General features: G+C 45.5%; 1 protein-coding gene across 1 annotated transcript; it reads left to right on the top strand.

The window, feature by feature from the left end:
- The first annotated feature begins 415 nt into the window (after nt 1–415).
- Nucleotides 416–34,954, top strand: LOC146189853 (uncharacterized). Its single transcript, XM_084605356.1, has 8 exons — nt 416–598; nt 6,668–6,820; nt 9,951–10,076; nt 10,751–10,922; nt 11,933–11,971; nt 21,437–21,469; nt 22,661–24,149; nt 33,727–34,954. Exons 1-8 carry the CDS (start codon nt 416–418, stop codon nt 34,952–34,954), a joined length of 3,423 nt encoding a protein of 1,140 aa, XP_084461482.1.
- Nucleotides 34,955–60,948: the final 25,994 nt, after the last annotated feature.

The following is a 60,948-nucleotide window of genomic DNA, read 5'->3' as shown; positions in this document are numbered from 1 at the left end:
CAGACATGATGCACAAGGGGTATCCAGATACCCAGAGCATCTTATTATGCCCCAGTCTTTTCAGCGGGTATAAAGTTTGGGAGGAATGACTGCGAATGGGCATCTTAATGTAAGAGCGTTTCAGCGCAATTATGACAATGCAGGAATTTTAACTGCTTTAATGAGGCATAACCACCGGCGAAGAGTGACGGTCGTGCTGAGTTGTGCCTGCCTGAAGATGCATGCCCATTATAGGGCCTGTGACATGGTTTCGGGGAAGCAGCATCTGCTGCTCTTGAATTAACTGCAACGTTTTGCGAGAATCGCCATCGCTTCAGCGAAGACGACGAAGTGGCGTCGGCTGTACGCGGGGTTCACACCGCCTCTCTGGGGTGGAGTCGAGGGTCCTTAGGGTGTGGCTAGGACCTCGATTGTCATGGAGAAAGGGGCCGGCGGCGAGGATGGCGGCAAGAAGTTCGATGATCAGCCTCCAATGCCGCCAGGTGTCGACCCCGAATACGCCGAATTCACCCTGTCGCTGCAAAGCGCGTCACCGCGCAGCAGCTCGACTGCGGTCCTGGATGGCGGCGAAGGAGGAGGGCGAATTTTCGGGTTTCAAGTGAGAAACGCTGACACTACTCTTCGATCTGTCTCTAGTGATAGTCTAGCGCTAAGAAGTGACAAGTCCATAACGCCCGTTTTCGAATTTTTCTACATACTTAACGGCTTCTATCGGTCAAAACGTCACACTCGATGCTGCCTAAGAGGCTATAGTGACAGCACATTTTTCTACAGATACAGCATAAAAAAAGCAGTTCACAAGCATAGACCATGGTCCACGGCCTCGTGTATTGCTCCACTAACTGATATTAGCAGTATGTGAAATCGAACTTTTAGTTATGACTGTATCAAGCATGCCAAATACATCAAAATACTTGAAAATAATTTCTAAAAGATACCCTTTTTGTTCAGGTATCAAGAACGGTTTTAAATATGTACCGAAAGAGGTTTCATCGAGGGTAGTAAAACATATGATGATAGACATTGTGTGTATCTCACTACCACCAGGAATGAAAATTAAAGGACGGTTACGAAATTCTCTAATGAGAAATTTGAGCGCAGTTGGTGACAAGTTTTTGCGATATATTGAAGCACGTAATCTTAGATATGCCCTTTTGTATGTATGTGTATTTACAAAGCACCCTTTATTTTTCTCACCAGCCAAAAAAAAATCTCACAAGAGAAAGAAGAGGCACGAGCAGTGGCTTAGAGCTCGTGGCTGCTTCTCCTGAGAAATTATCTTTGGCTCGTTACTAGAGAGATTTAGCTTACCGTGATCCGGGATCCACCACCATGACCCTCTACCGCGCGTGTGTTGCTGATTGGTCCCGACGCGGCAGGTCTATGTGACGACATAAAGTATGTGGCGCCATCTATCGGCATCAAGGGGATCTGGGCATGCGCAGTGGAACGCGCGGTGGCGGATCACGGTAGCGGATCGCGGATCACGGTGTGCTAAATCTGTCTACTACCTTTCTCTCAGTCACACCGCCAACGGTATCATCGGCGAAGCGGCTCAACCTCTGAACGGGCGCATAGGAGATGCGCTCTAAAAATGATTTAGCATATGTAGCATCAGATATATTGGCGATGAAAAATGGCCTCTGCGTTTGGGCCAAGCGAGATCAGGTCGCTTTTAATGTCCTCTTCGCGGCAGGAACGGTCACTACTCAGAAGAATGCAAGCAAATCGACATTCACTCTCTCAAATGTCTTTCAGGATCCTTTTAAAAGCGGAATTCTTCGTTATGAAGCAATTCAGCGTGACTTTCAGGATGATACCATCAATAAAGATGGATAGATCACCGCACCATACTATTAACAGAAAAAAAACGTAGCTAAATATTAACCCTCTCATGCATACGGGCCTCATATGATCACACATATTTATCCTGCTATAAAATGTTTCCACTTGCTACGAGCGTGTCTCTAGCCTGATGTAGACCTCAGCTGGCATGAGTGTCCTGTATTTTTTAGAGTATTATTATTTTGCTTTGTGCTCTAACTGATTACCTCGAACACCTTATGGCATGATATCCTCATATGGGACACATTGAAAATTTAAGAAGGTGGTTGACTAGTTCGAATATTTTTTTGTGACATCTGTGGCCTAGATGGATAATTTTGGACGAGAAAATCTTTTTAATCCACTGTGTGTAATTAATGCTGAGAGGGTTATTAGTGAAAAACAACTTTTATTCAGTTTAAGTAAGAATATAATTGAAATTTTTTACATGCATTTTTATCATACTAGTTACCATATGTCTCTCCTAATCTTGCGTGCTAGTTACCATACGAAGTAACTAGCACGCAAGATTAGGAGAGACATTCAAAACCTGCAATATATCTGCTTTTTCTTCTCTTGTTGCCAATTCTGAAGCAGGCTACCGTAAGAGTCTTGTTCATTCAAACGACAGCGCACTGTTTATTGAAGATCTCTTATTTACATTGACGTTGCTACATGATCGTTGGACCACTGAAGCCGACTAAAGTTAAAGGGAGGAGAAATTCAGTTATAGATTACACACTGAACACCGGCTAACTTGATGTGGAGACCTATATTTGCTATTGTTTTGCGCCTTATTCCACAGAAAGAACAGGCCACGTATACCTAGCACTTTAATACTTTCCCTCATCGGCACATATAAGTGCTGCCCTTTTCCTATCATTGGAAGACGTATCTGCCAGACATATTTTTCTTAATACCCAGTCGAAAGAAATCTACAGATCCGGGTCAAAAATACAAGTTATTCTGTAGTTCTGTCGTAAACGTCCGATTTTTCTGTAGTCCTGTAGCACTTTTCTGTAATTCTGTAGTTTTTCTGTACCATATTTCTGTTGTCTGTAGTTCTGTAGCACTTCTCTGAAATTCTGTAGTTTTTCTGTAGTACATTTCTGTTGTCTGTAGTTATGTAGCACTTTTTTGTGGTGACTACATTAATTTACGATGTTACTCTACAGAATTTTCTGTTGTCACTACAGGTTTCGCGTAAAAAACTCCACAGAAGTTCTGTCGTAACAACAGAAACTCTTCTGTAGTTTTTTCCGACTGGGTAGTAATAATAACTGGCTCACAGGAAGGAAAAAGCGCAGTACCTGTCACACTTGTTCTGTGAACACCTGAACCGCGCCGTAAGGGAAGGGAGAAAGGTGGGAGTGAAAGTGTAAAGAGAGAAACGGGAGCCGTAGTGGAGGGCTACGGAGTAATTTCGACCACCTGGGGGATCTTTAACGTGCACTGACATCGCACAGCACACGGACGCCACTTCGTTTCGCCTCCATCGAAACGCAGACGCCTTGGTCGGGTTTGAACCCGGGAACTCCGGCACACTAGTCGGGCGTCTTACCACTACACCACTCCGGCGGGGTGACGAATTCTCCTTCTGATTCGAAAAACAAAAATGGCAGCCGACATACTATGTCCTAGCAAGCCGCGTTCCACTTCGGTTTCGGTTCGCGCCAAGGTTTAAAAATAAGGCTTCAGGCAAATATCGGCGACATAGGCGCTGGAAAACCACAGTTCCTCAGCGACAACATGGCGGGAGAGAGTGGAGCACGCGGGATGATCGGTTGCTACGATAGCATATTAATAATAACGTGCTCTGACATCGCACAGCACAATTGTTTCTGTGGACACCTGAACCGCACCGTAAGGGAAGGGAGGAAGGCGGGAGTGAAAGTGGAAAGAGAGAAATGGGAGCCGTAGTGGAGGGCTCTGGAGTTTTCGACCACCTGAGGATCTTTAATGTGCTGTTAAAGATCCCCAGGGGGTTGAAATTACCCCGTTATAACTCGCTTGAAGGAATGTAAGCGATATGGAATGCTTTCGAGCCCTCATCAACGATAAAAATAATAAGGGAACCTCTCCATAGCACGTTAAAGAACCCCAGGTGGTCGAAATTTTCGGAATCCTCCACTACGGCGTCTCTCATAGCTTGAGTCGTTTTGGGACGTTAAACCCCACAAACCAAACCAAACCAAACCATAGCAAATTCCAACGGAATAAAACGAGAAGAGGAAGCTTGCAAAACAAGTGCAACTCTCGACGCTAGGCGCCGCTTCTGTGCTTACTCCATAGAACGAGTTCACGTAGAGGCGAAGTGGGCCGAATAAGGGTGACTGTGCTTACCCGATGCTGACTCGACCCGGTGCTGTCGAGTCCGTGTATACACCGCTATAGATCTATAAAATGTGTTTTATTCTCGAAAAAAGTATCCAATTAAGATGAAATAGCTTATAAAGAATCGAAGAAGTAATTGCCACTTAACCCACGCTAGCACCACCTTACGACTCAGTAAGCTATACAGCTCTCTGAACACGTAAAGTTTTACCGTCCTTGTTAGCTTTGCGGGTATGGTGCTATGGCCCTGTACCCATATTCGAACTCCATACCAGTCGAATTTTCCTGCTGCGAAAATTTTGAAAGCGGCTAAAACTCAATTAGTCAGTTGACATACAAAACAAAAATGTACGGAACACTTAAGGTCTGCCTTTAAGGTTGTGCCGCAATAGCGTGATGGCTACTGTCAGCGCTTGAGGATACACTTTCCCGTACTTGCCCGTTTAAGACAAAAGCCTTTCTGGACTTATGGACTGCGCAAACGTCCGCGGAAAATGTTCGCGCCAACTGACAGTTAAGAAACGTCTCCACCGGGAATCGAACCACTATCCCTGCGATCTCCGGCCGAGCGCGCAGGCCACTACTACACATCGGGCTTGCGAGAAACCGATTGTAATTCCCCCTGTCTAGCGTGAGGATGATAGTAGCGATGACAACGACGATGCAGTCAGTGACAATGGTGATAATCACAGTAGGGGTGACAATGCCGGTGATTTTAGTTGATAATGATGATAGTAGTGAAAGGGATAGTGATAATAGTAGGGATATAAATGATGATGCAGTTCGTTAAAACACAGTTTATGGGGTTTAACGTCCCAAAGCGACTCAGGCTGAGAGACGCCGTAGTGGCGGGCTCCAAAAATTTCGACCACCTTGGGTACTTTAACGTAGTTGTGCACTGACAACGAACAGCGCAAGGACGTCTTGCTTTTCGCCTCCATCGAAAAGTGCCACCGCGGCCGGGATTCAATCCCGCATCTTTCGGCAGAGCTGTCCAGCGCCCTAACCACTGCACCACTGCTGAGGGTAGTCCGTGAAAGCAGTCCTATAAAGTGGCTCTCGCTAGTTCCGCTCTTAAGTAGACTTAAGCTCAGTCCTGCAATTTGTATAGCGAGAGCTATATTGGCCACAGCCTTGCCATTTCGCTGTTTCTGTTTGTGCCTGTCTGGTGTCTGTCAGTGCCTGTCCGAAGAGCGAAGAAAAAAGAAGTCGTTGGAGGCGGTAGCTGGCAGCTGACATGGCCGATCATTAGCTGGACGTAGGGCTTCCTGACATTACGTTTGGCAGGAGCTGCCAACTCGGGCTCTCCTTTCATATGGGAGGGAGATATCACAATTCAGCCTGCCAAAACCCTTGCATTCACGTTATCCCTAGACCACGCAGGCACTTTCATACGGCTCACTTAAATCGGGGATTTAGAGGTTGGTTAGCAGCTTACGCTATCGCGTCATCGCGAAGGTGGCAGTGAAAACAGAAGGAGGTGCCGTAGTGGAGGGTTTCGGACCACCGCGCAATAGAGGCTTTCGCCTCATCGCACTTCAGCGGTCAAAAGTGCCCCCTATGGCATAAAGAAAGCAGAAACCATAGAGTAAACTACTGTGTGCAAAAGTCATGCCTTTACTTTCAAGCCAAACCTAAGCATAGCCATGAAGCTAGCTCTCGCGTAACTCCACGTTTAACCACAAGCTACACCACAGATATTATTTTTTCTCGCTTCTTTGCTAATTCCTTAATTTGTTCCTCTGCTATCCCAACTATACCCGTTAGCATGCCGAAATGGATATAAAGCACCACTTAACCAAGCCATATGTACGCGCCTACGTGGAAAAGGAGTAATATATCAATATCGGAACCCAGGGCACTTGGAGGGTTCGATTCTCACTTTCCCGCCTTAATTGCGAATGTCGAGTTGGCAGCTTTTGCCAAACGGGCCCTGTCCCGTGGTGGTGTGACATCGGATAACCCTACGACCAATCAGTGCCTCGTCATGTCATGCGTTAGATAATACCCGTCAGAGCCATGATGTCATCAGCGTGATTTTTTGCTCCCTACGCTGGTGCTGAATTTTCTCAAGAGGAGGGTCCTTACCGCTGTCGCGTTAACTATTACTTGGTCAAAGTGTTCAACATGCCGACACTTCATTGAGGGCTTCTATAGGAAGAGTTGGATGGTTTGCTGAAGTGTGATGCCTGCTGAATCTGGTCAGCATGCAGTACGTATGTTCGACTTATGACTGGCCAAACAAGGCAAAGTAACCGATAGTTGTATGGCTATGCCGAAGGCTGCCCTTCAGGCATATACTACAGGAGATAGTGAATGGTACCTATAGGAGAATTAAGTATGGTGTATATAAGAGAAATGCGCAACAACTTAGACAGGACACAGGAAGAAACACATACTAAAGTTCACGAGCGCATGGTGATCAGCGCGTCGAAGTATGGTGACCAACGCGTCGTGGTTAAAGGTACGGCCCGGCTTTTATGCTCACGCGTGAACGTGTAACTTTCAGGCACGGCTGAGCGAGGCGCTGAACGAGCGGTTGTTGGACCCTTTGTGTGACACATATCGCCAGGGCACCGAGATGGTACAGACTCACGTCATGGATCCCGTCAGCCAGGCGTACGCCCAGATGACCGCTGAGAACGCTGCCGGCCTTGTCCAGGTTAGCCCTTGAGCATATTTGTCTTACAATATCATCAACAACTCGATTATATCAGCTCATTCGGTATTCCCTTGAGGTCTAAACATGGAAGTTTGCAGAACAGGTTGATATTGCACCTGCATTATAGGAAAGTATAAAGTATACTTTATACTTTCCCTGCAGTACATGAAAGTATATACTTTTATACCTGCAGTATAGGAAAGTATAACGGAAGTTGGTGATATCTTATTACTGAAATCAAGATGGGGGGGGGGGGGGGGGGGGTACTTGAACCTGACGCCCATCTTCTCCATTTTGAAACCAGATAACCGATGAACGATGATTTGGTAGGTTAATAGTGGATACCGAGTGAAAACGCTGTCATGCTGGAGACGCAGAGTCAGGTGGGCAGATGAGGCGAGCCAGCCGGAATAGAATGACAGCGGCCAGACGAGAGGTGGTTATATCGTTACTGGTGGCATTAATAATGATTACCGAAAATTGGCGCGCTTTATGCCACGTTCTGCGAGTGTGCATAACCACAAACCTATTCTTGGGCGTTGGACAATAAGAACAGATTGAAGTTGGCCTTTGCCGGCGCACAACGGCATGCTTTGACGACAAAAAAGTCACTCTCGTGGAAACAAAAAATGAGGTTTAACTCCTCTAAACCTATAAATACAGGGAGAGAGCTTTGCTTGCTTTGGTTGCACTTGTTGTTTAGTGTCCATGTGAAAGGTCAAATGGTAAAAGTCAAAGGTCAAGTTCGTGAGCATCATTGGTCAGCGCAATGTTAAGCGGCCTACTTAATTTTAACCCAATGTCAAATTGTCAACATTAGCGAAACCTGGCGTAATAAGGCCGTGGGCATTGTGTGGGAAAACGTTATTATCTGCACGTAGGTGGTCGTAATGAAAGGTGCGCGAATTTACGAAAACGTCACTGTCGAACCTAGTATTCTTCTGTTGGATTCGAAAGTATTCGAAACGTACCGAGTAGCTTTCCAATATTTTCTAACAATGAAGTTCGAAAAAGTCATACCGTATTTTTCTTCTGCGGGGCCACACATAGCGTATTGCATGCTGCCGCGACCGGTATGCGCAGATAAGAGGCTGTTATAGCATGTCGTTACCATGTTTGCGTTATCTTTTATCGCGTTACTGAACGGAGAACTTTCCGGTGAGCGCTGAAAAACACAGAAAACGTTTTAACGTGCTTTTTTCCCCGTATGTAATTACCGTCGAGTGTTTCACAGTTAATGTAGCGAGAAATAAGCGACGATGATTGCTGATACATATATAAAAAAACAATTCTACTTCGAAAGAGGCTGCATGCGTGTCAGTATAACGTAAATGCGTGTGGGTTCGAACGAAATGCTCTCTGCGTAACTTAGAGCTCTGTAAACAGTGTGCATTATAAACAGTGTCCTCTGCTGCTGAGTCGCATTTGGGGACGATTCTATCTAGTGATAGTAAGGCAAAACTGTCCAACTATGGCTTGAGAAACATTTTTTTTATTTTCTTTTACAGTTATTACTGATCGTGAGTGTGTTACCAGGTATTCTTTCTTTCAGGGACGAAAATCATGAAAACAGAGTTCGATGCACAGGCCGACAAGAACATGATATGCTGTCGTGAGAATGCTCATGCACGGGGTACAGTCAGGCTAATAGCTCAAAAATCACCAACCTGTAAACAAGCGGGGCACTTATACTGAGGACGTGCAAATGAGAGTACGCTAAATTAAAGTGAATGCAGCCTTTTATAGCGAGATATCGCGCCTAATAATGTAGCTGTGATGCTGTGTTTCATCCGAAGCGGGCGAGCAGCATGCCGTCATATTGTTCCGTTAACTATTCGAAACGTCAAAAATAGAGGAAAGTGCTTGCACGGCGGTAATGGCTGCGCATGTGCTAGTGTCACTGTCCTGACAGGTAAACACGATAACGATGTGCTATAACTCTGTAATTGTAACGGCTTCAGCGCAGCAAAATTGTTCCTTTCGCATGGCGGCGTTTGGAAGTCTTCATACATGCTCGCCACCCGCAGCGGTGGCTCAGTGGTTTGGGTGCTCGGCTACTAAACCCAAGGATGTGGGATTGTCCCAGCCGTGGCGGCCGCTTGTCGCTGAAGACGAAAAACAATGCGCTCATGTGCTGTGCGATGTCTCCAGTTCGGAATTTCCGGATTATACTCCATTGCGACGTCTCTCGCTGCCTGAGTCGCATTGGGACGTTAAACTTCATAAACCAATCCAAATCAGTCATACAGGCTCCCATAAATTAGACGAGGCGGTTGGGCCCAAACAGACTCAGATAATGCGGCTGTTATCGGAGATCTTGGAGACCATAACTCACGTGAACGTAGCTCTCACCACTTTCTTGCACTGATAAATGGTGTTTGTTTATTCCCTATGATCAGCAACGAAAGGTACTATACCGAAGGGCGTAACTTTATAATGATATGGTTAGTACTGTGACTACGTGTTGCCACCCTAATAATCGTGATCAGTGTATCCAGCTATGAAGCCGTCTACAACTGCATAAAGTGTAGCGCAGTACCGCAGGCCGCCTCTAGCGCTTCAGTTTCGCGCCAACTGCGAGCTGTGTATTCACATAAGTAGCGAATGTTTTTAATAATACTCCATTCCTTTTCGATTCGGCCCTAAATCGTTAGCATTATGACCCCCTTGAGAAACCTGTCTGCCCTTCCATCTACCCGAAGCTTCGGTTAGCAGGGGGCCAAAGAGAAAAAGGGAACTTTAACATTTCGGAAAAAGGAAGAAGAGGGAAGGCAAGTCGGGGGGTAGAGAGGGTGAGAGGCGGCTAGAAGGAAATAATGAAGAGAGCGTATGGCGTGCCGCACGGACTGCTGGATTGGTAGTCGGAGCGGGAAACAACCGTACACATGATGATTGGAGGACCTATCGCAAGGTCTGATTAGCCCGCCAACAGCGGCTACTACCCCGCCCCTGAGGGAATGCCAACTCAACTCTTCCTCACCAGTCGTATTAACCGTCTATAATTTAGTCGGAACATTTGTATTCGATCTGGTTGCAAAACTACATTATCTTTATTTGATTCGGTTTGGAAAAAAGTACTATTCACACAGCACTATCGTAACCCTCCCTCCCTTTTTTTTTTGTCCAACAGACGCACATGGTAGACCCGATTAACCAGGTGTACCAAGACATGTCGGCGAGGGCGACGGAGCTCGTGCAGATGAACGTTGTCGATCCGGTCAATCAAGCTTACAACGAAGCGCCCTTGTACTTTCAGGTATGTGCTTCTGTGCTAATATGTGGTTATAGTAGGTGACGCGGTAAAAAAAAAAAGACCTAAGCGCAAGTTCTACTTGCGAAAGCACGTCGTTTGCATCATTTCACTTAGTTTAGCAATGTTTCTACTAGTTAGTGGCTTAAATGAGCCTAATTAGACTTTTGAAGTCGTAATTTCAGCTAGTGCGTGTCCTGACAACAACGTACTACTGAGCAGTAGTAGTAGTAGTGTGACCTGACACACCTTTAAGCATAGCTAGGTCTATTAGGCGTAATTAAGCATAACGTGCTCAGTTGGGCCAAGAAAGACATAATTACGCCGATCTGCGTTCAGGCACGTTTAGCCATCATTTTCCTATCTATTTCGTTAGACTTAATTAGCTTTGTCTTTGACCTTGCTCACAGTCATAGTCAATGCGGTCATGGTCACCCCTAGCATAGTATGAGCATTCATAGCCTAGACTTGGTTGTTGCCATAGCAACACTTGGTTAGTAATTCTTAATCAGAATCCACACATTGGTAATTTATCGTGCTATAGGCTAGAAGTGGTTTCGCGTTAAGAATGAGGAAAAGGATATAAAAGATCAGACTGCAGCAAAAGAAGGTTCTTCAGCCATAGGTGGGAAGTGAGTTCATTTTTTCCCCACCTTTGACCCACGGCTAACTCTTCGCAGAGTGCTGTGGTTGACCCTATCAAGGACGCTTACGCCCAAGCAGCCGACATGTACGAAGAAAACGTGGTCAAGCCCACCGCTCGCGCCGCCAGCCACTTCACCACATTTCTGAATACCCATGGTCTCTGGCGCGACGATGACAAAGGTGATGGTGGAGCTGAGCAAGAGTTGTGTTTGCTATCATGCGGAAGCTATTCATTATGAGGGCGTCATTGCACTCGACTACTTTGTCTATGGGGGATATTGCAATGATTTGCTAGTTTTGTTATAGGTCCCGAAGTGTAATTGTCTTTGAAGCTTTTTTATCGTTTGGGAACAATGGATGTGACAGGGTGCGAGCTTTTGTATCTGTCTAAACACTGCCCTGTTTTCACTTTCCATCGCGAATTATGAGGTTGAAAGCTGATTTCAGGGTGGTAAGTCAATGCCGCCGTTCACCCATGAAGCTGCCGGCGTCAGTTGCCGCTTCTACTTATTGCATCGGTCGGTATGGGCTTTTATATTCCTTGAACGCGTTAATATTGTTGAGGTACTCCATCTATTTTAAGCCCGTGAAGTTTGTTTTATTACCTGAACATTATTGGGTCAGTTTCATCGTCGCTAATAATCCGTTACCTATAACTACTGCTGACGTTCTTCTGCCACTACTGCTATTGCGACTAATACACTATTACTACTTCCTACTTCTACTGCTTCTGCGATTACTTCCACTGCTATATACTATCACCACCACCCTGAAAAAAGAGAGTAGAGGTTAGGTTTCGGTCGATTTCGACCACTCCGTACGCCGCCCGAACGACAGTTGTGGCGTACCGCAGACAGACTGGAACAAAGGTGATGCATCCATCTTGGTGTTCTAGTGTTCTTCAAATTTGCAGTTTAACTTATGACCTGTAGAAAGCTAGCACGGATTTAAGCTCTCGTGTAACTCAATTACAGCCGCTAACAGCAGTCACCAGCTGGGGGGAGCGACTCTAGCGGCAGCTTTGACTTGACGTGCTGGGCTGGAAAATTCAGCTCTCTCTCTCTCTCTCTTTATATATATATATATGTATATATATATATATATATATATATATATATATATATATATATATATATATATATATATATATATATATATATAATCTTTTTTAATTTTATACTTATAGTGCTCTTGCTTTGTCTTTTTTCTGGTAATAGTTCCACCCAAGTCTCCGTCACCAAATCGCCAGAAAGACGGTGAGTGAATTTGAAAGCGGAAATTCTCCATAGTATAGCGTTCCTTGGGCATCAACATGAACCACTTGCACGTATCTTGTGCGAACACGATCTGCTCAGTTTATCGAGGATAGTTAATTTAGTTAGCGTGGGGGTGGATTCAATGTTCGTGGTATAGCGTGTTTTTTTGAGATGACACGCATGCTAGGAGTTTCTTTCAAGAAACACTAATTCTTTATTCAAATTTGAACAGTTTTAAACTTGCCTTAACCGGTTATATCCGTAGTAGTAGTGAAATTAGGCGGTCAGCTTCTTGCTGACGGTGAAAGGACTGTTGTACCTGTAGGCAGGTTTTGTTAGTATTTGCCATTACTGACGGTTAAAAAGAGGCAGTAGTCGGACGAGAGGGTGAGGAGAAGATGGGGCCCGCAGGCGAAGAGACGATGCATTTGCATTGCGAATACTCTGGTCGGAGAGGAGAGGTGGTTTGAAGAGACATGCTCCAGCGCTCTTCTTAGTTTCAATGATGATACACAGAGACCACCTACGCTGTGCCATAAAAAAATACGCGGCGAGATTCTGTAGACGTGTGCACACAACTGTGACATACGCTATTATTCCACTGCGAATAGTGTGGTGGGAGGGGAGAGGTGGTTTAAAGGAGCATGCTCCAGCGCTCTGCTTAGTAGCAATGATGGTGCACAGAGGTCTCCCTACGTCGTACCACAGGGAAGGCACGGCGAGTTTCTGTAGGCATGTGTACACGACTGTGGCAAACGCCGGGTTGCACTACTTTAAATGACTTCACAACGCGAATATAAGTAACGACGCGAAGCATCGCAAACAGCAGGGGCGGTTCAGCCTTGCTCTCTGTTTAGTCACTGGAAAACATTTTCTGAGTGCCGCTATCCTCCTCCCATTCTAGCAAGATTCATTGTCCTGGAACCTTCATGGCCGCCCTTGCATAACTTTTGCCAGCTCTTCAATCATTGTAGTGGCGCGGTATGTCTCCGCCCACGCAATATCTTTATTTAAAGCGATAAATTGAAATTCTGAGATGATCGGTACAGTGAACTTCAGAGATTCTGGGAAAAGACAGTCATAAAGAAGTGGAAACTGCGTTTTTGTTATTTGATCAGCGGTACGTTGCGTATTTGTGCGGTTTCTGGTTAAAAAACGCGTTGCTTTGAATGCTCGGCGCTGTATAGAATATGCCTATAAATGTTGGAATTTCGTAATTCGGCAAAAATGGGCCACACCAATTATGCTTCTTCCAAACGCGGCTGTGCGGAGGGAAAAGAACACGCTACTGTGAAAACATGCTGTGTCTCTAGTTCTTTTTACAACGTAGCAATTCCTTAAACATTGCATCATCTCTTACTTGGTTTATAAATCACCGCAGGTTCAATTTTCAAACTGCATTCGGAGAAAGTAATTTAATGAGAGGAAAGGCGCTGTCAAACGTTTGAGTGTTCAGTGCCGTGAATATGATTCCGAGAGAAGCAGTTACCCGCTTACTGGATGCTGGATTTTCTGTTTTCTCGAAGAATCTCTCGTCTCGCAAATACTTAGCTCCCCTTATTTGCAATGCTCTTCGCCCTTTTAATTTGCTAAGTTTTCTAGCATAGCTGGAGCGTCTATTGCCAATGCTGCAAAGTGTGCTAGGAATAAAGGCTACATTTATTATTTTGAAATTCTTGCTGCAACTCTTTTCTGTGGCACATCGCCATCTTCCCTGCCAGAGGCGCCCGCTGCCGAGAAGAAACCTAAAGGAGACGGTGATTTATCCCGGCATTTGAAATTTTTAATAGCTTCAGTCCATGTTTTCACGCCATTTCTAACCTTACTTGAACGGTCCCCGAGGGACTGGTGTACGTCCAGCACCGTGAAAATAGCGCGCGCGAGCTAATATAATTACCCGCACGCTTTCTTTTGAAGGCTGTCTGCAAGAGCATTTCAGCAGACACTCTCTTTACGCGCACGGTTTATATGTATTTATTTTAAGGAGTTATAATGTGCGAGCAATTTCCTATTTTGTTTAGTTTGTGGTTATTTATTTCTGCCCGAGTTTACACGACACCTCGTTTCTTTTAAGGCACGGCGGCTATCGGGAAGACACTTAAATGAGAGTGATGAATAGTGATGGTATTTGTTTGCAGGTGCTTCGTATTATTTTAAAGCGTACGGCTGGGATTGTGACATTAATTGCGCCTAAGGACGATTCAGTCACATCAGAAAGGACTTTTCGTACATTTGTGTGGTCCTTGTTCGAAAGCAGAGTTACTTTTTGTCTCCGTGGCTCACCTCAACGTAATTATTCATCTCACTATGCAATAGCTGAATGGAGATGAAAAACGGAATTGGAACAGCATGGTACATTTTAGAACTCGATGTCAGGTAACTTTTAAAAGTAACAGAAACCATTAGATATTCATCTGGTACTTGCCGCTACATGCCGCTACGTGCCGCTACGTATACGCTGCAGTTCAGTGGTGGATAAACATAGCTGACAAAATTGAAGTTGATCTCCTCCTCGTGATGTCATCGGCTAGTGACACCATTTTGCCTCATGCTTAATGTGGCCAGAAAACATCTTTTACATTGACACACACACAAGAAAATTATCGCCGCCTTGAGTTGAACCATTCTTCCTTCGATTGCCAGCCGAACGGGTTAACTGCTACTCCGCGCCGGGCTCATGAGCACGGTTTACTCATTCTCCTTGTCCAGCGTAAGGACGCCGTAGTGCATCGCAGGTCGTGGCGGTCGGATCGTAGGTGCAGGAAGTCACAGATTAGGAGTCAACATTGTTGCGACAGCGCTAATGCTTTTGCATTCTCCCAATGCAGTTTTTGTGGTAAGCTCTAATTTTGGTATTATATCGTCAGCAAAGTTTAAGGAGATCTAAAATGAGAATTGTTTTAGCCACTTCGCCCTAGGTGGGAAAAGCGCAGCGTCGTGGTGTTCTCCCGATTGTCACGATTCTGGTTCTCGTCCGGGTATTAAGATTTCAGGTCTGCAAGATGAGGTGAACGAAAGGTGGCTTTATACAATTTACAGTCATGGCACAAAAGCACAACTATACCAGCACGGGGGCCGAAAGTTACTGGTTTCACGCGATTGTCTTCGTACAGCGACGGCCAGCGAGACCCGTCGAGACCGTCGTGAGAGTTGTCCCTTAGCGCATACATCTGATTTTTGCCCATGCCCAATTTCTTCTTCATCGTTTTAAGGCTTCCCCCGTTCTTTACAGCATGCTCAATTTTCTCCATGTTATACTTCCTTATATCGGCCGCTTTAGGCCTATTGGTCAGTTTTTGATATATCTGCTAATGCTATCTGGTCTGCTGAGTTGCAAATTTTCATGCTTTGGTGTTTCTTAAATCTTTCGTCTCCTTAGACAGCTTACCGGTATCCTCTCTAACTATCATACCGCCTTCTTCTACAGCGCACTCAGTAATGATAGCTCTGAAAGTATTGTTCATTGCTACTCAGCTAATATATCCATCCTCGGTTAGAGCCGAATATCTATTCTGTAGCGAGATCCTGAAATTTTCTGCCTTCCCCCTTACCGCTAATTCGTTGATGGACTTCTTTCTTACTAATCTGTTTCGTTCCCTCTTCAGATTTAGACTAATTCGAGATCTTACCATCCTGTGGTCACTCCGTCGCACTTTCCTGATTACCTCTAAATCCTGGATAATGGCGTGGTTAGAACACATTATGAAGTCAATTTCATTTTTAGACTCCCAGTTAATACTTTTCCCTGCCCACTTCGGGTTCTCACGCTTGCTGAAGAAGGCACTCATGATTCTTAGGGCATTGAGCTCTGCGAGCTCAACTAGTAACTCCCCTTGCTATTTCTAAAGCCGGTTACGTATTCAACCACTACCTCGTCTCCATCCTGCTTTTTCCTTACCTTCGCACTGAAGTCGTCCATTAGTACAGTATGCTGCGTCTCTCCTTTCCGCATTGCTGATTCTACATCTTCGTAGAAGCTTTCAACAGCCTGTTCGTCAAAGACTAACATTGTGCCAATTTGTTATTTGTTTAATGACTGCAAAGAAAAGTGCGCGTTTAGCTAGCAACTTTTGTGAGAAATCCGCATGAATTTGATGACATTCGAACGCGTGAAATCACCTGAAACGAGGACCGCAGCAAGCCACGAACCAAGGCCACCAGGACAAATTACACACGCACTCTTGTGCTATTTGGCACTCGTCCCATTGTGGTGCTCCAGAATTCAGAGATATATCTTAGGTTCAACGCCATAAATAGAGTACCGGCAGTTGAATATAACTGTTGTCTGTTTTTACTCCTGCAGAAACGTACTTTCTTCAGAGCTTGTGAACTGAAAAAAGGTTTTATCCGGTGTGATTATGCTTTAAGTGAGAAATTTGCATTGCGTTCGACATTGGTTGCGACTGTGCATGGTTTTCCTAAGCAACTTAGATGTAATTTCGTTGAATTGTTTGACTCTGATTGCGGGTAATGACTCTCTACCTGCATTCTTCCAAATACATGGTTGTGAATGCACGAGCGCTACTTCCAGACACTTTGTGTCAAAGAATTACGAGGTGTAAGGGAGTAGCAAAACAGTGTAAACAGTGTGGCGCATCAGCTTCCGAGAAGAAACTGAAAGACGATGGTGAGTGGCACGAGCTGGCATGTTGCTAACGGGTATTATCTTCAACAAGGTTGACGACTGGGCTTATAGACTTCTTCCACCACACTTCTCTTGACTTCTTGTCTTTCAATTATTTCTGTCATTTCACTGGTTTGGGTACTATGCGCGCATCTCAGCGCAAGTCTTCGTTGTCTTTTTTCCTTCAATAAATCTTCAGTTGTTAGTCCAGCCTCGTCTTGCTCGCTTCTTTCTCTCTGTAGTTTGGCTGGCTTAAGATGGGTGTTATCTTGTCATTAATTTTTATCATTGCCCTACTCTGTCTTTATTTTGCTGACGTACCCCAGTCGAAAACAACTACAGAACTGCGTCAAATATACGACAAAATATCCTGTAGTTCTGTCGTAACCATCAGATTTTTCTGTAGTTCTGTAGTTTTTCTGCAGTATATTTCTGTTGCATGTAGTTCTGTAGCACTTTTCTGTTGTAACTACAGAAAGTTTTGATGTGACTACAGAATGTTCTGTTGTCACAACAGGTTTCCCGCAAAAACCGCACAGATATTCTGTCGTAACATCAGAAAATTTTCTGTAGTTTTTCCGGCTGGGACCTGTTATTTTGACAGCTCTTGACTGTTTATATCAGTGTATCTAGCAGCTGTCTAACAAATACACTTCTTCGGCTCAGTATGACCTGAAACAGCACTGCGGGCAATACTAGTAGTTTCGTTTGTTAAAAATAATATCTGTTAATATCTGGCCTTATCCTGAAGTCTCACGCTTTTCATGAGAGGCACCGTAGACGCTGTCTAAGGAATAATTGCGGCCATTTTAGGCTCAATTATTTGTCTGATACACTATTGGCTAAAGGGGTTAGGGTAGAAGCGTCTCTTGACGGGGGAAAGTCACTTTCTTTTCTGAGTTGTATCCGACTATGCAGCGTCTTAGCGTTTTTTTTTTTTTTTTTGCGTTATACATTGGGTTCTATGACACTTCCAGAGGCCAGCTTCTTCTTTTGCTGCTAACAGCTTGATCTCTTGAGTGTGCTTTGTGCTGATCTTTATGCTTACTTTTTTTTTTCGCACTTCAGATGCACCCGACGGAAAAGTGAAAACCAAAGGAACTGGTAGGTGCATGCGCTTATTATTTTCATGTATTTGTAAGTGCATAAACTATGTAAACACTCGCATACTTGGCGCACACCTACGTGTAATAGTGGCAAATTTTCACAGGGTATGATCATAAATGTAACTACTGAACTCAAGTTTTTAGCAGCCATGTTGCTCTCCCCTTTCCCAGTCTCCTCGAATAGACATCCCCTCAGTAGTATCTTCAAATGGGACAGCGAGGTGTACTACTATGGTACAGGCTTTTTACTAGTAGGCTGAGTGGAAACGCGAGCATGCATATGGAGTATTTTTCTACCCTGCTGCGAGGTGTTCCTTGAGATATTCCTTTGCACGAGGCTAACGATTGCATACTTTGCTGTCTCGATTATGCGCAAACATGATTTACACTGTTTATGTAGCGCTCTGTTCATAAGCTCATGCTCATATGATTCGTTCCTGCCTGACAGCACGTGACAATGAACAGACGGACGGCCACTCTCAGGATCAAGCACTTACCTGATGTTAGGGAAACCATGGTTAACGCACAGACGCTCATGGTAGCCAGCCCTATATTTTTGGATAAATCACATTCTTTCTGGTGGAGGTGCGGGATAAACCGGGACACGAAGGGCAGCACCTCCACCAAATATCACGTGGTCTTGACAAGTCCGGTGGCACCAAAAGAGAAGACAGATGTAAACGCACTGAAATCAACTCTTAATTGTGCTGATTAGCGGCCACAAAAGAACTAAACAACTAGATGGCAGCGATTGCAGCAAATATGCTCTCTGGTCGTCGAACTTAGAATGCCCGTTGCACTCGTCGACACTTAATTTAAAGGCGGCGAAGAAACACCTAGATAAAGCCGTAAACGGTGACTAGCATAGCTTGGAGCATTGCAAAAACACGCGAGTGGCCGGAATGTTCAAAATGCACCTCGGCGCATCTTGTGCAACAAAGAAAACGATAAAGTAAAGTCTCGGGACAATCAGCATGAACAAAGAATACAGGATTTATTCGCGCGCGAAAACCAGAGGGATAAAGCTTGCCGGTAGCTGTTGAAAAAGAACAAATAAAGATTAGAAGATTCGCGGCGATATATACAAGAAAAATACATGTACACGGAAACACAAATATACAGTGTTAAATTTCTTTTTAGCTCTTTTTCTCACACAAGCTAAGTCATAAGCACGAACCGTACCACTCACGAAACCTCACGTCCTCTGGTTCCCGTCGACTTAACCAGCTGCTAGGTTTCTGTAGCCTCAACCAGAATGATCACTTCGAACCAAGAACACTCGGTTTGTTGGATACCACTCCATGCAAAACTCACATACTACTGATGTCTAAAGACAGCATGCATGACCCAACGAGCCGCATTTAAAGCGCGGAAATTGTAAGCCGCTTCGGTAAAGGCGCTTCAGCTGTAAAAAATAAAAAGAAATGTTTTTACTTTCGAACACGTGAACATGTTCAGAGACGCTCAATAAACATGTTGTGACGAGTTAGATTTTAGGTAACGAAAATGCGTACGGCGGTCCGCTTTAATTTTCTGCTTGCAATTTTCACTCTCCTTGAATGGTTGAAGTGACATCACACGTCATTCGCCAGTAAGCGTGGTAGGCGTTGAGGGCTGTAAATATATAGCATCGAAGAAAAGAAAATTTATTATAATTGGCCATATTGCAATTAATTTTATGGTTGGCGATGGCCGATGGAATATACCCATTTTAATGACTCTCTAGTATTCGCCTAACAAAATATCGCTAACTATTCAGTAGCGAATTTACATGCATGAACATCTTCAATTATCAATTCTACATTCCCCGCGACTCATTATAACCTCAGGTCGCATAGTAAGACAAATAGAATAGTTTGATTTTGAAACCCCTGAAACGATTTGGTATCATAGTCATTCTGCTCCACGCGCTTGACATACAAATAATCAATTACTTCAAAAATTGTGGCGCATTCTATTAGCGCGTAAAATAACGCCTGCGTCACCGTATGTAACTTGTGCTTTTTGCCGCGACAGGTGCACAGATTAATGGTTTGCTAAGTTACGTCTTGGGGTGAAGCAAAATGGCCGCAACATGGGGTTTACCGCACGAATCGGATGTTGCTCCCTCGAGGACAGATACTCCATAGAGGGAGAGAAAACGGTTTCGGAACGGGGCAGAAGCAGTACGATGTTCAGCTATTCGGTGGAAGCGGTAAATGAATACATCTACGTGGCACAGGTAGTGAACGCAGATTAGGACAGTGATAGCGAAGTTACCACTACAATCAGAATGGGGTGGAGCGTATTTAGCACATGTTCACAGATCATGACTGTTACCTGTATTCCTCAAGAGAGAAGTATGCAACAGTTGCATCTGAGCGGTAATCATCCATGGGGCAGAAATGGGGAGGCTAAGGAAAGGGTTTATTTATTTATTTTATTTATTTATTCATTGTTACTCTCAGGGTAAAAACATTACAGAGGAGAGTGAGTGGAGTACAAGAATACAAAAAATGCACAGCATAAAAAAGTATACAAGTAAAAAAAGATGTCAGCATAGTTAAGAATTGCGTAATATTGCAAAAGTATTATTTCGAAATCAAATTATGTATTAGAAGAGATCATTAAACAATATATAAACAGTATTTTCGCGGAAATGTTTAAATGCACGGTACACTGAGGTGAACACAGAAAAATTAAAGCAAAAGTTATACAGTACTAATATAATTTGCATAGTCGACATTGCACACTGCAGACTGGAATAACTGAGGACAGCGCAAAGAGCTGTTGAACGAAAAAACGAAAACTGGTTGATTTATAACCCCGGAGACAGGAAGCGTGCACAGTGTGTCGAAGAAATAACTCGAGTCAATTGCGTTCTAGCGAAATCAACAGGAAATGGGCAGGGGAGGAAGGGGGGAGGGGGGGGGGGGGCTAATGTTGGCTGGGCTGGTAAGATTAAGAAAACTGTGGATGTAGCTGGCCCAGGACCGGGTTTATCATCATTGTCATCAGCCGGACTATACCTACTGCGGTGCGAAGGCCCCTCCTACTCCTCAAACTAACCCGGTCCTGTGCTAAGACCCGGTCCTGTGCTAACCGGGTTAAATAAAATTATATATGAGAGGCTTTTCTCTGCAGTGGCTGTAGTCTAGCTGATGGCGACACAACGATGTTGACATTGGTGATCTCCGGCGCTGCAAATGCTAGCTCGAAGCATTTTTGTTTGTTTAGCAGGATGATTGACGATTCAGCATTTATCAGTATTGTCGGCTTTCCACATACTCGGTGAACACCCTTTCAGGGCCGGTTTAAGTAACTTCATTTTGTTGAATATGAACCAACCGTCCAGCCATTGAGCGAACACTCCGCATGAGCTCTTGGGTACGAGCGTGACTTCCGCGATTATTACATCGACTGCCTTTTCTTAATCGCAGTTTTCCAAATCGTTTCAGGGTACTTCCTAAATCGCCTGGTTCTCTGTTATCAGGCTGTCACGTCTCAGTATTCGGGAGCTCTTGCGTATACCCGTTTAGAGAACGAAGCGGGGACGCACCACGTTGCTGGACTAGGTAGGTTATTCGTATGAGGAGTCGCTAGCGGGCTTATAGTTATAATGTTGTGCTCATATGTGCAGTTGGTAGCCATGCAGGCGAGGTCATCGTTCTTTTTTTTTTTTTACCTCGTGCTTTTTTCGTCTCGTTCTTTAAAATATTCAGCTGCTTAATTTGTTGCTTTTTTTTTTTTTTGCAGAGGAGCCCAGCCTCCCTTCAAAACCGGCAGATGGTGAGCGGGTCGCACTTTTTAAATACGCATTCTTTTGCTCATACTGCCTTTTATCGCATAAAATCAAACGATGCGCGATGGTGCGTCTCGTCTTAGTTATCTCGTGGTCCACGTTGGATACCTCGAAGGCAAATCGACAGTGTAATTCGCAGTATCTACCTAGGTTTTTTATTATTTTTTTTTTGAAATACACAACCGTGGGGGCTACAGGCCGTTTCTTAATTTTTATCCATGTTTGATATAATACTTTGAGGGAGAAATATTTGTCGATCCGCTGCCGGCATTTGTGCAAGCACCGAGTCTGGCTATGGTCCGGTACGGCTAATCCAAAGGCTTGTTTGCGCACAGATTTCGCTCAGAGGTGGCTTTTGGCTGTGAGATTTGTTTATACAGCGTTGAGGTCTGGTATTAACACGACTGCGCTAAAGGCCGCACACTGAAGAAAATAAACCGTCGGTGCTGTGAACGAAAGTTCACGATGTTGCTTACATAGCAAGTGGCATGATCAGGCGCTGTTTGGCTGGCGGGTAGTGTGATGTCATGAAACCACGTGACATGTCATATAAATGGCAGGAGCTGTCAGAAAGAGTAGCTCCTTTTTGGTGGGAGGGTGAGTGGGAGTCGAACCCAGATGCCTTGGATCGCGAGTTCGGCAAGCTACCCCAAGATCGTGGCGTTCTAGGATATGTATAGGCATGTTGATAGCTGGATTTGAAATTTATTTTGGACGGTCTTTCACACACTTTGACACCTTAGGAATGTATGTGCATGAGTATGTGTGAAATGATAAATGTATAAATGATAGAATTAGCAGTTCAGCCAGAAACAAATTTTGGTTCGCAAACAAGGATCCGGAATGGCAACTCAGAAGGGAGCCGTTAACTTTGTCGCGTCGTACTCTTCAATCTCATTGAGAAATGACAAGGGTAGTTGAGGTACTTAACATTTCATGAACCGCTCTAATCAGTCCGCATATGTAAGTAATTCGTAGGCCGGTCTTTGATAGTCCGGATAAAAGCTCCAAATTACAGCAGCCATAGGTAAAACAAACTGTCGCTTTAGCAATATATAAACCCAATGAACCACTGAATTCATGATAGCCAGCCTCAGACACAGACGTAACGGCCATTTTGAGAGCCGCATCTAATCAATGCTGCGAAATTCTGCAGGTGTATTCTCGCTCATGTGCAGGTGTTAAAAGCCCCGAGACGCCTAAGGGTGCCACCGATCACCCGCTTAAGCCGGCACTTAAAAGGCGAGACTCACTTATACTAGCGCACAGTAGAGACCAGGGAGGAGCCTCCAAGGGCAGCGAAAAGCAGGCCGACGGCAAAAGTGGACACGAAGCCGGGGTCAAGGACCACAAGGTCAAGTTTGGGTATGAGCAGGTGCGTACGCTGCCACCAGAGAAAAAGCGAAACAAGCACGATTTTAACGAGGTCGTCGAAGACCAGCTGGGCAAGATCACCACTAAGCCTACGTCGCAGAAGGAATCTAAGGAGCTCCTGGAGAACATGATGAAAGAAGCCGAATCAATGAAGTCCGATGATGAGAAGTGGAAGCTGGAGTCGAAGTCAGAAGAGACGGCGGAGGAGGGTCCTACAAAAATGGCCGGAAAAGCAGTAACCGGCAAGAGTGTCGCCGGATGGGTGGCTAGTCCTGAAGAGAGGCAGGAATACAAAAGGTTTCAAGAGATGCTACAGAGTAAAGCTGCTGGAAAGGCCGGAGACGACAGCGCAAAGACTACAGGCTCGGAGCAAAAGGGCGCTGATGGCCCAATGCAAGAGATAGGTAAGAAAACTGAGGCTAAGTCAGAAGACAAAAGCAAGGTGAAGGAACAAGAGAAGAAACCCGAAGGCGGTAAACTAGCGGGAGACAAGAAGGAACAAAAGACAGAAGCCAAGCCGCCTCCTGGAGAGAGAAAAAGTGCAGGACCATCGGGCGGAACCGCAGCTGGCAAGCCAGGTGAAAGGCCAGCGGCCACTGCAGCTACCGGTTCTGGACCAGCCCGACGTCTATCACATGAGGCCGGCCAAATCAAGAAATCGAGCTCCTGGTTCAAACAAATTCGACGCTTTTTCCGCCGCAAGCCTGCTGATGAGGAGAGCTCGGAGGAAGCAAGGATTCCCTACCGCGAGATGGACGAAGAGTTCATCGAGTGCTTGGAAGACCTGGGCGCAGGTGGTGAAGTGGGCGGACCAGACAAGGGACCCGAGGGTGCAACAGCTAGAGCAAGAGCTGCCGCCACTGAAGTACCTCCGAGACAGTACAAACTCAACGCCTGCGCGTTGGCCACATCAGGCTTCGTCATATTCATCGTTCTGCTCGCCATCTTGCTATCTGGAGACCTGTTCGACGACTTGGACAACAGCGTGCCTACGTTCAACATCGACACGGGCAACGTGATAAACGTTTTGGATAGCGTCGGCTTTCTGGGCGCCGGCATGAATTCTTCGATAATGGGCAAGCCAGGTTCTTGGAGGCCGCTTCTGGAAAAGCCAGCCAACGACAGTCTCGTCTTACTGCTGAGGGGGCTGGCGCCTGCTGTGCTTCGGTTCGCAGGCCACGAAACTGATCACTTTTACTTCGTGGATGGAGAGGATGATGATGATTTCGCCCGTGGCGGAAAAAGAAACCGCAGTGAATCCGAGGAAGGAGGTCTTCAGTCCTCGCGAGGCAAGTATGTGCATGGCTGTGCAGGCTGGTTGTTGTGCAGGAGCGAGCAGCATAGAAAGGAGCATTTTCTTGGCACTCAAGAGTGAATTATTTTTAGTTTGTAAACCAAAGGTTGACCAACAAGGACTAGCTGCATCCCTTAGTCCTTGCGAAGAACGTTTAGTTTGTAAAGGTGATTAGGTTTTGACCGGTATCGCTTTGTCTTTAGTCCATAAGAGAATAACGGAAGCCCTTTGAGCCTCACTGCGGGGGCTCAGTGGTTGAGGGGCTTGAATACTAAACTCAAGCACGCGGGATCGAATCTCGGCTTCGGCGGCCATTTTTCGATGGAACAAAAAGCAAGGCGCCCGTGTGCTGTGCGATGTCAGCGCACGACAATGAACTCCACGTGGTAGAAATTTGCGGTGCCCCTCCACTACGTCGTCTTTCATTGCCTGAGCCGCTTTGCACGTTAAACCCCTCAAAGCAATTAAGCCAAGCCATTTGAGGAACTAGTGGGCACTAAAAAATAACCCTTGGTTCCGTTTACACCTTTCTGACTCCATGTGCATTGAACTTACAAATTCTCTCCGAGACCGCGTGCCCAGTAGTAACAAAAGTAATACAATCGCGACTAAAGAACCAAGAAAGATCGTAATAAAAGGGGTGGTCTAATCCGTGCTATGCCTAGACTATTCCACTGCAAGACTGATTGAGCTTTGGCCTTGTTCTGATACCATAAACAAAGCACAGATATTGAGAAAACATAGCTTTAATCACGCATGGGCTCAGTGCTGTCGCTTAGGACAGCGAATAACGGCACATGGTAAATGAAGTAACACACATCCTTCATGCTGGTTACATCGACGTGTCGTGCAAAGATGTAATTAACGCAAGGTGCACTTTTTGGTAGCGGCTTGAAGGGGGTTATTAACAACGTGACCCCAAGTAATTCGCGCACGAATGCTGGCAACCACTGTGATTTCTCAACTTCAACGGTAATTGAAGTAGCCACAGATGATGATGGGAGCTTCCGGGGCCTATGCAGTGCCGGTGCGCATATTCACGTTTTGTCTTGCCTTGTCTTGCCTTGTCTTGTCGAGGGCTTTTGCCCGTTCCTTGCGAAGTAATGGTTAAGTAATGGTGGTGATACTTATTGATCCGTAACCCATCACTGGGATGGTGAAGTGAGAGAACCTTCTTTACGGAGGCATTGGAGCAGTTTAGAGACACCCTGGGGCCGAGGTTAATTCGAAGCCGCCGTCTAGTGCGGTACTCATCCAAGCACGCGTAGAAGTTGACCAATCGGTCCTCTTTAACAGCCTAAACCGTGACATGTACTTTCTGCTTTTTCACATTAAAAAAGCATTAGTGTTTCGGTTTAACCTTGGGCAAGTTTACCAGTGCATTGAAATTACACTAAAACTTTCCTTAATCCAAACTTCTGATTTTTGCGAAGAGAGTGTTCGCAATTCGGTCAGCACATTGTGTGCTAAATATGCTCCCAATAATTCTAATTCCGCGTGATTTGAGCAATATTTTCTATCTCTTCGCAGTTTCAGCTACCGAAATTGCAATTCCTACAGTAATTAGTTGATATACATCTCCCTGCAAGGCAACACGGGCACCAAGAAAAAAAAATGAAACATCTATATCTCAGCTCTGGGAAACCCGGAAAATATCAATTAGGGCTATGCTGCCGGCGACATACGGCGATCAGGAAGCGGTTATGTAAGCAGCAAAGACCAGGCGACCGGTCCTGCACAAGCCAGTTTGGTCACTCCTTGCAATTACATTTCTCAGTTCTTTTTTTTTTTTTTTCTTTTTTGCAACCTGCACTTTATCTCTCGCCGCAGCCGAACCGACCGACATCTCGGGGCTTTGGGCGTGTCTCATAATCTATGCGCAGCACTGCATGCGTGGTATCTAGCGAATTCCGCTCCTGCACATGTCTCGTTCGCGGTATAGCCCCAGCTATGCGGCTGGTACGCACTCTGCTTGCGCAGTGGGTTTTCCGATTAACGTTTTGCGCGCTGGACACTGAAACTTGTTTTACTAAGCGGCTTTATGTTTGTGATTTCTTTTTACTCTTATGTGGCGCTGTACCTGTGACAATTGTGCTCGCCACATTCTCGCCAAATAATTCTAACCCTACCTTGTTCGCGATGCCGCAGTTGTTGCATAACGCGAGAGGCTAGTTGCGTGTCTCTTTGTTGGGACTTATTGCTCACGTGTTCTTGTCTTTTACTATTATTGAAGAAGCGATAGCTTTTTTAAGGCGAAAGCTTTTCTAGGCACATGGAACAAAATCCCCTGCGAGAGAGTTGTGCGCGAGATTTGTGTGCGAGATGTGTCATATTCCGCAAGATTCCGCGAGGTTAGTTCTCTTCTAGCGTTCATGCCATCTGCAATCCCACACTTGAACGCGAGCCAAGGAACGCCACGTGACTGGAGAGATGATGTACCGTCCAAATACACTTGCCGCAGGAAGTGTGGCAAGATACTGCATCTTTCTTTTCTTGTAAATCAATTATAATTATCTGTAGTACTGCAACGAACACGATCAGAGGCAAATGATAGAAGAAGAAATGTAGGCTTTCACCAATCTCCTCTTAAGAGACATCTAAGAGCACCTCTATTTTTTTTTCTTCAGTCGATGCGCAGTGGCCTGCTATAATTTAGCGACAAGCACCCGCTCTCACATCGGCCGAGAATTCTAACCCGAAAAATTTAGAGGCTCGGCAGGCTCACCCATTGCAGTGGACTAATCAATTAAGAATCCATCGTGTTGGAAAAGAGTGATGGGCCGCATGTAAATTAGGTCGGTGATTTCGCTTTCCTTGTCATTTTACAGCGAGGAATAATTACCTGCTAAAATCGGCGCAGCTTTAGTAGGCGTAGTTTTTGCATCACTCTAGCTCGGGCCTGAACCTACATTTACTATAAAAGTAATTGACCTCACCGTGGCTTCGTCTCGTACGAATGTAGTTTGTGCCCGAGGCGATGAGAGGCAAAGTGAAAGCAAAGGCGGCCTAGTAAGGTCGCGTTGGCACTTCGGGTAATGAGTCGGCGCATTCATTAAGTTGATGGCTCTACCAGAGGGCCGCGACTGACAGTAACGAGACCCGCGCTCAGGCTAATTAGCCCCAGTGCCATATTAAGTGCAGTGCAGTTACCGTTTCCAGTTAGCAGACTCACTCATGTCCTAACACTGCACCGCAGTCTTGTCGCCAGTAGCCTTGCTTTTAGTACAGCCTGCAGTTAATAGAGGGCGTGAAGAAAAAAAAAAACATGGCTACAAACCGGCTCTTATAAACACGCTGTGACTCTTATTGATGGGGTAGGTTGGTTATGACAGCTGAGGATTAATGATATTTTGCTCACTTAACGTGCAGTGTGGTCTAGGAGGGACGCCATAGTGGGCGGCTGGGAAATGGTTTCAACCATCTGGAGTTCTTCAACGTGCTCTGACGTCTCAGTGCACGATTTGGGCATTCAAGCACCGAAGCGTGGCTACCCAGGCTGGAATCGAACCTTAGACCTGTGCTCAAACGCCGAAGTCCGTAGTCACTGCGCGACTGCTTGAACTGCGCATGCGCAGTGTGGCCAGCAGCTACGACTCCGCTAGTTATAGTCGTCTAATAGTTATTCCTGGCCATGTGACCATTAAATGGTCCCACCTCGGACCGATATTGGTAGCCTCCCTGTGGTTTCCTAGTGCACATTGGCTTCAACCACGACCTACTGTACATTATACAGTAGGTCGTGGCTTCAACAATCGGTTCCACGTTTGACCTATAGTGTGATCAACGTGACCGAATTGAGACCAGTACTACGCCTAGACGCGTCTTCGCTTTTCCCTATTCATATGTGCACTGTGTCGTCAGTTACGAAGCGATGCTTATCAAGAAATGAAGGTGATAAGTTTAGGATAGACTACCTTGCTACTTAGGAATGATCCTCTCGCTCACAATTCATCTATTTGAAATGAAGACTACCACTCACTGTGTCTTGAAAATTACGAATATCGTATTTTCTTTGCATGCCTAACATTTGCTCTTTGAGCCCTGCGTTATGCAACCACAGCTGTTAATCGATGCGAGCTAGGAACAACCAACTGCCGGTGCGTTCCCTGCGGTAGTGACGTCATGCGGGATGTTCGTTGCCGTGGCGATCTGTGCTCAGAATAGTGCGAAGCGTCAAATTGGTCGTGCTGACTTGAAGTCAGGGACGTACACTCTGTATCATTCGAGATGGGATGCTTTTAATGCAAGATACGTGTGCAGTACGAGATAAGGTCGCTCATAAGGTAGCTTTCAAACTGACCAGATGAGGATCCGGCGGAGGTGGTGCAAGGTGTCCTTTGTGCATGATGGCCAGAGTTCCAACTTCGAGGCACGCTGCAGGCAACTAACTGCGCTTGCTTAGCTTTTCAAAGCACGTAGCACGTACGCCAGATTCCAATGTTCGTTTAGCTCAAGCAGCAGCACCGTGAGCAGCGCTAACTATCACTATCAAACCTTTATGCTGTGTGATCGATGTTCTACGCATGGAAGAGCACTTTGCGCTCGTTCTACTTTTTGGCTATATCTTTATTTTTATTGAAATATGTTGTCATCTGGAATAAATGAGATATAACGTGCTTGATGTGCATATGATTTCAGAATGGTGCTTTCGTATGTATTAATAATAATAATAATAATAATAATAATAATAATAATAATAATAATAATAATAATAATAATAATAATAATAATAATAATAATAATAATAATAATAATAATAATAATAATACTAATAATAATAATAATTGGTTCACAGGAAGGGAAAGGCGCAGTATCTGTGACGCTTGTTTCTGTGGGAGTGCGTGATTTTAACCAGGTATTAAAACACAAGCGCATTGTTTTGTAAAGTAGTCACACGGTAGGAGAACGATCACTGAACAAGGGTAGGGGCGGGGGGGGGGGGGGGGGGAGAGAGAGCCTCAGTTTGCAGGTCGAGCCAACGTTTCGACAAGTGGACTTGTCTTCGTCTGGGCGACAAGTCCACTTGTCGAAACGTTGGCTCAACCTGCGGACTGTGGCGTCTTCCCCTCCTTCTACCCTTGTTCAGTGCTCTTTCATACCGTGCAACCATCTTCTTCCTCTCGTTCTACCTGGATCCTCAAAGTAGTCACACGTGTTACAGGCCGGTACTTTGTGACGTTTTACGTAGCTCTGCAGTTCATGTGCAAACGGCTTAGCTTATTGCTCAAAAGAGTCATCTGTGCTGCTCCCACTAACCACTTGCAACTAGGGGAATGGGAGAAAATTAAATTTAAAAGGTTTTACATGATATTTCAGTATATGTTGCAATATTGCTCCGCGCGCTTTTGTACCGTTAGCCGTTGTGTTGACTAGCCATTCTGTGCAGCAGCGACAGCTGATAACGACTCTCTCTTACATTGCGAAGCTGTCAGTTTTAGACTGTTGGCTAATCCTAGCCCATCACCAGTCCCAGGTTTATCGGTTATGCGAGCTGATTTGAGATATATGTTTTGGCCCTCTCGCCGTTATCAGAAAGGTCAGTACAGCCGATCCTTCTTTATCCTCTGTGGCAGCACTTTCCAAAAAGAAAAAAAAAGCAGTGGTCTCCTTTGGTGGGAATTAAACCGCGGTCAAGAAAAAAATATCGTTTTCTTTCTCGGCACTCGCACACATCCTGTGCCCTCTCGATCGAGGCCGATGTCGAATTTTGCTCACGTAGGCCTGGGGAGCTTATAGTGCCCCTGGTGGAGGTAGCGAAGTGGGAACCGCCTGCCTCTGGCATTAGGTATTCAGCCTGGCAAGTGATTTCAAAACTTCTTCCGAAGGTGGCGGGGAACATGATCCTCTCTCTCGACTCGCCCTCTGTTTTTTCTTCATCCTTTTCCTCCAATACAGGTACTTCTTTCTCTTTCTTTCTTTCTCCTTCTCTTTCTTTTCTTCTTTCCTTCCTCCTCCTTTCTTTCTTTCTTTCTTTCTTTCTTTCTTTCTTTCTTTCTTTCTTTCTTTCTTTCTTTCTTTCTTTCTTTCTTTCATTCGTTCGTTCCTTCCTTCCTTTCCTCCTTTCTTTATTTCCTCCTTTCTCTCTCGGTCTCTCTTTCTTTCTTACTTCATTTCCTTCCTTCCTTCCTTCCTTCCTTCCTTCCTTCCTTCCTTCCTTCCTTCCTTCCTTCCTTCCTTCCTTCCTTCCTTCCTTCCTTCCTTCCTTCCTTCCTTCCTTCCTTCCTTCCTTCCTTCCTTCCTTCCTTCCTTTCTTCCTTCCTTCCTTCCTCCTTTCTTTATTTCTTTCGTTCTTTCCTTTCTTTCCTTCTGTCTTTCCTTCCTTCCTTCTTTCTTAGTCGTTCTCTCCGAGTAGCCGTGCCTATGAAGGCGAAAGCCTTTCTAGGCTCATTAAACGAAATCCCGTGCGCGAGAGTTGTGCGCGGGATCTGTGCGCGAGATCTGTGTGCGATATCTGTCATATTCTGCGAGATTCTGCGAGATGTGATTTTATCTAGCGTTGCTACCATCTGCAGTGCCACACTTAAAGACGCGCCAAGGAACTCCACATGAAAGGAGCGTTGGCTTACCGTCCAAACACACTTGCCGGAGAAAGTGTGACAAATACTGCGTCCTTCCTTTCCTGTAAACCGATTATAATTGTATGTAGCACTGCAATGAAAGCCCATAAGAGGCAAACGATGAGTGGCAAATCATTGGAGAGGAAGGGTAGGCTTTCGCCATTCTCCTCTTAAGAGACATCTAAGAGAGCCTCTAGTTTATCGTGTTTCTATGTATTTTGATTTCACATTGCACATACTTGCAGATGTCTGTTCTCCACTCATATAACAACAAAATCGTCTCTAAGGTTGTCACGGCTTGCGGTAAATTTATCATCATCAGGGCCATAGAGCCCTGATAGCGGGCTCTGACAGCGGGCTGATCGAGCTAGCTGGCCCCACTGAGCCCTGTGACACTTAAATGGGGAAGCCAATATTTTGTTCTGAAGAAATGTGCGAATAATGGACTGAGCATTTCCTAGAGGATTCACTTTGCAGCTGGCATTCCTCATTGTCAAAGGCAGCACAGTCTTGATGTCTCGCCTGGCATTGCCTCAAACCAATTTAACGTTTAAATAGTAATGTCCATCCGTACAAACGTTGATACTTCATTTTGGGGGCAAAAACGCGAAAAAGAAGCTGCCGCTCTAATCTCTTTCTTTCCGGCGTCGTTATTCTTTGTCACGTTTTTTTAGAGACAAAGCGTTGTGAAAATTAACATTTACACAACGTGGTTATCCCATCCTTGCGGTATGGATATAGTAAGCCAATATATGCGCGACCGCATATACGTCTCGCCGTAGCCGAGTGGTCTGAGAGTACACCGCGCAGATGAAGACGTTCTCAGATGATGCCTTTGTTACCATGTGTAATTCTTTTAGAAAAATATAGTAGCTCCTAATAGTTTATCGTACGCTACGTCGTAGCAAAACACGAACCCGTATACCACTGTCCCGAATTCCAGGTAGTGTTACGGATTTAGTTTTTGTTTTTTAGGTAAATAAAACATTACAGTAGAATGTGGTTATATCGCCTACAGTGATTTGTGCATAGTTGGCCCAATTATGCAGTTTATTTTTTCTACATGCATGCTCCGTATTTTTTATTAATGTTGCAATCTGCTTGTCCGCCGCTCAAGAAACCTGAAAGTGGCAATATTCCTTGGCTTCGAGCTAAGGGCAATCGCGGGTCATACGGCTCGCAAGGTCAGCACGACTGTATATGCCTACTGTAGGAGAAAGGCCTCTCCCATCTTTCAGCAATGCTGTTTAGCCGGCTGCGATCACCTAATGCCCACAAAATTGCTCCCCGTCTCTTTTCGGCCGCATCCTACTAGGCTCGCCTTCCCTTGAATGCATTCGCCCTTAGTGAACGCCGGTTGTCTTGCTTTTGTGTTACTTGTCCAGTGCATGCCCATTTGGTATTTTCTTTACTTAGACTAAAATGTAATCAACCACCGTTTGTCCTCTGACCTACACTGCTTTCGTATGGTCTCTTAAGTTACTCCTATCAATTTCCTCTGCAATGCTTGCCCGTTGTCCTCCCATTTACGTTGTACCGTTTTTGTTAGCCGACACTGTTTCGCCCCGCAGGCGAGCTCCGGTAAAACACAACTGTTACACGTTTTTGTCTTGTGGTATACCGGTACTGTCACTCATGGCTTGACAATACCCGCCAAATGCGGTCCCCCCAATTTTTATGTTTCTTGTTATTCATTTCAAGGTTCGATTCTACAGTCGCTATATCTGCCTAAGAAAATGTATTCCTCTACCTATTCCGGCGCATCGCTACGCTTATGAACTGCTACTTTCTCATGAAACAGTTAAATAGTATCTTAACTTTTGCATTATATTTTGTCTAAAAAGCGTTCTGTTTTTCTTGCCTAAGTAAATGAACAAGTTTTTAATTCATTTCCTGCGTTTTTATCCAGGTTAATGACAGATTACTGAGTTCATTTCTATGAACTATCCCCGACTGCTTTTCTCAACACAGAAATCTGAATAACTTCTGTAAACACTTAGTGAATAGTAGCGGAGCAACGGCAGTAGATATTCTCCGGCCTTTTTTACATACGGCTCTTCTGTCCACTAAGATACCTCTTTCCTGCAGCAAGTCCATTGCACAATTTACTGATGCGGGTAATCCATCGCAGCTTGCCGCAAAAAAACAACGATGCCACTTAAGCTTCGACACATTTCGACTTTCAAGAGATATCGATGATCATGAAAATTACATTACATGGATGCTTATCCTCTTCGCCTTGCTCGACGCCAGTGAGGGTGATGCGGTCGGTATTTAACGAGAATCATCAACTATGGCATACATTATTCCGATCTATCGATCAATCAATCAATCAATCAATCAATCAATCAATCAATCAATCAATCAATCGATTTGGTGAGGCTGCCTATCTTTCGCCAAATATCTATATATGCTAACGCATTTATGACAGCTTATTCTAACGAGGGTGACTATCGCGGAAGCTTGACTTGGGGCATGCTTACCTGCGCATTCAGCAATGCCTGTTCAATCTATACTGATGCAAGAGCACTGGCTCACCTTTACAGTTAGATATTTACATGTAAAAGGAAAGTATACCTTACTGTCTGTGATAATTAGTTGTTCAAGAAGTAGTGTGATTCCGACCATCATCTGAAACTGTGTCAACGGGAAATAGCTTCGAGGATGCGCTCGTTTATCACGCTATACGATAGTAAGAAGTTTCGTAATAAATCAAGAAAAACGTTTTGATAAGCGCGCTGTTTGCAAAGGACGAAATTTGAAGTGTGAGTAAACAATAGCGCACTTGAAATTTGAGAATTTAGAAGCAAAAAGGTGCCCTTAAAGATATATCTTAATTATCCCCTTACATTTTTTTTTCACGTCATCTGGCAAGCATCTGGAGCGTGGGATACCGTCACGACTTAACATGATGTCATCATAGACAGACACTGAGACATGACGATGAAATGAAAATGAATTCTCGTCTTCTAGTTCTCACTGGTTAACCTCATTCCTTGCCTTTCTATACTTGAGGCAGCCCACAGGTGGTCATTCAGCGCAGCCGCCTTCACGTCACCAGTCTCAACAGCCGCGAGCGGTTCCCTCTCATGGGCTCCGAGTGGATCTCGCTAAACCAGTTCGTGGAACGGTGCGAGTGGAGGCTTCTGTTCAGCCTCAATGCCCATCGGCTCGAAGACGTTGAGCCTTCATCGCCCGTCTACGGCCGCTGGGACCTTCGGGACGCCGCGCTGCTTATGCGGTTCAGCGAGCGTCACAACTTCACCTCGAGGCTCATGTGGCAGCTCGGAGAGGCGGCTGCGGACAATTGGCCTGGTCCCGGCCCCAGCCCGTACGCGCTGGCGTGTGAATACGAGGCACTGCGGGATCTAGTGGCCTTCTACCCTGCCCCGCTGGTGGGTCCCGGGGTCTCGACGCTGCGCAAGCCCGGGCTTCACTACTTAGAGCGTTTCGTCAAGGGTCGCGGTCGGTTCGTGGATGTGGTGTCCCTTAGGCACGTCCTTCACGAGTCATCTAACGTCACTGTCAAGGACCTCCTGGACCTGGCCGTCATGGAACGCTTCGAATCCGATCTCCAGAGTGTCCGTGCTCTGGTCGAAACAGTGGCACCGCGCATCACAAGAATTTGGCTTACTTCCTTGGCGACTACGGCGGGTTTTGTCGAAAGCGTCTCTGGGACTTTCGCCGCTATGCTGGCCTGGACTGAGGCTTTCGGCATGGCCGCGAAAAGAGGCGTCGCTGCGGTTTTGCACGACTCCTTGCTTGGCACATCTCCCGAATCCCTGATAGTAGCCAAAAATGAAGCTGGAGACGAAGCCAAGCCGACTGTCGATTACTGGGCCATGCTTCTCCTAGCCAAACACGTTGGTCAGAAGGTACTGACTATCGAAGGGCCACGACTGAATGATCCAGCGACCAGAATGTACGTCCACTGCGCCCGCAACTATCCGGGCGGTTTGGCCTTCTATGGAGTTCGGCTTGCGGACACGGCGGCGAGATTGAAAAAGAGCGGTTCTCGTAAACTTTGGGAGAGACAGCTGCGCTGGGTCCTCACTCCGTCTTCGGACATCAGCAGTTCCGATGTATATCTGAATGGCGAAAGCCTTTCATGGACGGGCGGCGACGGGATCAACCCTCCGGACCCAGGCCCCGAGGAACTGGTGTACACTATCATCAGCTTGCCGGCCTGGTCAATGGGACTGTTCGTGTTCCCCGACGTTAAAGCGAAGGCGTGTTACGACAGCTGAAACTCTTAAATTGTACAAGATCCTGTACAATTATTTTGCCTACAAATCAGACAGCCCGAGCAAATTTAAGAATATTGTGTAGATGTTATGACGGCTCTTCATAACCGGTGCCCTAGTAGGAATAAGCACATGGCGAGCTATTGCGTTCGGTTTTTTTTTATGTGATTTTAGCAAAGCTGAACGCTTTATATTTATTCGTTTTCACAAATTCGTAAACTGCAAAGCAGAAATGGTCGATTTCACTACATCAAATTCCTGATGCACTGGCTTTGGCCGCTTGCTATATCTAGACCATTAACTGCAATATAGATGCAGTAATTAATCGGTAGAGCATGCTAATGCATATTACTGCATTTGAATTTGAAATAGCGAAAATAATGATGACGTAGCGTGCAAGTAGAATGAGGCTCATTGTAAATGTACATGCAGCAGCAATAGGAGAGGATTGATTACATGCTGTGTTTATGCTACAAAACCATGTCTCCCAGCTGTCCTGTGTTATTCTGTTGCGAAACGACGGGCGCATGATCGTATTGTCTACTTATCGGTCACAAACTCGCTAAAAGAGAATACAATACAAACTCCTAATTTATACTTGGATGAGACGGTACCGTAAAATATGCAAATCGTTTATTAGGTCGTGCATGACTTGCTAGAGCAGAGAACAGGAAGAGTGGATTGGGGAGGGGAAATGGGGATCATTTGCTGATTTCTGGTGCTTCGTTGCTGATGTTCTGGATGACTTGGCCGAGAACTTCGGGGTTTCCATGGGCATTGCCGACAGAACATGGCAGGGCGGATGCACCATGGAAGCCTCGGGGCTCAGGACTGCCTTGGTGGCGACGTCAAGGTTGGATTATCTGGATTCATCTTCGAAATCATTGTGCCTCTAGTAGGTATAGCTACAGGTTTAGAGTGCTCTGCTCATACCTATGTTACGGCAAGTTACATAACTGTCCCATCTCTTGAGTGGTAGTCACGCAAGTAATAGCCAAATTCGTAATAGGCTGCAACATGTGAACATCTTACCTAATCTTGATAAGTCAACTTTTTACTACAAAGTTCGGTTAATTTTCAACGAAGTAAGTTCTCATATCGCCAACGCAGGGACTGCGCGTGTTTTCTTCGTTGTTGTTCTAATAAATTGTTCCAGAGCATTTCACATCACATGAAGGAAATTTTGAGTTTGTTGTTCGAGTATTTAACGATGTGGGCTTGGGCAATTGTGCGGAGAGCTGCTACAGGTATTTTAAAGGCTGCATCCTCCGCGGTCATCGTCATTTGTTCTGACCATGCCTTCGACCGCTTCAAAGACAGCAGAGGTATGTTGACCTGAAATAAAAAAAGAAACAAAGCGTGAATTATTGTGAAGGCTATAGGAGTACATTTTCAAAAATGTAAGGTTTGTTTCTAACGACCAACACGAAACTACGTGCTAACCGAAACGTGACAAACTTAGAAAAGATGGTGACACACACACACAATTAGTTCGCGAACCTGCCACCACAGTCTGCATGACGCTGAACATTATGCTGCAACTTTGAATTGTCGGTGCAATACAAGGGGACGGTACTGTTGTTTGCGTGAGCGTGGGAAAGATTTTGCAAGTCTGACCTCCCAATAGTTGGCGGGGCAGGGCTTCGTGATCGACGTCCTCGCAGTACCAGCAGCAAATCGAAATCTGCTACAATTAAAAGCTTTTATAATACCAAACAGTTGCGACATGTTCGCCACTGACGGCCGACAGATAGCTCTTGTTAGTGAAGTCCAAGAAAGCTGGACCTGACATTGAACAGGTATGCATCCTTTATGCTAGCTATACATTCGGAAATGTGTGAAAATTTAGCCGGAACACTCTTAGTCTCCCGACGGTTTGTTCTACCTCGTAAGCGAACATTCTTGACGGTAAAGAGTTATTTAGCATCACTGACTCCAAAATGTATAAAAACCGAGCTTCTACTGCTGCTTCAATGCACATTTGGGCTGGGACGTGTTTTCCCCGCCCTGACCTTAGAGATGAGGTGATGCCACCTAGGGATAAGCCTTCAGCTAGGTAATTGTGAAAAGTGTAATGCAGCTGAATTGCATAATGTATATTCAAAGGTAGACTGCAGAATCCTTTCATAGCGTAAGTTTCGAAGGCCCCTGCTGAGCGCCATGTAGCCGTAACACACTTTAACCTTAGTCAGCAATCTTATTTTACGGCAACCATTGTTGATGAGAGAAGCTGAAAATACAGCTCGTCGTTTTGCACACAACGGGAGCCCGTATGCCGTTCGGTTTAGCTGTACAGAACCAGTTCCTTGAGCGCGCACATCACAAAAAACAATGCCAGACATAAGACATTAGTTCTGATATACTTTCTTGTCAACAAGCATGCTCCTCAGATCAATAGCTCATGATCTACTTCAAAAAAAACAAAACAAAACAATGACAGCATTCTTGACATCACCAGAGTGCTGTAAAATATTGAAGGGACGTATACTGGGGTTGCAGCCTTAAGTGCAGCAAATCTTACGGCTGTCGTGTGGCTCCGATATCTAGGGGAGCACATGGTATGCATTCAGCTAATAATGACCTCATAAGTAGGAGTGACAAGGGCTGCGTTTATATTTTCCGAATAACTTCACCTAACTTAGCTTTTGACGTATAGTAACTACAAACCTTTTCAACTGTGGTGCAGAGATAACAGCAAAACTCGTTGTGTCGCGGAAACTGTGTTCCGTTTCATGCTATTAGAAATATACAAAATGTGATAGTAGCAACAGCATCTATATATGCATGCATGAAAAACGCATACACCAAAATGAAAAAAGAACGAACTTGTAACAAGGCAGGGCAGGTATGAAGCGAGAGGCATGTTCAGTTATTGCTATGGGCATATTTGTTAGACATTCGTTTTTGTCGAACCGGAAAGACGCTGAGGGTCGGAACTTTCAATGCTAACCATTAAGGAGATTCGTTCTAACTAGCACGAGTCGTGTTATAGATGCGCACCTCGTCAACCATTTCATGTAAGGACGGTAGGTCTCCAGCACAGCCTGCCAAAATAACTTCCTGGCCGGGCAGCGCGATGGCCGCAGCATCTTCCCCTGAACGAAGTCGAGCCTTCTCCTTCGCCACGCCCTCTCCTTTTGATCCCACCCTTCTCTTTCTCTTTCTTGCTCGTCATGCTCTTCCATGGCAGGCTTCGAGAAGCCAGTGCACTCTGTCGAAGCGGGCCGTCTTGACCTGTCGCTGACCCTCTCTCCACCACCGGAAAGCCGGACTCAGTCGGGAGGCGCTGTCTGGACGCCTGGACGTTGACCCTCTGTCCTCTCCCATGCTGCCTGGACGTTGCTACCGCCGGACCCTCGCCTCCTGAGCGCTGACCAAGAGGCTATGCCCTGCCCAGCTATTGAGCGCGGGCAGGGCCGTCGGGCCGACGTTCACCTGACCGTTGACGGAAAGGCGTGTTCGTGCCCTCTCCTCAGTCCTGGAACACACGCACTTTGGTTGCTTCAGGTTCGCCGTTCACTGTGTGTCGATGAGAATCGGCTCCGCTGTGTCGCTCGCTGCGGGCGAACCTTTCGCCGCTGCTTGAGCTTGCAGGTCTGAATGTGGTATGAAGCGCTAGTTCCTTGGCCACGGGGCAGTCGGCAGTCATTGCCGCTTACAGCTGGATGACTCTAATTATGGCTATACACGGACGTCCGAGACTCCACTAGACTGCTTCTGAGGTGCATCTGAAGTGGCACGGAACAAACCGCCGCCGTTTCCAGCTGGTAAGGAGTACTTTAGGCGCACTAAATTAAGGGGGCTGAGTCTACTCCAGATGACGCGCCATGTTAAAATGCGCCTTTAATAGGCGGAGGTATGGGGGTAATATGTGCAGGCGCTGGTCCAAAACTAATTTTTATTGGCTATCAAGTCAGGTATCCGTCTGCTGGCGCCACAGTTATCGAGTCGTCTTTAGGCGGTGATTTCATGAGCCTTAGGTGCAGATACTCGCTTGAAAAGAGAGGAAAAGCCTTCGTTCACAAAGCAGACGGGGAGAGGGCTTTCGTTGACGACGGCGATCGCTTATATCTGTCCACAGAGGGCCATAGAGCTGAGACAGCATAGCTGTTTGTAGTACGTTCGGTGACCGTGCTTTCCAGAAATGCTTATGGTCCCAAAAGCTGTAACATGTCAGCGAATTTAACCTTAAACTTGGGGAAACTCTAAAGGACGAAAGGAACATTTAAAACAGTGTCTTGGATTACCTAACAGAACTTAGCGATGAGAACGACGTTTTTTATTGAAGTTTTAACGAGATGGCGTCAGAGACCAGTTTCTGCAGAAAATCTGGAGTTGGCGTTATCGGCGCTGTGAGCAAGAAATCCGGGGGATGTCTCTGGTCGCTAGTACTGGGCCGAAGACATGGCTTTACACTGAGCGGTCGTAGAGTTATCATCGCAATGTCACATGACATGGCTGGCTTGGTAGGCTGTGACAACTAAGGTTTCGCATTTGATGTGGGAAGGTGAGATCGAAATTCAGCCCTCCAGTGCCCCTATAGTGCCTCCAGTGCCCATAGCCCATATGCTGGCGTGTTCATAAAGCTTCGACATTATATCTATATCGGATGGGGTTTCATATAAAGCGGCATGTTAAGAGCAGGGTCTCCTGCCAAACAACCCATCCTCAATATTGCATACACGCGTGGGCCACATCACTGATGCTACCTCGACGTCATTCGATTGGCTAACCATTTCTCATTAATTTAACAACCACCGTTTTTTTCTTTCCGCCCTTTATGTCTTGAGGCAATAAACGACGTTATTAAAGTATATGCTAATGGGTATGTCTGGGTTACTGGAGGCATAATTCAAACAAATAAATTGCAGGAGCTAAAGGGAGGTCATTAATTCAGTCGCATCATAACCTTAAATGCGGATATTTAGGGAGAGAGAGATAGACACAGAGAGAGGGTGTGTGTGTCTGCTCAATTTTGTTATACTTAAGTGTTACAGTCCATCAACAGTTTGGTGCAAGTGACTACTCTGTGACGAATGTGCTAGTAGCAGAAACCACAAGAGCCACTTATCGAGGAGACGTCTTACATTTACACGAACACAAACACCGGCGTCCGGGAAAGAAATGTGGCCCGAAACACGTAATCCCTGCTCAGCTCAGTAATCGCGTAAATAACACGGAGGCTAAACGCACGTAAAATCGCAATAGAGCGAGGACCTTAAACGAACAAAATGTACAGTGCTTCAGCACGCATCACAAAATATAGTAGAACGCCAACGGGTTACCAGTCTGCCAATCCATGAAGCAGACGTCTAAATATGGCAGCTACGCCGACGGCTGGTATACATGTTGGGGCGGCACTCTGCATCTGGAGCATACACCCTGCTTCGATGCCGGTTTCCCTGCATGAACATTGGCCGACGCCACTTTTAGTCACGGAACCATTGACGATGAAGCATTATCTAACTAGGAAACGTCTCGGTGCTCAACCGTAAGCGGCCCACGATAACCGCTAGCCGCTTTCTTCAGCTCAGCGACCGGCGGCCATTCACTCCTTTGATGTCTGGGTTTCGAGTAGGAAACGTTGCCTTCCGCAATGGTGGCGATTCTGTCCGCCGCTTCGGCGGCGTCTCTCTTCGAGGTGCCGCCCTTTCAATGGCGCTCGCTGTCTGTTTGCTGCGCCAAAGTAGACCGCCTGCTGCCATGCCCAAAAGATCTGGTACGCTGAGTTCGAACCGGTTCTCACGCCCTATTCCTAGTTAGTCTTTTTTTTTTTTTATCGTCGTACCGAAGCACTGGAAAGATTGAGCAACACGCGATAAACGAAGGCGCTTCGAGAGCAATGTATAGCTGGCACAACAGCGTAACGAACGCACCGCTAGCGGCTTTAATGGCGTGTTCAAAACTGGTTCGGGTTATAGTAACTACCTATAGGGGTGCTTTCCGCTTTGTTCGATGCGAGGCAGGCGTCGTATACCAAGACGACGGTAGAAGAGCGCTGATTCGTATACGCTCGCGCAATTTATTTTTGCGTCTCAAAAGACGTTTCAAACCGGAATAAACATAAGTTCAGCGGCGACTACGGTGATATGGCACTAAGGTTAGTAGCGAGAAATCAAAACTTTAGAACCCTGATTGTTAAAGACCGCTTTTTTTTCCCCTCTGTAACTAATCCACGGGGTACATGTCAATTCATTTGATTCAGGCAATGTATCTTGATTTATTGCTAATTTAAACGATAGTAACTTGCAGAGATAAGCAGCTTTTTTTGCAACTTGTCTGAAGATTTACCAAGATACTTTGTTGGGCGAGTTGTCTTTGTGTTCGCGCTGTTTATATTAATAATGAATTGTCTGAAGGTGCCGCTGATAGTGGTGGTTGCGGTTAAGATGATAGTCATGATTTTGTTTGGAAAAAAGCTAAGCATATATTGGCTGCTTTTACGGCGAAAATATGGCGTCACGAAGTTAGCTTGCTGCTATTCACAAATTGATAGCTTCGGAAACTCGCATGACATGCAGGAGTAAGTATTAGGTTGTCGTATGTGCACTGCTACGCTGTCTCAAGGTAGATAATTATTTGGTGTATAGCGCACAGGCGGACTATAACTGGGAAATAAGTGTTTTTAATCTCAAGAAGGCAACCAACAATAGTGTCGACTAATCAGAGGCCTCCGCTTCTTGTTCGAGTGAAATTTTACGAAAGACTAGCCCATATCTCTTGAAACATCCAACACACCTACGCTACCCACTTATACAGAATGGGGCCGCAGGAAAATAAGTGGCGCTGATAACACCTGCGATCTGCGTGCTTAATGCTGTGCATTCTCGATTGATTTTCAGGCTTCTTTTCGTCGGTAAGAATTAAATTTTGTTGCTACTGAGCAGAACAGAAATCATAATTATTGGATCGATGTTATGCGTTTAATGAATATGTTGTTATGCTTTATTGATTTAACAACAATCGAATAAATTCTTATTTGCTAATTGACGTATTCATTTTGTCTGGCATAGCAACACTGCACTCTTGAGGTATGCCGTAGTCGAGTGCTGCTGACTGATTGTCTACTTTCTTTTTTTGATGTTCACAGACATCCCATATCCGGGCGTTTCGCAGTTCGTCTTCACAGCTCGAGCGGAGTGTGAACTCCCCGGCAGGGATTCGCTGCCACGACCATTAGACTCAGCAGCCGGGCACCACAAACACACCCTACTTTTGGGGGAGGGTGGTGGGGGGCAGAGAGATCTCGGATACATGCACGCAAGGCGGCTTGCTTCACATTTCCCGGCATGCAGCAGGTGGGAATTCCTGATCACTCTCGCAGAATGCTTGAGAATCCTTCCCTGAGGGAGCGGCATAATTTGACAAGTTTATTCAAGATTCATTCCTGCCTTTTGCCGTCAGCTCGATTGACGCCCTGCGTCTATAACAAAGCGACCTGCAGGTCACAGAGTTGGGTACTGAGAACCGAGTTCAAAGCGAAGAGAAAGAATTGGTTGCTGCCGAGCAAGTGAACAGTTGTACGCCTACCTTTACTTTGATGTTCTACAGCGATGCTGCAGAATTCAACGCGTTTTTTTAAATTTAAAAATTTTGTCCTGCTAAGCAAGCCGTCATTACAAAGACAAGGCTGCCTTGTGGCGCGGCTGTTACGAGACAATGGGGAGCAGGGAAAGTTCGAACGAGCGGCAGACTCTAACGCACACTGTTGCGACCTTCGTATTAATGGATGCAAGAAATGAGCATAATCTCGTTCTCGTGCTGTAATCTTAAAAGCTGGAAACTGATAAAATCAACAAATGTAAACTATTTACCTGTTTTCTGGATGTTACTGCTCCACATGAATACTCGACTGTTAACAAGCATACGCGAAATGGTCTCACAATGTGAGCGCTGTGAGTTGATCAGCAAACCACTGCACCCGAAGCTCGCTTCATGAAAAGTCGTCCATCGCGTACTGCTTCTCATTCTATCCAATATGCCGGAATTGGTATTGTATTGGTCTTTTGGTGTAAATAATGATGCAATATATCTGTCTTTCCGGTAAAATAAAATAGCAAATTGATGTGATTCTATATTCTGACGCGCATTCTGTTTTGTTTGCAGCAGAAAACTGCATCACTCTGTCTTTTTATGCTCGCGCTCAGATGATAGGTTTCTCATCCCTAAAACGAGTTGCTGATATTGGTAGACGTGCTGTAGATAGTAAGTCCTATACTAGCTAGAATATAGATCCCGGTGACTAGCTCTATCTTAATTGAAAAAAATTCGCGCGTTTAGACTTGCACGAAGTATTATTGGGTCGTTTTTATTTGGTTGAAACATAATAGTTAGTTGCAATTTTTATTTGCTGCATAAACCACTAAGGTTATTTGCTTTATGAATAACATTATGAGTAGCTGTACGTAAAGCTATGAATAACATTACTAATAGCTTTGTAAATATGTGGCTCTTTGCTTTATGAATAGCAGCCTCTAGTATTTTTTTAATTTATTGACAGTGGGACATTGTGCTCTCTTGCTGATGTCATCTCGATGCTTGCTGTATGTGCAAAGTGTGGCATTTTGTGCTGTAGTGTCCGCTTTCTTGTAATTCGTTCGTGAGGCGAAATTTTCAGCTGGAAGATTACGTGAGTCGTCGTGCTATTGTCAGAGAATAAACAAAATTAGTTTCATATTGCCTCACAAACTAAGAACCAGACTCTTAAGACTGCTCGCTCTTTACTCACGTTCTCAAATAAGGAAGCATACCCGAGTAGCGGAAAGGTAAGCAGTAAAAAATACCATAATATGATTCAAAATAAAAAAAAATATAGTAAACATAAAACCATAAATTAATTTCGTAGGTAAGGTAGCGTCCCCCCTCCCCTCCCTTCACCCACTGTTCCCTTCAAGGGATGCATATAAAAGACATCCAAGCCATCCATCCATGGCAGCACTGCACGAGTCCTGCGTTAGTTTCAGTACACACTCCCGCCTGCTTATGACGATGTTGAGATGACAGTGAGGATAAACTTCGCTTTATGATTAGTTGAGCCCGTGAGTTGATGAGCATCAGCGCTTCGTTTAATGAACAGCGGCAATATCTGTATGATACCGTTATTCGCATTGTCTGTTAGTGTCATTGTAAAAGAAGAATAGCTAAATTCAATTAAGATATAAATCAGGGACTAATGTCTTTCATTGCCCTGTTAACAATGAGTCTCTGCGATGAACCAATACGTAATGTTGGCCATATTCTGCACGAAAGTGTAGAAGATGACCATCAGCCATCAGGTGAGCATAGATGATTCGACATGCTTGGGAGCGCTTCGCTTCTACCAAAATCGAGCTGAATATGACCGCATGCGTACAGATTGTACGCTTGGCTTTTCCTCTCTGCGTAACGGCAGCCAAAGTGCTGGAACAGAAAAGAAGCAATAAGGGTTCTAGCCTCACAGGTATTGAAGATGAAAGAGGAAATATATCTTTAATTATTTTTTTTTTGAAAGTGTAAAAAATAATTCAATTGCGTCAGTCAGCATCAAGACAATTGCGCCAGTGCATGTGCCAGAAGCAGTTCCCAACTCCTTCTGTCTCATGCTGCTTCTGTCTGGTAATGGTGTTTAAGATACCTCGATGGAGCCCCGGTATGGCGATACTGGGCGATGTGTGTGCACGTATTTCAAGCATAAACAGAAAATACGACACACGCACGGTCTTCAATCAAGCGAACTAGCATAGTCAATAACGATACGCTCACCGCTCTTTATCGGAATCTATGTCCTCCCGCCGGTACTCAAGTCGACCACGAGGAACCGCACCACCTTGTCGGAAAAGGCATCACATACAAAGCGCACCGCATGGCCTGGCTGAAACTGGTTGGATGCTCCAAAGCCGGACCTCTTCGGCCGAGAGAGCAAGTAAGAAAGAAAAAAAAAATCACTCCCCTTGCCGCACTGCATGTCTTTCACCCCTTGCTCGCCGCTGCCATGATGCCCACCACGTGAGAGAATTGTTTCGTTTCTTCTGGCTTTCTTAGGGCTGCCGTGTCGCTACCATTCTTTCTGCCGTTCTTTTTTCTTTATCCGTTGGCTACCATCCGTGATGCGGGAAGCAGACGCTGTGATGCGGCACGGCGCCACAAACCGGAATCGTTGTCTCTCGTCCTCCGCAGTGCCCGTTCCTCCTCGCATCGCCTTCTCTAAGGAACAGAGTCGGCGACGACCATGGTCAACGTCTTGAGTCGTCCTCATTCCCTGCCTGATTCCCCAGACCCTGACCTTTCTTTTTCTTCTTCAGGTTCACCCTTTCTCTCTCTCTCTGCTCTTGATCTTGGTCTCCTTGGAGTCTTCCGAGATTCAAGCAAACCGGCCTGCCGGGTACGCTAGTCGCCGGCTCCAATCGTCAGCGGTGACCACCGACTATAGAACTGACAGTTAAGCCTTCCGTCGCCTGTGTACGTGGTTGCGTGCGGTGACCTCTGGGAAATACAACCGGATTTCTTATTAGTCGAAAAAGACTGAGGCGTGAAATGTTTGGTAATCTGCTGCGTATTTGGCGTCTTGTCTGCGTTGTCCTACACGTCCGTTAAGGCCACGCGGAAATGTCCGAGCAGGCATCGACTCACTTGTCTGCTTTTCGCTATCTCGGCTTAATGACAAAAAGTAGTCGGTGGCTGGAGCAAAGTGTGTCGACAAGAGCTATCTTTTAGTGTTGTTACGTGCGTTTAGAAAGCGCCCGCTGCAGAACAATGCGATATGATAGAGTGTGATCGCTAACCACAAGCGATAAAGACTTTCTTTTTTCCTCTAAGAGTATAGACCATAAGATGCAGTTCGTAACATATCAGATTCGGCGAAAGCAATAAAAAGAAAATACTTCTATTAGACTGCTGCACATTTACGCAAATAAAAGAAAACCCCGCACTACAAATAGACAACATAGAAGCACTGAAACACATAATTAAAGACTTTATTTTGTACGACTGCTGAATGTTAGGAAAAAGTGTTCGCCTATGTTATTTTTCTCGTTTATAAAACTTTAATTGATAGTTGTGGGAGTGTGATGACGTTTGTCCACGTGTGGAAATTTTTCATTCAGCACTTCCACTATAGCTGGGACAGTTACGTGCACAGTTTGAGTAATAATTGCAAATTCTATGTCCGTAATATCAACGTTCGTGGAAGGAACAGGTAACGATACTGTTCGCTTTAACTTTTCTGATGGTGGAATAATTTTAAGCCAGTAAATTAAATTCCTGCCACGGAACACTGACAGCGGTGACCATGGTCCCACGATAAAGGGCTCTGCAGTTCCTCCTTCACTAGACAAGAAATTGCTAAGCTTGCGAAGATTAGAATGCTTGTCATGACTGGCTCGACTTAACAGAGGCTTGCACAGCGCCGAGTTCAGAAGGAATCGTCGGCACAGACAGAGGCAGCGTAGGGTATATATCCAACCACCATTTATCCCTAACTCCGTTACTTCGACTGCCGTCGTAGACTTCGGTAGTCCGTCGTCACTCCGGCAGCGTGATTCATGTGAACAACGCAGTCGAAGCACGTCCGCACGCATCGACATGTCAGGAAATTAGATTTGGCTCACATTTTCCTTATTGGCCTTTTGTGCACATCTTTTTTTTTCCATGCTTTCTAGTTGCAAAAAGCCTGACCCTTACAGACATTCAATGCGGCGCTGTTCGTGAAAAAGCCATGAGGCAACTCCCTGCGCGGATGCTCAAAAAACTTAGCACCGTCGTTGATGACGTAATAACTCGGTGCACGGCTAGACTCTCAAGGCCGTGGAAAATCCGCGAACTTTCCACCTTTGCACATTGTAAAAAAAATGTATCGGCCGTTCAAGAATTCTCCTTGCCTTTCGAACTTAGCGCAGTCTCTCTAGACGTCGTGTACAAAAACTCCGACGTTTTATCGCCCTGCTGTGGGGTGATGACGGCGCTTCGGGACAGTTTTACTACTGGCCGTGGGCAACCCGTACTTTTACTATTATTGCATACAATTAATGTTATTGGTTGAGTCGACTGTTCATATTCATTTGCTGACTTGCTTTTCAAAGGCAGTTGTTCCTCACTTAATCCTTTTTGCACCCATTTTATGCGGTCCTACTTGCATGCTTTGTGAAAGTCTCATTTGAATTTTTTTTATTGGTTGGCAAGAAACTGTTCCTATAGGCACCGGAACAGCAGTTTCGAGTTTCACGTTTTATTTTTTATTTTTTTTTTATTTTTGCACGCCTCTAAAATACACCTGAGGAATATTTCTTAACTCCACTTTGGTCACTCGATTTAGAGGAGAATTTACTTTTGCTCGCCTGTGCATTCCATCCTTGCTTCCAGTGTACTCAGGCCCAGAAGTTTGCGTTGGCTTGGCAATGTTGTCCATGCAGTTTAATCCTAGCACTCCTGATATTCCGCCTAGTGCCTCAAAGACTTTGTTCCTTGTCTTGTTTCCGTGATTGTCGCTGTCGACTTCACCATACATGACTAAAAGAACTAGAAGAGTCTGAAACTTGCAAAGCTTGTGTCCACTGTGTGTGAATAGGTAAGCACTGCCAATTCAGCTTCGAACGTTCGTCAAGTAGAAAACTAAAGGTGCAGCAAACACGACGTGGAGTGTTTTAAGTTCACCTTCTGTAAAAAGTAACACGTATTCAAGAAAAACCTAGCATATCAAGGAATATCAGGAAAATATTAGTTTATTAGTTTGCATACCAATAGTTGAAAGCAAAATAGTATAATGCGGCAGACTCGTTTGCAAGGATAAGCACGTTTGGTAAGAATATTAAAGCGCTTCGGTTGATCATTTTTGCTCGTCCTTCTAGACACGCGTTGTTGATATGTAGTACTATTTTTTCATAACAAACTTGAGGAAACAAAAATTTTCATTGCTTTACTTACCATCACCTATTAAGATAACTATTGCCTTATCAGCGGTGTACTTGTTATTCGCATTATCAGACTCATTTTGTTTACCACCCTAGAGCCCCAATAAGCGATAAAGCCTTCGGTATAAAGCCATTGACAGGAGCTGCCAACTTGGCATCTTTTGAGTTGATACTCGAATTCACCCACACCTTTGGACTCCGAGTCAGACATGCTACTCCTAAGCCATGTAGTCGCATTCGTACGCCCAGGATAAAGTGGGACTTCATGTCTACGTCGGATGGTCTTTACTATATCGTCGTAGGTTACAACTATAAGCTAATGAGTATTTTAGGCCGGGATTCAAAGGGAAAACGGAAGCGTTAGCGTACCTAATTCGCGTATCGCCTAACCATGCTAAATCAGCAGTCATTTTTTAAGGCGAAAGATTTTCTTGCTTCATTGGTGACCTCGACGGAAATGTATAAGAATATGTTTCCACCGGGAATCGAACCACTAAACCTGCGGTTCCCAGCCGATCGCGCAAACCAACTATACTCCACACCGGGCTTGTGAGAAACATCGTAATTCTCCTTGTGTAGTGCGAAGATGTAGTAGCGATGACAATGACAATGCAGTTCGTGATAATAAATAGAGAAACAAATTGTGAAGGCCAAATCACGTGGGAATTCCGCAACAGGCAGGATAATGATGCTGCAGTCAGTGATAATCATAACGATGTATTATCAATAACAATGATGGTGCAGATAGTTAATAACGATGATAGTGCCGATAGTTATGATGATGATAACAGCGACGACAATGATGAGGCAGCTGGTGAAAACAGTCATGTAATATGGCTCTTTGCCATTTCTGCTCTTAAGTAGGCATAAGCGCAGTCGGATATTTTTTTTTTTTTTTCGCGACAAGTGCGTGAAGGACATTTGCATGGCAGTGCCATGTTTGTTAGCACGAGTCAGCCACGCCTCTGCATGCGGAGTAGGTGACTCCAAACCGCGCGTTTGCTAAAACTAGAATGTACAGCCTCCGCAAAAAGTGCTAGTCTTTGAGGAGGAAAGTGAAACCTAAATATATCAATCATATCCCTCAGGCTTCTACGAATGCCTAAAGCCGTGCAGATAGGTCTGCGATAGAAGATGGAGTGAAAGGAGGCGCTTCGGAATAACTTCAAATATCAACATGGATGTCCTTAGCAGCCCCTTATCTCACGCGGCACATAGATAACGAGTTAGATGGAAAGAGTTCAAGATCACAGAGAAAGAGTGTTAGCGAGGATACGGTTCGAAGTGAGAATTTTAACTTTGTCCGTCTGTTGCTACTATGGCGCGACCTTGCATGTCCTTGCTGTCTCGTTGTTCGTCTTCATGGCAGATGTAGCCTTATGTATGTCATGATGACGGTCCAGGGGGGGGGGGGGGGGGGGGGGGGAGAGAGATCACCTGTTTTGGCTGTGCGGCGTATTGAATGCAAATTCCGGTACTGCCTCAGGTCAAGTTGTCTAACGGGCAATAAAAATGTTTCTCCTGGCCAGGCGGTCAGCATTTTGAGGAGCGAAATGACTGAGAAAGGCGTTACGTCATCAAAATACCAAAATATGAGTATTGAAGTATTCTAGTTTTTGACATTTTTTTTTTTACTAACACTGGCCTTATCAGGAATAACATAAATCACAACCACTATTGTTGGAGTCTTTTTACTCAACCAGTATGTTTCTCTAACCTCTTTAATTTCTTTCACCTCAAACAAAAAGAGCGTAATTACATTGAAGCTATTAAAATGCATTTTTCGCCTCTGTAATGTTCACGTATCCATATATTGGTTTGATTTGGGGGGTCCCAATGTCCCGTGTCCCAAATGTCCCAAAGCCACTCAGGATGGGAGACACCAATGCCTAAAGGAGCCATGTTGTCCACCATACAGCGGACAGCATCATGGGCTATGTGTGATATCGAAATTTCTTCCTAGGCTATAAAACCATGTGAGTTCGAGTGAATGCAGCTTTCCATGTGGCAAGGTCTTAAGCTTTGTGACCTCTTTCGGACAAAGGAGATCTAATGTTCGGGTGTACTCCATTATCTCAAGGGTACAATAAGGAAGTTTTCTTTTCAACAACGAAGAATATGAATAAATGATATGGCTTTCATTGTAACCATATAGTTGCAATTGGGTTGTTGCTAATGGGTGATTACTCCGTTTATTCCTAGATAAACTAGATAGTTTATTCCTCGTCCCAGGCAGCCAGAGGCCCTTGTAGGTATTGCCCAACTAGAACAGCAATCGGAACTCTAGTATTAGAACACCGAAGATTGAAGCACGTCCAATAATATGAAAAGTAGACATTGCTTTCAGGAGCTCCGCTGACACACCCATGGATTTGTGGAGCTTGAAATATGATTACAAACTACATCCGACTACACACATCTGCGAACTCATGACAAGAATTGGAACGACCCACTCAATCCCAAACTCCCTATCCCAGGTCACAGCCAAATACTTTATGCCTTCCCTCCTGAGATAAGTTTTAAATCTCATTGTTTTCATCAGCTAAGACGCTAGTTTTCGCGATAAATGCACTCTTCACTGATCCCCAATTGGCCTTGTTCCAGTGGAACCATGGATACTACTACCTTGTAAATATGTCGATTCAATATTCCGACCTGGCTACGTTTATCATGGACTGCATTGACATGTTTCGGAAGACGCTTCGAGTGATGAAAATCAAGTCGTTCACTTACATGTCCGTTGCCCGAGGTCACGACCAGCTGGCCGTCAGTGTAGGTGAACTTGTTGATCACTCCGAACGCATTGCCTGGTTGACTCAAATGATCCAAGTTCTGCATCCACAGGGGTGCTCAACTCTCATGCATCACGGGGGCCAGCTCGATGTCCCTATAGTGGAATAACACTGGCCGACTCTTTCATCCAGCTCCCTAACCAACTGGACACAACAAACAGGACTACACCGGCTCCTTACAGCGGGGAAAAACACAGCCTCCTCCGGCATCATAGTTTGCATTAACTTCTCTCTTCCCTTCTCTATCGTTTTCTTCTCTTTAAGGTGGTGTCCTCCGGCCCAGACAAGCTTCGTCCGTTAGGCGGCCTTGCCGGCCCTAATGAAGGACGGGGCCAGCAGGCTGGGGGGAGGGGGGGGGGGGGGGGTGAGGAGGGTGATTGCGAGCCGATGCGTGGACCTAACGGGGGCGTTGTATGCACACTCTATAGGCACGCCTGCAGGCACATACGTACACGTAGGCCGATAGCTGGCCGCACTGGCTTACGCCAACGCGGCTGCCGAGACGCTGTCCTCCGTACGTCTCCGTTGTGGCCCAATTCTCTCGCGGTTCCCTCCATGAACGATGATGGCGACGAAACGGACGCAAACGCTCAGAGGAGAAGACGAAGAAGAATATGAGGGGAGACCAAGGAAGAGGAGGGTAATGCAGACCGGTGGTGGTGGGTAGCGCGAAAAAAAGAAATAAAGGAAAAGAGAAACCGCTGCCGCTGTTTCTTATTTCTTGACTTCGCAAAGCAGCCTTCGAATCACGCCGCTCACTGTTTGGAGGTTACCGTCGGCACTAGGTGGTCCTAACCTACACCCGCTCCGTCTTACCCTTGCCCACCGTAATTGCAAGCTGCCACCCCCTCTCGCCCCTTGGGACACCGACTTGCGAGACGGGCTCTCCTTGCGGTGGCCTACATAGCGCGTGACAAAGTCTGGCAGAGCCGGCGAATTCGAGGACATAGAGGCGAGGCGGAGGAGTTGGAGAGAGGGCAAGCCATACCACGGTTTGTAAAAAATCCTTGCGTTGCCGCCTTAAGGATCCTTGTCTTTTCGAAGGCGATGAAAAGACAGCACTCTGCGCGCATACGTCAAGATATCACAGACCCGTAGACGTGTCTGCGGCGTCTAAGTCCCGCTTGTGCCTGCGATTGGGCTTCTTTTTTCACTATGCGTTTCATTGCCCGCTCCGCAGAATTCCTTTTGAGCTGATGCGGAGCACAAGGACGTTGAAAAACGTCCTTCATTTTAATAAGAGTGCGATGCTATGTGGACCTTGTAAACGAGTATGACAACGCGTGCAGCCAAGCAAAAGAGGCCGAATCCATAGGCAAGTTTTGAGGCTAAACCTTTTATGCTTGCAATAAATTGCTCGAGCATTAGAGACCCATTTTTGAGTAGAGTGACGGGCAGTATTTCTTCGGTTTCTTGAGCACACACAAAAAAGCAAGGAAAACTTATTATAACAATATACACACGACCATTCGGGAGATATAGCTTCATACTTCTGTTTTTCTCTTTAAGCAGCTCATTTTTCTCTCCAGAGCTCACTGCGAAATGAAAACTGAAGCACCGTACAGGGGAGAGCGTAAAGTGCATTTTGTTTGCTATATGACCTAACGTACGAAAGTGAGCTAAAGTGATTGCGAAACGCTAGATGTCCGCGAGTGCGGTTTTTTCTAAGAAAAGGCAGCAAACTTGCCCACCCAATCACTACCCTTCCTCATCCTTCAAATTCCACACTTCCAGAAAGACCTGGGAGGCGGCGCTGCCCATCTACCGTAGCCAACAGTGCCAACCTACCTTGGTTGCAAGTGCGTGAGCAGAATTAGGTGCCTCGACCTAGATTTATAAGGAGGTCTGGACCAATAGGGTCTGGGCCCAAACACCTACTTGTAGAATAGCTAAAATATTTACTACCACCGCCACCACCACCCAACTAATCTTATTAGCACCTTTGTTTCGCTTATAGACTGAATAAATAAAATTGGTCCACTCGTTTTAACGAACTTTGTCGACCTCAACCTCATTTCTTTCTTACCTCACTCCTGTACTTAACTAGTACGCGCAGCTTCGTTAATGCTTAAAGTATTAGCAGTATTGCTGCAAATTCGTTGGTAACCCGCGAACATTATCTAGAGGAAGAAAAATAAACAAACATGTGTCGCACTGCTTGAAAGTGAAAATTGACAAGAAGCCCTTTTCCTTCGTTGCAAACTTTTCCGGTGAATATCGTCTATGTCGCGTATTGCAAGAAAAATCGGATGTGCAATGGTCGACAACCAATTGAAAAATTAAACTTATACACGTTCCAACTCCGCGGCGGCCGAGTGGGAGGGGGGGGGGGGGGGAGGCGAGAGAGAGAGAGAGAGAGAGAGAGAGAAGAGATGACAGCGATATCCCCGCCATAACGTTTCTGTCAAGCTCAGAAGGGAAACATAACGCAGTTATTCGTCCCACATGTCTTATATGATTCATGTTCTCATAGATGATCCAGGGCGGCATTCTTTAAAGTTGGGGTACGAACTGAACGCAAGGAAAAGCGGAGTGAACGTATAGTGATCAGAATTTTCTTTTGCGGCCAACTACGCCTAAAGCCTCGCTAGTTATTTCAGTACATCTATATGATAGCAAAACAGCGAAAATATATTAGCATAGTAAGGTCCAATAATCTCTCAACAGAAATGACTCGCGCTTTCCAAAATCGGGCGCAAATTCACGTGAAATCATTTCTGGTTGGTCACTGTGGTGGATGTTTCTTGTCTTGACCACCAACTTCAGCAAAGCTAAATGCACCGCAGAAGAAAAAAAATCGCCTATTTACAGAAAATCGTTTATTCCTCTAATCACAGCCACCCTTATCAACAAAGCGATAATTTCTTCACCATGAACTGCGATCTCGCACCCTTCCCCAAGTTGGCGCACCGTTATCGTAACAGGTCACTAGTTTCTTTCTGCGCATTACAAACCCCGGGGAAGTCTGTTTCCCCCACTCGACATGGCTGCGATGTTAACTGGAATTTAGCTTCCCTTCCCGTTATTTTCTTCATCTATCCTCACGTTTGTTTTTCTTGGGCATTGCACGTTAGCCGAGTACAATAGCTGGCCATAATTTTTGAATCATGTTATAATAAGTCATTTTAATTTAGTCATTTTATATTTTTATAACTTGGAACCCAACTCCTGAAAAAGGAAAGAGTGAAGTCATGGGAGGTGGAGAATACAATGTTCTGTATGGACCTCGTCGCCACGACAGGCGATATGTCTTGGCACAGTCACACTAAAGCTAAGTTCTTAAAGAAAAACACGTCCGAAATATACATGGAGCAAAACAAGTCAGCCCATCCATTCGGTGCCACGGTGATAGCACGAGCTCAAATCGCTCATGCATTCGCATTATTATTTTAGTCTTGCATGTTCGCTTAGCGGTTGGCAAAATTAAACTTATTTTACTAAATCGGAAGCAATATTGCTACATCAGATGGAAAAGTGGTCATAATAAAAATAGGAAACAAAAAAGCTTTCGTGCCCAAGACAAATCATTTACGATCGCGTGCTTCTTGAATTATGAACCAGTTATCATTAGTTTCATAGGAGGACACAAATCAAAAGAAATTTTCAAGAAAAGGTTTTATTAGAGATTTGTTATCGCTTAAATTTAAACTGCAACCAAAACCCCGATAGCATTCTGTGCTACTGGTCGCGCTTATGTCCCTGCATGTTTGTCTCTTAATATGTGTATCCTGAATATAGTAAAGCAAGAATGACAAAGGGTCCTAGTTGCGTTTTAACGCACTAGGGCACTATATTACGCCTCTAGGTCTAGGACCTCAATTCATTTTTATAAGCACGTGCTAGAAACGATCCGCAGATATTTAATGAGATATTAGAGACGAAAACAATGTTCTGTATTCGTGCAACAACGTAGCATTTACTCTGACTAGATCTTGTTTCTGTAAAATGCAATTACTCTGAGTGGTGGCCAAGAACAAATATTTAGCAGTGTGGCTTTTCATTTGGGCAAGACAGCTCTGCATGAATTATCGCATTTTTCTGCAGTGCCACGTCAAGACAAGGAGCAACCTGTTATTGTTATCGCAGCGAAAAAATGGTATTTTCTTTTTAAACTGTTTTTACTACTTACGAAGTTTTTGGCTTTCAACTAAAAGACAAGTTTCTGAGCGGTAATTTCGTGTGGGTAATCTGGGCGAAAGATTGAGAGGCTATCTTTGCGAACGTTATTTGGTCTCTGTCTTGAAACATGTTCCAGCAGCGGAAAAGTTTTCGACAACATTCGTACTACCCACCTCCACAGCCATAGCTTGCAATTATGAACTACTAATATTATGCCTGAGGTACTTATACACGCGTAAGCCGAGAAAGCACTGTGGCGTGTGACTAAACCTATAGTTTCGTTTTCCGGATAGGACACCTGACATCGTTGTGCGTTGTAATAATAAAGAGCAGGCGTGAATTTCAGAATTTTAATTGTAGCAATCGCTTCGGTTTCTTACTCTACAACTAAAAACTAGTTCTCTACCAGAAGTATACAAGGCTGTCTTCTCCAGAACAATCAGAATCAATGTAGCGCCTACATATATAGGATATGAAAACTCTCTGACAAACTATTTTATATTCGCGCACGTTTAGTATTTTTCGGCAGAGACATTGTAAAGCGTCTATTGAATGTGAATGTAAACTTTTGTTACAGTTAAGCAGTAAGAAATAATAATGGCAGACTTCAACCATGGGTACTGTATTATAACTGCTTCAACCAAAGGTGGTATTGCTGTCGCATCTTTAACCGTCCTTAATATATTTCCTCCCACCAAAATTGCTTTAAGTATTTATTGTTACGGCGCAGTTTTTAAAGTCTGAAACAATAGCTACCTCGCCATCACAAATGATAAACTTCTCGACAAGGAAAACCTACGGCCCTGCGTACAGGGAAAGCCGTGCTGTCCGGGTCGTTGACCTGGCCCTTCCTTTTCTTTCGCTTGCTGACTTGGCGGCTAAGCTGTACTCATTTCAACAATGAGGACTAACATTCCGCATTATGTCGCTTTAAATTCTGGTTTAAAAATTCAGCAATATACAACGTGGAAACGAGCCGCCAGTAAAATGATTACAAAACCAAGTTGGCTAAGGCAGCCATACATGAAGTGCGGGCCAAGGGACAAAGTAGGCTTCACCAAGACGAGCGGTGGGACACAGAGGATTTGGGGTTTTTTGATGAATCGAACAGTAAAAGCAGAGTTCAGAAATATAGTAAGGGCTCTGTTTTCTTTTTTTTTTTTCATGGCCTAAATTCTGTCTGCGGGCATGCTACGGTCGGCGTTCTGGAAAGAATCCTTTGGCCAGTATAGCCATTTCTTTCTTGGCGCTAATCTGACACCAGAATTCTTTCAAAAGAGTGAGACGAGTAATGTCCTCCAATGTCAGCCACGACGAACTGTATCGACGCGCTGAAGTTCAGCTTAGAACGTGGTCGGGGCACGCAGGTCCCTAACTAGCGCAAGCGGGCACTGACCTTGCGGTCGCATTTACCTCCCGTTAGCACGCATCCTTTGTCCGGTCCATAAGTAGTCCTTGCCCATTCTGAGTGCTCCGAACCCCCACGTCACAATGCTTAAATGTTACTTTCTGTGCGTTATGGTGATGATTTGAACCTCATTACAGAAGCTCGCGTTGGTACCACGTTTCCTCTTGACCATAACGTTTCTGTCATCGATACTGTTCTACTAGTTCTTGGCTACAGATATATAGATGTTAGCTAAAATGTGCCAGTTTCCTCGTAAAGCTAGTCATAATGATGACCTTATAATCTCCTCCATCATCCTAACAACTCTCTTGACTGGAACTTGAACCCGCGGTCAACGCCCGCTACTCGGTAAGCGCGTAGCTTCCACTCGCACTTCCTGGTCGTCTAAATACACTTTAAAGTAAAAGAAAGATCGTTTTGTTGTCTAGCTCAAGAACAGATCCTGACAAGTGCAATATTTGTCTTGTTCGCTGTGCTCTGGCGTAAGGAGGAGTTATGGACTCCTAACCCAGTGTGAAAAATTCTGCATCTTGTCGTCTAAGGATTATAAGTCATTAAAAGCATACTTAATACGCTCGCTTGATCAATCCCTCCTTGACGGTGCCACCAGTTACATCGCCTCTGTGAAGACTTTAGTACCAGAACTTGGGGATTGATCCCGAGGCTGGTATGTGGGGTCCTGATTCTCCAAGCCATAGAGGACACTATGTCTACATGTATTCAAAGATTCATGGCGCCGTTGGGAATACTACGTCACTTGTTTCTACTGGCGTATGCAAATACCAGGTACAGTGTGTACCTTTCTGGAGGGATGTGATGCTACGAGCTCTCAAGACGGAAGCCAAGAAATCTACCCTGCAAAGCTCGGGTCGATAGCCTTCATCGCCGTAGAAAAACTCCTGTCAACGTACCTGAAATCCCTTGCTGGAAGCCGGAAGGACGCACGACCACGGTAGCATGGTTGCGGGTGGGCGTACTGCTGGCCGGTCGGCCAGCCGGCCCGGCGGCCGGCCGAGGTCGTCGGCTTCTGGAAGCCAGAAGAGACTCCCCGCCCCCCCCTAGCGATCTTGCCGCGCCGCCGCATCTTTTCCCATGCATCGCTAGGGACCTGTCCGGGCACGGCCGCGTGGAGAGAGAGCGAAGCGGAGCGCTGTGCTGGGCCCAACGGCGTCCAGCGGCCGAGTGGACCGGGCGGCCTGCTCTGGGCATCGCGGGCGCGCGCGCGCCCGAGCGTTGACCCTTTCCTAGGCCGCTGGCGTCGGCCGCGGTGGCGGCGGCGTCGGCGAGCGTGCTAGGCCAGTCGGCGGCGGCTGACCTCGCGTTGCTGCTGTTTCTGCTGCTGCCGACGCCGTTGCTGCCGCCAGCCACGTGGCCCTCCTCGCCTGCCTTTCGGGTCTGACCGGTTCTCTCTTCTCTCTGAGCAGCGCGCGGCCGGCGCGAAAGGCTGGGCGCTCGCGCGTACACACACAACGCCGGAGATGAGCCAAGTCATGGACGGGACGTCGTCCCCCAAGGAAGCGTCCGTCTCTGGCCACCCCCGGTCGAGGGTTACCCACCCCTGTGGGAAGCGCGGTAGATTGACGCTATGGGGCGCGTATCTACACCGGCGTTAAACATCTTGACCTAGAGTAACGCAGCATGCAACCTAGTCAGTGGATACTTTGCGGAGCTGCTGTTCGCTTTGCCCTTTTGTTTCTAGATGGAATGGGCACTATGCCTACTGGTCAAGGTTTACTTTTCACTACGGGCATAACTCGTATAACTCGTGCTACTGTCTTTCCAGTTGTGATGTATGGATGCGAGAGTTGGACTGTAAAGAAGGCTGACCGCCGAAGAATCGACGCGTTTGAATTGTGGTGCTGGCGAAGACTCTTGAGAGTTCCTTGGACTGCCAGAAGATCAAATCAGTCGATATTGTAGACCATAAACCCTGACTGCTCATTGGAGGGTCAAATTCTAAAGATAAAGCTCAGCTACTTTGGTCATCTGATGAGAAGAGAGGAGTAGCTGAAGAAAGATTTGATGTTGGGAAAGGTTGAGGGTAGCCGGAGAAGGGGTAGGCAGCGAACGCGATGGTTAGATGGCATCCTCGAGGCACTGCAGATGAAGTTATGTGATGTTAGGAAGATAGTGAGAGACCGGAAAGCGTGGCGTGACATGATCCATAGGGTCACGAAGAGTCGGACACGACTGAACGACTGAACTGAACTGAACGGGGATAACATTGAAAGCACTTCCCGAAATGCATCTTCCCTGCGTACATAGATTTAGTCGGAAAGAAGACAATACAGGCGTAAACGCTGCGTAACCAGGAATTGGATCTGTCTCGTAGACGATTCCAGAATCGCACATCCGCTCTTAACACATTTAGTGTTTGAAAATGTACCTGTACGATGTGAACGCGTAGGCTTTTGTACTAGTACCTCCTCCGTGCCTTAATTGCGACTGTACTTTGTCCCGACACTAGACGACAGTAGCACGGGAGAGACAGCTCGCAAATCATCGCGAGTCAGTTCTCACGAGTGAGCCCCTTTGTCCTTGTCCTTTTTACGGCGTGAAAAGAACTCTTAACGGAATGACTGGAGTCAAGACAGAAGAACGCTTCGCTTAAGCAAGCATCAAGGGACGGTGACCTCTCTAGCGCGGGACCATATAGTTTCTGTCTTCGTGCTCTAATGGCGGCGGACTGAGGCAGCTGTAGTATGACATCTAAAGCAGTAAAAAATGCTAGGTGCTATGATATGGTATAATAAAGACTTAAAAAGAAATTAGTGTTTGGTAGTATGATTTAATATGATACAGTATATTATAGATAGTGACTTAATGTGACAAGCTATATAGCATCGCATGATACGGTATATGTGGGGTTTTTAAAAGGCTCGAAAGCTTAAAATGGGCTAGGGGCGGTGTCTTAATCAAAATCTTCGAAATAATCTTGATCGCATTGATTTCTTTAAGATAGACATTGAGGACAGAGTAAATTTAGCCTTCCACTGATTTCCTCATTCTAACTAATAAAGGAGGCTACTTGAAACTGAAAACGGGCCTGTTACTATATTAAAAATGGGCAAGAATTTATATGGTGGGTGTCGTTGTTGATTGAGTTGAGGAACTAAACTGATGCATTGCCGTTAATTTTGGACGCATATCGCACGAGACAAGTGTATACTGCCATCTATTTTAAAACGGTAACGACGTAGTTATTTTAGGTGCAGAAACCGCGAGTTTAATTTGGGAGTTGAATTAATTTATAGATGCAGTTTTTTCCTTATAAGAGATGTATATTTCACCTAAGAATAATCATAAACGTTTAATCAATATCTAATAAAGACGAAATGTCGCCGGAGTTTTCTCTGCGATGTCTCGTTTACTTGTGCGGTCATCAGACAGCAGACTCCTGTTGGATTCTAGTCACATGGAAGCGTCGTCAGCGTGGCTGAGATTCCATGCTACGCAATTTGGCTCAGAAGCCGAACGCCGTAGCCTATAAGCCACTCTCGTGTGAGTACGAGTGTTGAAAGCAATCACATTAGCCGCTCAGGGAATACATTTTTGGCAGAGCAAAGGTTCCACACGCCTGGTTAGCAGAACGAGGGCTTATACAGAGCTTTGAGTAGGATCTTGTCGTTATGACTGCGCTGTTTCGTTTAGGGCATATTGCAGTGTCTTTTGTCGCCCGAGTGTAAACAATTTGAATTTTAAGTTTTTTTTATGCATTGCATGCACGTATAATATTCCACTGCCATGCATGTAGTGCATGTGCTTAAAGGCTATTGTCCATTACCTTTGGTCTCACTGTTCTAAATTTTTGCTCATCCTGCCATAGCCCATTTTGCACACTTTTTCTTAGGCAGGGACCTCTGTCTACGTCAAGTGTATCTGCATAAACAAAATTGAATTGGAAAGGGATCAGATGTATAAGAACACTAGTGGGAGGGTGCTTCGTTCCATCACCTCTTCGGTTTTAAAGATCCTGGTGCCGATTCCCTTTTACACATCATGAGAAAACCAACTCCAAAGTCAATGTAGACAGCTCTTATGATACTGTGTGCACGCAGGCCACTGAGCGTTTACTTCAAAACAGTGTTCACAGATACTCTTTGGCGTTGACTCCACGATTTGGAATCGCGCCACGGGATAAAAGTTGGAGGACACTTAGGCGCCGCCTTTCAGGCTATGAGGCTCCGGTGCACTGGTTGCCGTTGCGGGCCCTCGTTCGCTTTCATGGAATTTTTACTAGCTTAATCGCTAATCATTTAGGTCGGAGAACCGTTGTCCGACACATATTCATTAACATACAGCAGTAAGCTACCACGTTCAATGAAAGACCACCCGACATAGATATGACGTCCCACTTTAACTGAACCGAACGAACGTGCCTTAATTCATGGCCCTATATGGGCATGCATGTCTAGCTTGGGATACAAGGCTCCTGGAGGGCTGCATTCTGACGTACCGAGCCTGAGTTGTCAGCCCTTAGCAACTCGACCATGTCTGCTGTCAAATTACCATCAGCCAGAATCATGCCCATGATTTTTCGCTCACAAAGCCCACGCCAGATTTTCTAGTGAAAGGACACTTGAACACGGTCGCATTAATAGAATGCGGACATGCACTCGTATACAGAATCCATGCTAACGCGACCGGTATTATTCTTAAGGTCACAACGCGAGTGGAATTGTTTTCGATTGTTACAATTTTGCCGTACTGACGGGGACAGCAACGCTGTTCGTCTACAGAGGGGCCTCGATTTCATGCAACTATCGTTGCAAACGATCTGCCTCCTGCACTTGA

The sequence above is a fragment of the Amblyomma maculatum genome, chromosome 5, assembly GCF_055883805.1.
Source record: "Amblyomma maculatum isolate TAMU_Amacu chromosome 5, ASM5588380v1, whole genome shotgun sequence".
Classification (NCBI taxonomy): Eukaryota; Metazoa; Arthropoda; class Arachnida; order Ixodida; family Ixodidae; genus Amblyomma; species Amblyomma maculatum.
Note: the sequence above shows the minus strand (reverse complement) of the source record. Positions and strands in the feature narration are given on the sequence as shown.

Bases quoted from the DNA above. Each gene is read 5' to 3' on its own strand.
- LOC146189853 (XM_084605356.1), top strand. From the start codon at position 416: ATGGAGAAAGGGGCCGGCGGCGAGGATGGCGGCAAGAAGTTCGATGAT. The intron at 599-6,667 runs GTGAGAAACGCT...TGTAACTTTCAG, and splicing joins GGCGAATTTTCGGGTTTCAA to GCACGGCTGAGCGAGGCGCT. The intron at 10,077-10,750 runs GTATGTGCTTCT...AACTCTTCGCAG, and splicing joins AAGCGCCCTTGTACTTTCAG to AGTGCTGTGGTTGACCCTAT.